Here is a 72089-nt window from a genome sequence, read left to right as displayed (position 1 = left end):
GAGACAATACATGTTGTACCATACGACTTGGTTAATCTCAAAGTTAGACCCTCTGAAATACATGATGGAGTCAACTGCTCTAAACGGAAGGATGGCCCGATGGCAATTCTACTATCTGATTCGACATAACCTATGTGAATCAAAAGGCTGTAAAAGGGAGCGCGATAGCAGATTTTTGAAGTAGGCCCTGGACGATTATGAGCTTTGACTTACTTCCAAATGGATCTGATGTATGTGGCAACTACTGAACGGGCACACAGAAGCATACTTGGAAATTAAATTTTGACGAGCCTCAAATGCCATGGGCAACGGATTGGGGCAGTCTTGGTATCTCCAAACGGTGATCATTATCCTTTCACCAGTAAACTAGATTTTGATTGCACAATAACATGGCGGAATATGAAGCATGTATCATGGGAATCCGCGCGCTATGGAACGCAAAATCAAGGTACTTGAGTATATGGGGATTCGGCATTGGTAATTTATCAGCTCAAAGGCGAATGGGAAACAAGAGACCTAAATTGATTAGTTACCGAAGGATAGTCCTAGAATTGATTGAGGAGTTTGACGACATCACTTTTTGTTATCTCCCACGAGACGAGAATCAATGGCCACGCTTTAGCTACATTGGCTTCCATGATCAAAGTAAATAGACCAGAGGATGTGAAGCTATCCAAATGAGCATTTATGATGCTCCAGCCCACTGTTGTAATATTGACGAGGAAGAAGAAAAGGACGACAACCCTTGGTATCAGGACATATTGCGATACGTGAAAATTGTGAATACCCGAACCAAGCAACTGAGAATGACAAGAGAATGTTGAGGAGGCTGGCCAGTGGTTACGTCTTAGATGGGGAAATCCTGTACAAAAGAGGAAAAGATCAGGTGCTGTTAAGATGTGTAGACGCTGTGGAGGCCAAGCAGATCTTGGAAGAAGTCCATGATGGTATTTGTGGAACACACGCTAACGGTTTCACAATGGCCAGACAGATCATGAGATTTGGATATTATTGGTCTACCATGGAAGGAGACTGCATCAAGTATGCTAAGAAGTGCCATAAATGCCAGATTTACGGAGACAAAATTCATGTGCCTCCATCACCTCTTCACGTCATGACTTCCCCATGGCCTTTCTCCATGTGGGGCATGGACGTCATTGGGCCGATATCGCCAAAGGCTTCAAACGGACATCGTTTCATTTTTGTAGTGATTGACTACTTTACTAAGTGGGTAGAGGCTACTTCTTACGCCAACGTCACAAAGACAGCTGTCAGCAAGTTTTTAAAGAAGGAAATCATATGTCGGTATGGAATGCCTGAAAGGATCATATCAGACAACGCATTAAATTTGAATAATAGCACGATAGCAGAGGTTTGTAATCAATTCAAGATCAAGCACCACAACTCATCGCCATATCGTCCGAAGATGAATGGTGCGGTGGAGGCAGCCAATAAAAATATCAAAAAGATTGTAGGGAAAATGACTGAGACCTATAGAGATTGGCACGAGAAGTTGCCATTCGCCCTCTATGCTTATCGAACATCCGTCAGGACTTCTACCGGGGCAACACCATTCTCTTTGGTTTATGGAATGGAGGCAGTGCTACCAATTGAGGTTGAAATTCCCTCTCTCCGAGTTTTTTCAGAACTAAAGTTAGACGAAGCAGAATGGGTCCAAGCCCGATATGATCAGCTGAACTTGATTGAAGAAAGGAGGTTAAGAGCTATCCGTCATGGTCAAATGTACCAGAAACGAATGATGCGAGCTTACAATAAGAAAGTTCGTCCTAGAAACTTCCATGAAGGGACTTGGTACTGAAGAAGATCCTTCCCATACAAAAGGACTTCAGAGGAAAGTGGATGCCAAACTGGGAGGGACCTTATGTAGTAAAAAGGCCTTTTCAGGAGGGGCATTAATTTTAACTGGGATGGATGGCAAAAGCTTGCCCAATCCTGTGAATTCGGATTCAGTGAAGAGGTACTTTGCCTAAAAAAAAAAAAAAAAAAGGGGAGAGGCCAAGGCGAAAACCCGCAAAGGGCACCTTGAGACCAAAGGGGCTTTGAATTGAAAACCCAGGAATGGGCAATTCGAATTTTCGATCAAAGTTGAGGCATAGAGTAGTTTTGTCTTCTCCGAATTAACAAGAAGGAGAGATGCTACATCTTGGGGCATCAACAAAGTCTTTTAGGATTTCTAAACACAGAGTTTGTGCGGAGAAGCTCACGCTGCGATATCTGGGGCACCTGTTTTTTTATCTTATTTACATCTTAGCAAAATTTGCTATTTGTTCATTTAGAGCTCTGCTCTCAATAAAATTCCATCTTATTCATTGTGATAATCTTTTTCATCATATCTCAGCAAAGTTTGCTATCTTGATTGATTTATTCATTTCGAGCTTTGCTCTCAGCAAATTTTATTTTGTCCATTTTGATAATCTTTCAAGCATTTTTCCTTGAAATAACGATTAATGGATTGACAATACACATGCAGAAGGAGTTCTGCATATTACTCTGAAAGTTTCTAAATAACACGAGGACCTGAAAAAGGACTGTTGTTTAGAGCTGACCAAACTTAAGGGTTAGAAGCATTGGAAGAAGAATAGTCCAAATTGCATCTATTTCTTTAGGTTTTCTGTCAAAGGTACTGGCTGAACAAGAAGACATCAGTGATAGAACCTTGATGAACAATGAGGAATGATAACCTGAGCATTAAAAATGGACCATTCTCATGACATTCTACAAATATAATACATACCCATCTAGTTAGGAGCATTTGATTCATTCTGATCATGTCATCCTAAACACTAGGCATAAATAGGTCCATGAAATGGATTTTGCAGGTCATGTTCCCCAGAGAACAGATCAAAGAGACAAATCCTATACCCCTGAAGTTACAGTGGGATAGATTGAAGTCATTAAAGTAGATCTTGTCTTCATGTATTGGCGTGAAGTAGATCGAAGATATCAGATCCTATCTTCCTATATTGGTAGGAAGTGGATCGAAGATGCAGATCTTGTCTTCCCATATTGGTGGCGAAGTAGATCGAAGAAAGCAGATCTTGTCTTCATGTATTGGCGTGAAGTAGATCGAAGATATCAGATCCTATCTTCCTATATTGGTAGGAAGTGGATCGAAGATGCAGATCTTGTCTTCCCATATTGGTGGCGAAGTAGATCGAAGAAAGCAGATCTTGTCTTCATGTATTGGCGTGAAGTAGATCGAAGATATCAGATCCTATCTTCCTATATTGGTAGGAAGTGGATCGAAGATGCAGATCTTGTCTTCCCATATTGGTGGCGAAGTAGATCGAAGAAAGCAGATCTTGTCTTCATGTATTGGCGTGAAGTAGATCGAAGATATCAGATCCTATCTTCCTATATTGGTAGGAAGTGGATCGAAGATGCAGATCTTGTCTTCCCATATTGGTGGCAAAGTAGATCGCAGAAAGCAGATCTTATCTTCATGTATTGGCGTGAAGTAGATCGAATGTAGCAGATCCTATCTTCCTATATCGGTAGGAAGTGGATCGAAGATGCAGATCTTGTCTTCCCATATTGGTGGCAAAGTAGATCGCAGAAAGCAGATCTTATCTTCATGTATTGGCGTGAAGTAGATCGAAGATAGCAGTCCTGTCTTCCTATATTGGTAGGAAGTGGATCGACGATGCAGATCTTGTCTTCCCATACTGGTGGTGAAGTAGATCGAAGAAAGCCGATCGACGATGGCAGATTTTACCTCCCTGACTACAGTAGAGTACATTGAAGCCAATAACTCTATCTCCCTACATTCAACAGTGGAATAGAGTGAAGAGCACAAATCTTGTCTCCCTAAGCAGTAGTTGAGCGGACGAAGAAAAACACAAATCTCATCCCCATGGAATTGTAGCAGAGTAGATTGAAGCTACAAGGCGTATCTAAAGTTGCAGTAGAGCAGATCGAAGAATCATAAGACGCAGTGGACTAGAATGAGGTTACTTGAAGAAAGGAAGCACCAAAAGAAGTCAAAATTCGACGAGCCCGGGCAAAATTGGCCTTTCTTAGTCTTTGCTCTGTTCTCGTTACACGATAACAAGCAAAGAGGGGCAGCTGTAAGGCCCAATTTTATGCCCAGGCCCGAATATTAAAACAATAAACAACAGTCCAATTACAAAATAACAAACCAACCCACTACCTAGCCCAATAGCAGAAACCCTAGCCCAAATAAAAAAACAAATGTTTGCAGCAGAAAACCCTAGGCGCAGCATGCCTAGGGCGCGCCGCTCAGCCTCGTCTGTCCCCCTCACGCTCGCACGCCTCAGCCTTGGCCACCACGACGCCCACGCGTCTGACACTCCCACCTGCTCCACCGTGCCCACCACCTGCAACAAGAACAAACACCACAGCAAGGAAAGCATGCAAATGATGGGGAAAACAATAAACAAAAGGAACAAAACAAATATATTGGCTTTAAAAGCCGAAATCGGTCATGGGAACAGGGGGATTTTTTCCTTTCATTTTTCAATTGTAGTACTACTTAAGAATACAAGAATAAAAGCAGATTCAAGCAAGAAAGACCAAAAATAGAAAAGGCAGAGATCTAAGGTCTTTTTTTATTCAAAAACTCATCTATTAGATATTTTTTACATAGCATAGGTTTATAAAAAGGAAATAGCAAAAAAATAAAAAATTTTACCACGCGGTGGCCGGCGCCGGCGCCGGCGAGCCTCCGGTGGCCGTCCGGTGACCCCCCCTTGGCCGGAAATCGCTCCGTGCCCTCCCTCTCCCTCTTTCTTTCTTTTTTTTTCCTCACCTGGTCTCAAATGAATTTTTCAAAAAAACTTAGCTTTTATAGGGGACCAAAACGCACCGTTTTGGTCCCCCCTGTTTAATGATAAAACGACGTCGTTTCGGACGTGGGGCGGGTCGACCCGACCCGCACCAGGGCAGGATCCGCGTGTTTTTGAGCGGAAGGGCTATTTGCGCAATTGGCCCTTCCGCATTTTTATATTTCGCAATTAAGTTATTCGTTGTTTATAAATTGACCCCGAAATCCATTACACTTTGCGATTTAGTCCCCTTTCTAACGGTGTCGTTTCAAGTGTTTGGATAAATTACTTATTTGATCCCCCATAGTTTAACGCGCGTTCTGATAAGTCCATTCTCCTTGAATTTCTTTCAAAATTCGCCCCAGAGATTTGGTTTTAATCCAATCTCATCCCTTTTTCATCTATTTTTTTTTACCTTAAATTTCATAATATTTTTGGCTGTTTAATTCAATTTTAAATATTAATCGTTATATATATAATATTATTATCATTGTTGTTTTATTATTATTGTATTATTTAACTATGTATGTATTTTGTTTCGTTTCTACTATTATATACATATATCATATATTCTTTAATATTAATATTTGTTCACATATTTCATTACATATATATATAGGTATTTTTGTGTATATGGTATTATTTTCATGTATTCATTTATTTATATCATTTTTTAAATAATTATATTAAGCATACACTTGTAAATATCGTGCTATTCGTATGTTTCCCATTATCTCATACAAATATCTTTGCATTATCCGTCATACATTTCTTTCATTTTTATGTATATGTTTTTAGATATCACAACATTTATATATTTTTGCATTATGTTACGTATACATTTTTTATCTTTACTATTGTGATTATTAGTATATGTTTTCGTATTTATGAATATATCTTTAATACACATAAGTATATATTTATTATTAATAGATGTTTTCAACATTATTATTATATATATTATGTGAACATTTTAACATTACATTATATATGTATTTATATATATTACGCATATATATATACCCCCTTTTTTAATATTATATTTTTTACACATATATATAGATATACGTACTTATACCTACTTAAATATATTTTTTCACATTTCATAATTCTTATATACTTACATATATTTATGCATATTTTACATCATATACATACTTATATATTTTATACTCTTAAAAATGTTTTTTGTATATTTCACATATTTTATAATTCACATACATATATTTTATATTATCACGATTTGTAAATATATAAATACACATTTACATTTTTTATAATATTTACCGATTTTATATATATGTACGTACTTATCCATGTTTTCATATTCTGTAATTTATATATATTTCTTATTTTATGGTTTTAAATTATACATGCACATATATATATTTTACATAATTGTATTCATTGTCATCATTGTTATTTGGTGTTTGTTTATTTATCCATGTACACTTGTGCTTTTTCTAAAACGTTAGTTCTATTTATTTGTATGCTTTGTTTATGTAATCGCCTCGCCATTTCATTTTGCCTATTGTATTGTTGTTACTCACTTTACTTTGCTTACCTTGTCGTATTCGTTATTGTTTCGTCAAGCATTAACACCAAACATCAAAAGGAAAATTTTTCTAAATAAGGCAATATTTCGCATTTGGAAAATCGAGAAAACGTGCCCTAACGTGCTGGGTTTCGATTTCTCGTTCGACCAAATAGCCAAATATCCTTTTTAAACTTTTAAATAAGGCAATATTTCGCGTTTGGAAAATCGAGGAAACGTGCCCTAACGTGCTGGGTTTCGATTTCTCGTTCGACTAAACAGCCAAATATCCTCTTGAAGCTTCAAAATATGGTTTCATTAAACTATAAGGTGATCTTGGTTTCGATGGTTTAGGGTATCGTGTCCTAATGTGTTGGATGTGATATTCCTTCGGAACAAGAGAATCTTATATTTCAATTCACGTTATCAGAGTTTTCTTTTAAGGATCGTATTTTTTAAAACCCTTCAAATTTTCAATTTTCGACACTAAGACACTAATTAATCAACTAGGTACCAATTTTGGGCGTATCGAGGGTGCTAATCCTTCCTCGTGCGTAACCGACTCCCGAACCCGTTTTTTAAATTTCATAGACCAAAATCTTTGTTTTAATAAAAATTAAATCGTTTATTAAAAACAACCACTTTTCAAGGTGACCCGATCACACCTCATCAAAAAGGATCGGTGGCGACTCCCGTTTTCATTCTTTTTTTAATCCAAGTCGACCCCGTTTTCATCCAAAAAATGGTGTCAACAAAGTCGAAATAGAAAGGGGTAGGAAAGATCCCGTGTACCTTATTCAAGTTGCGACTTTTGAAGATAGACTGGAAAGCAAACTCAGAGAATAGCTAAGTGAAAGTCAGAGACTCCCTTTTAAAAATATGTTTTTAATTTATTATACTTTATATTTAAATTTAAAAATTTTAAAAAAATTTATTTAAATTAAATTCGAGCTGGACCAAGCCAAGTCAAATATTTATTTAATTTTTTAATTGATAAGCTAAGTTATTATCTATATATCATAAAGAAAAAATAAAATTAATTTTAAAAAATAAAGTTTCACTCAATTTAGATAATTTTAAATTTTAAATATTTAAATAAGAACCATTTGAATTTAAACTTTTGGAAAGAAAAACTGAATGAAAATCCAATCAAATATTATTATTTGAATCGATTGTGGATTTCCTTTTTATTTCTTTAGTCAACCCTAATGTTAAGAAAAGAAGTTTCCAGGCATCATTAAGTTTTCACTCTAATTTTTTGGTTTTAAAAATTTTGTATATTGTCTATTGTCATTTCGGCTTTCATATTTCAACCACTAACCACCAAACATTAATATTTTTGCCCTCAAATTTTTTATTATTTTAGTCAAATCACTGCCGTGGGAAACAAAAGGAAAAGGGAAAATTAAATAAAATAAAGAGGTGTTTATTTTGTCAAATGCTGCTTCATTAATAATTGATACAATGTAATCATAATCATAAGTTTGTGTTCAATACATTGAACATGTCATCATCGTTCAGCTCCGCATTCCCATTTTGAACCCTAAAACATTGTTTAGAATTTCATATATAAATTTATATTTAATGCATTTAGAGTGTAGATCATAAAAAAAATTTTTAAATTGTTATTATCAATAAAAGTATTATAGAAGTTTTATATTATGAGTCAGATTGTATTTTATTTTCTTTACTAAAAAAATAAGTAAATTAATCCTTATACATTAGATAAAAGAGTAAATTTATCATTATGTTAAAATTTTATTCATTTTTACTGTTAAAAATTGGTCCTTATATATCAATATGAAGTACATGTGGCACATCATGTGTCACTGTTTGGTTATTCTGTTACTCACGCTCGTTTTTAATAGTATAAATGGATGAAATTTTTAATAAAAAAATAATTTACTTTTTAATCTAAGTACAATGATAATTTATCTATTTTTTTCAATAGATGAAATAAAATACAAACGGACTTTTAATATAAATGCCTCCATAGTACCTTTACCAATAGTATATACTTTTGGAGATAGTGATGTAATAAAAACAATGAAAAATGGAAAAAAAAAAACAACTCATCCAAGTTTCTAAAATGTTGCTGTCAAAAAAATTTAAAAAAACCCGAAAATGTTGAAACCCAAAAAAACAAGAAAAATGGGATGGGAGGTGAGAGTTGTTTCCAAGTTTAAAATCAAAGGTGGACAAATTAAATCACAGATACTGATTTTGCAAATGGGTCATAATAAGACATATGCAATACGTATAAGAAAAGGGTTTAGACAAATGCATGTGCAACATGCATATTTTGACAAAATGTGAAAATGGGGGTCTCCCACAATGCAAGTCACTATCACAATCGATGCATAGCCTATAGTTTTATTCACACATTTATATAGCTGCACTTGTCATTGATATAGCATTGGCAAAACTTAGTCCATTCATGTATTTATTAAACCCAAAATTATGTCCATATATTATATATTTCGAGTGCGACCACTACAAGATATTATGGGTTGCCCCCTATTATTGAGGGCGATTTTCCAACCATCAAGGACCGCCAATCATATTCCTATAGATTGTACAATAGAAATAAATAAAACAATAATTTATTTTTAATATTACCTTACTATAATATCAATACATCAAATAATAATAAATTACAAAATATTTTTAATGATATTTCGTTTTTCTAGATCTATCTCAAAGGGTGCTTGATTAGTTTAAAGGTTGGGTAGTCGATTCAATACGACAGGCTTGATTTGTGTCGAATTCGGATAAAATATTTTATTATTTTTTAAACAGTAAAATTAAGTTTTTTAGATGGATCGAATCAACTTAAAACGAATTTGATCTTGAAAAATTAATTCCTTTTGCAATGATTTCTAATGGTGTGATAGTTGTAAGAGCTAAGGTTGTGGTGTGAGTGATAGATCTACTATTGGGTGATGTCTCCATCTTCATATCGTGTTGAGGTTCATTGAAATGTGTCGAGGCTTTTCTTGCCTTCTCCTAGTTCTTATTTGTCCTTTTGCTTTTCTGGTATAATAAGCAATGTTGTTTATGGAGTTTGAAGACATGCATTTTTTTGCATGATGCGGTGAAATTCGCCTTTAATTCCAGATTCAAGGCTTTGGATATCTCTTTGTTGGGTTTAGGTCAAGTCATTACTTGCCATTTTAGTTAGATCATGCACGTTTTTTTTTTATTTTTATGATTATTTGATATGGTTGGGAGAACTTTGTATATTGTAAGTCAAAATGCAAATATTTAAACATCTTATAGACACCAATTTTTTAGTGTCAAATTTATATCTAATTTACAAAATCAAATTATTATATCTACAATTAATGATTATCAAATTTACGTATGTAGTAAAAATAACCCACTCATTTTTAACTCGTTTTGCTATATTAAGGTATGATTGTGTCTTTAAATGATGATAATAATCTCCTTATCATATTGATTTAATACAAATAATTTCTTTTATGAATGATGAACTAGATGTAAATATTTTTTTTCATCATTTCCTTTTTAAAATTAATAAATAATAATTGCTTCAAATATTACCCCATAAAATAATGTAAGGGTGTGGGGAAGGAAAGGGGTTGCGTAATTTACAATGCTATTCAAGTCAATAATTAAAAGGCTTCATAACTCTACTTCCACTTGCCTCATACCCTTTATCTTTCTTTTTCTTCCTTCTCTTTATATAAAATTTTCATTCAAACAAATCTTAATTTTTATATTATTATATTATTTTTAACAATTTCATTATAAATTCTGATTATTTTTGTTTTTTCACGTAATGTCTAAAATTACTTATAACCCTTTTTCAACCCATAAATAAGAGGATACTACGCTTCAGAACACTTGAACCCACATCCTCTTGTATTGACAATAACGCTCATACCAATCGAGTTAAGATTCAATCGACTTATGTTATTATATTTAAAAGTGTGGGTTTTGTTGGCAAAGGTGAAGGTCTTGATTTTGGATATTTAGGTTTGAAATCTATCATGCACAATTTTATATGTGGTTTCCAAGTTCCACCATGTGCGGTTGTCACGTGTGAATTTTAGTCCAGTTCAATTAATTAAATTTATTGACTTTAATCTGGATTGTAACACATTTAGGAAAAAAATGCATGGGTTTTGATTTCATTTTTATATAATTTAAACGGATATATTATGTATAATATTTGAAAGTTATAAAAACATAAATTTCGAAATCATAAGTATTTATCATTAAATAAATCATAATTTTGAAAAATAATTATATATATCATATTCACATGTGTTTTTTATTACACAAATTACATTGTTTTTGAAAATCAGAGTCTCCCAACTTATTTTAATGAATTTTGTTAATAACACCACTTTGATGTTTTCATTGACCAATTCAATAAATTCCAAGCTTAATTATTTGTTTTCTTGTTCAATGGGTTTAGATTTTAATTACAACTCTTTAAAGTAAAACTTTAAATATATTGCGGCAATGTGAATCATGTGCACTTGAAAAAAAAAATAAACTAAAACAAAATCCAATATTTCTGCTAACCTAATTATATAGATACATATAACAATTTTTTAGTTGATAGACTTTCAGTTTATTTTTAGATAAAAATATTTCTAAACAAGTTACTTTTTGAGAGAAAAAAATGTTTATTTTAAATAAAAAATTAACTCAAAAATATTTTTTCTCAGAACATGAAAATTTTAACTTCTCCTTAAAAGTGATTTTGAGAAACATTCCTAAACTAGGTAAGTTAGAGATTAATAATACTGTGAAAATTATTATTAAAAAAGCAGACATTTTTTAAAGTTAAAGATTCAATTAAATTGAATGTTTTGGTTTAATGTGATGATTTAAATAAACTCAAAATTTTTATTCTTTGAAATGAACTAAGAGAAAATTAAATAAAAGGAAAATCCCAATGTGCATGTGTTTTTAGATTGAAAGCAACCCTTGGGTTGGGACCTAACTACATTACAATCTACCAATGCCAATTAGCTACCTTTAATGACATAAACATTTGTACAACTCAACCAATTGATGAACAAAGTTTTTTCCTTTTAAACTAATTTCATATCTGTATTATTTTGAGAAATAATTAAGTTACTTTGGCACATTAATTAATTTTCATGGGTGGGCAACACTATAAAGGAAAGCAACTTTATAAGTTTAAATAAGGGAAGAAAAAGAAAAGAAAATTTTCTAAATTTATTCAAGAAAATTATTTTCTGAATGATGTTTTTAAAGTTAATAAAATAATATATATTCCCTTAAAAATATATTTAAAATATATATTTCAAATAATGTAATATATCAGAAATTGTATCACACATGTATGCATGTAGAAACTAAGTATTTTGAATACAAGTATTTTTTAAAAAATAGCATACAACAAATAATAAAACATACAAGTTGAAACTCATAATATAAACACAAATACAATATGTACGAAATTAAAAACAAAAAATTAATTTAAATTTAAGAATAATAAATCCAATCCAATTATTTATCATGATATTATCCTTTTTATAGTATGTTAAATAGTATTATATTGGTGAAAAGGAAATTTTAATATTAAAAATATAATTATAATAAATTAAATATCGAGTTGACTTGTTACATATTCAATTTAATTTTTTTTAAAACATACTTGTATAAAAATCAAAATCTTTCTACCAAAAATAAAAATAAAAATCTTCAATAAAACCATTTGTTATAAAATTATAATCATTTTAACGAGTACAGACAAATAAAAACCCTAAATTTTAACGAGTTTAGCATTAAAAAAATGAGATAAATCTTAAAATTATACACGAACTTTAATTTGATACAATTATACACATGAAACTCCAATTGTGGTTCAAATGTATACTTGAAACTTTAATTTTAATTTAGTTATGCACATTTAAAGAAATAAATACATCAATTTATTTTTATATTGGATAAATATGATTATTTATGAATGCAATATATAAACATAAAATGATATTATATCAATAACTGTGTTAATAATTTATAAGGATTTGATCAAATCAAAACTTCATGTATAAAATTACACAAAATCAAAATTCATGTATACAATTACACATTAAACTATAGTTCATATATAATTTTAAAATTTATCCCTAAAAAGATTATAATTATAATCAAAATGTATATAATGTTACTCAAAATAATTTCAACCTTTCCTTTTAAATTATAGATTTATAGATATCATTAAATAAAAATTCAACAATTTTATTTCCCTTTCAATTCTTGAAACAAAGTTGTAAGTTAATCTAGAAGTAAAAGCATTGTTTTTAAAATTAGATTACACCGACTGATTTAGCTGGTAGGACTAAGAATTTGTTAGGGTATTGATTTGAAATAAGGAGTTAGATCGATCAACTGATGAATATGTTGAACTGGTCGGTCAAATTAGTTGAATTGATTTTTTCTATTTTTTAATTTTTTTTAAAATTTAATAATTTATTCAGTCAAACTAATTAAATCGAGAATTAATAGTTTGATTGATTCGACTAATGATTCATTTCTAAAAATAACAATTTAATAAATAACAACACTTTCTAATAAAATTACTAGTAATGAACCAACCTACTAATAAAAAACGTTATAAAATACTTATTGTAAATTATTAATGCCATTATTATAATTTTAATTAAGTTTTTACAGAATGCCCAAAATATTTTACATGTACATATAATAAATTAGATTTGTATATTAACATTTTGTTCGTGTTAAATTTGTATATTAATATTGTATTTGTGTTATTTTATATCTATAGTTTTAAAAAAATCACTATCACTTTTCGAAATACAAATATATATTTATAAATTTAATTAATTAAATATATATTTGAATTCATTTTTTTATTTGGTTCGTTATTAATTAGAGTTTTTTTATTAGAAATTAAATTTATTTTTTATTTTTATGAAATTATTACTTTTAATAAAAATAAAATCTAGAAATTAAGATACATTCATTTCTGTTTATCATTTTCCAATATAAAAAGTGTTTTTTTTTCCAAAATAAAAATATTCTATTATATCACAATGCATTTTTAAAGGAAAAAGAGAGAGAATATATTGGCAGAAGATGAATGGTCCAATGTGGACATCCCCATTCCCCTTAATCAGCACTAATTTGAGAAAGAGTCTTCTTCCCATGTTGGATTGTGAATTTATTCCTCTCAATAAACAAGAGAATCATATTAAAAGTTTCTTTTCTATTTAATTAAATATTCTTTTTTAAAAAAATATAAAGATATTAATGGTTAAAAATTAATAAAGTCTAGAAATAAAAAAAATTAAATGAAAAAAGCTTGAATTTCAAATTTAATGGAGAATATGATATTAAAAAAAACCCAGTGCTATAATTAGTTAGGAGGCCAGCTAGATTCATAATCTTCCAAATTTGACAAAGCTTAGCTGACAAAGAAGAGATGAAGGGCCAGAGATTCACTTATATTTGCTGACGTGGAATTTAGTAGAGTCCACCCCCTTGATGTTTCAATCACTGCCTTCTCTCTCTCCCTCCACTATTTCTCTCATTTATAAGCGCCTGTGAGTGCAGAGAATTTTGAGGAAGACAAACATAAAAAGCAATCTCTTGGTTTTCTTGTTTGTATAAAGGGTTAGTAGATTTGGGTCTCTAGGTTTCTTTCAAAACAAGGTTTTTCTTTGACGTATTTCCTCGCTTTCTTTTAAAGAGAAACCACAAAGAAAAGGAAACGGGTTTTGAAGAAGGAGATGGTTTTCATGTGTGAGATTTTCTTCCCAGGAGGAAAATTGGAAGAAAGAGAGTGGGAAAAGGAGAGATAATAAAAAAAGAAGGAGAAAAAGATCAAATTTGCCTAAAAAGCCATAGCAGCAGAAGTGGAAAAAGGGGGTAATTCCTTTTTAAGCAAAGAACAAGAACCCTAAGTTTTTGTTTGTTTCATCTGCTTATCTGCTGGTAATTCCTTTTGGATTTTTTTTTAAAATTTTCTTTTTCTTATCTGTTGCTGGTTGGTTTCTTGTTATTTCTAGATTTTTGTAAAAACTTCTTGGGGGAAATTCAATAGGTTACTGAAAATTCATAACTAGCTGCATTCTGATCATGTTAAATGGCTTGTATGAACACAAGTTTGTTTTTAGTTGAGAAAAAAGAAAAAACAATGGGAATTCGTTGGTTTCATTGTTAATAATAATACAACTGCAGCTAAATATTAGGTAAGCTATAATATAACTCAAGTCAAACTTGTGTTCTTTTAAACAGGGCTAATTGGCAATGTCTGCTACGATAATGAGTGAACCAATGGTGGTATCAGCACCATCACCAGAAACTCAAGCAGCATCAGCAAAACTTGCTGCACAATCTGATGTCCAGTTCGCCAAATGCGATTGCTGTGGACTTACCGAAGAGTGTACCCCGGCTTATATCGAAACGGTACGCCAACGGTACCAAGGGAAATGGATATGTGGCCTTTGTGCTGAAGCAATCAAAGATGAGATCATAAGAACTGAAAGGCTTATTAGTACCGAGGAAGCAATGGCCAGGCACATGAACTTTTGCCAAAAATTCGTCTCCTCCGGACCGCCTCCTGATCCTACGGTTCATCTGATATCTGTTATGAGAAGTATTCTTAGAAAAAGTTTGGATTCCGCGAGAGGTTTAAGATCGACCCCTCCGATTAGTCCTACCGGAAAGGTCAGCAAAATTCGAGTCCAACTCGGTCTGAATGTTGTTTCCCTACCCTGTCTGGTTGATAGAGGTATAAGAGATGATGGGAAGGGAATCAAGAGCCTGGATTGAACAATAGGGGAACACAAAAAGAGCCAGTTGCACTGGTTTTTTTTTCTCATAGTTGTAAGACTTTGGGTTCAAGTTCCTCCTTCATAATTGTATCATTGTTTGAAACAGATAAAATAAATTAAAAAGGAAAATTGATGTTTTAAAGTTTAGACTTAGAAGTTTATGTAGATTTTAATGTTAAATATAAATAGAAGTTGTTCTGTTTTTGGAAATCTAATTCTTCTTTCAGAATAAAGTTGCAGTTCTCTTTGTTTGAAATCTTATTATAAGGACTTAAATGAAAAAGAAAAAAAAATAAATAAAAAAACACCCATTTAAGCAAATAATAAAAATATAATTGATAAAAAAAATTAATATTTGGTATGGGAATTGAATGATTGGATGAAAGAAAATAGTTCCAAAATTGAGGTGTAGAAAAATCCAAGAGTAACATGGAATTATTTTAATAATGGAATTCAACCTAACTTGATTCCCTATATTTGATTCCATTTTGTGCTGAGATGCCTTTAATGTCATTTTCTTATGAGATTACTCAAATTTCCCAAATCAAAGGTAGTGCAAACCAATTACCTCAAAATCATTCCTTTAATCCTTAGTAGTAAGGACTAAGAATTCGCGTCTGTTGTTTGGATTTTACCCTATTATTGTAATTTATAGAAAAATATAAATTTATATATTTGTGATGTTTTATTATTTTTCTAACAATGATATGATTTTTTAGGCCTAATGAAAATCAGGTTTCAGCTTCGTCTTGTACATGTCTCTGAACATGTATTTTGTTACTTGAGTTGTTATCTTTAAACTAACACATACATGGTATTAACAGCTAATCTAGTCGTGATGTGTGGTAAGTTCTCGATATGTCACGTTACGAATATATATTAAAAAATTAATAAAGAATAAAATTTTGTCCAAGTTAATTCTTGATGTGCAAAAATATTATATTTTTTATTAATTTAATTTTTAAAATATTTTTTGAATATCTAAAATTTATATTTGTTATATGGTATACTAAGAAATTGTCGCGCGTTACTAACGGATTGACTAATACTATCATGTCAATATAAATTAACGATGTTAGTGTAGAGATACTAACCTAAGTAACAAAAAAAAATCAAGTGTCAACTAAGTACATTTGAAAAAATTTAAAGAATAAACTACATATTAACTCAAAATTTAATTTAAAAAATCAATTTCACCCAACTCCTAATTTAATAAAAAAAAACTGAAAATTGTCGAAAAAATCGTTTGCATAAATCAAGCAAGAAAGAATAGAATGAATCACAATTGCTAAAGTTTTAGCATGAAAAACAAAAAATCAAAAAGAGGATTTTTTTTAATACAAAAGAGATCATTGAATGACTATATAAAGCAATTTAGTTAAAACCCTGAATGGAGCATAAATGGTTAAACATTTGCATCAGAACCTGACACTTTTAACAAAAAAACATTGGCAAGAAAGTGTTCTAACACAGTGGCAACAAAAAGAAAGAGGCTGCCCGATAAACATGACAAAGTTTTGTCTTGCTATGAAACCCCAAAAAAAGGGGGGGGATAAAATAAATGATTGGAATATCTTTCACCATTGTTGGAGCTCATTACATCAAGTGAGACAACTAAGATAGCAACAACATTAGAACCAGTTGTTGACAGCTCAGCTCTGCTGCTTACTCATATGTTTAAAATTGTTAAATCCTGACAGATAGAAGTTTCTGGAAAAATGGGAGATTTAAATGCATGGTTGATTGGTTTGGGGGTTAAGTGAAAATGATCGAAACTAATTGAAAAATAACAAGTGGGGTCTAGGTGTTGTGATTTGGCTCATCAAAGGACAGATCATCTGACTCAGCTATGGACCCCAAACCCACCAATCTTATTTTTATGGTAATTAAGGCCAATCAAACTTGTTTATTTTTTATCTGAAAATATTACTTCAAATTATCGATAAAAGTATCAAGCATAGTTAGCAGAATAATTAAATAATGATATACAATATGTCATATATATTTCATACAGATATATAAAGATTAATTTTTAATAATAAAAGTTGAAGAAATTTTTAACAAAAAAATCGAACAACTCTTTGATTTAATATACACAGATTAGTTTACTTATTTTTTTAATAAATAGATAAAATACAATCTAATTTTTTATATAAAAACCTTCATGGTAATTTTATCCAAACTATCTTACTTTGTTTTGTTGATAATATATATATATGTGGTAGCAAAGCAGAGATTTGGCAGAAATTATGTTGTACATTTTGTTTTTTTGTGTTTATACTTTTCACTCTCCTAAAGTACAAAATATGGTGTTTGATAGGATCTGATATGGATTTTGTAAAAGTTGGAATGGAATATCAATGAACATGTATGTATACATCCAGATATTCTTATTGTCTTTTGTTAGTTTTTGCTTTCAATTAACCTAAGTTTTTGTTGCTCCTGATTTAATGAACTATTCCCCAATTTATTAGAAATTTCCTTTCAATTAAAGAAAATGTTGGCAACCAATCTTCTTCTTTTTTTTTTTAATTTTAAAAAAAGACACTTTATGCATATGTTTTGTTAGGGCTAGATTTCATTATTCATACAATAATTTATCAAAAATTGTGATAATTGGACAGATTTTATGAGATGAACAGCTTAAAGTTATAACCAATTAATGAAGTTAACATTCCTCTTGCTTTATCTTTTAACTAGATGAATAACATTTAGGGTAAATCACAATCAAAGTGATTAAACCATTAGTAAATTTATGTTTTGATCACTCCAAAAGTTACAAAATGATTATTAAACTATTGAAAATTTTTCATTTAAGTCATTTAGCTATTCAAAAGTTTTTATTTAAGTCATTGGGTTGTTAACTTTTTATTTTTATTTTAAAGTTTTGTTAGCTAGTTCCAAATGACAATTCAATTATCTGTATGGTAGTACTTATCGGCGAGTAGAAGAATATACTTTAGATCCAAGTCGATCTAACAATCAGTATCGAAGATTGAAGAAGAAAGCTATTTAAATTTTAGTTCATATATTCATAATGTTCAATCATGGTGCAAGCAACGCAAACAGAAAAGACCATACAATAACGCTTTTAACAGCCCAATGACTTAAATGAAAACTTTCAAATATTTCAATAATCATTTTGTAATTTTTTAAAATTTAGTGAACAAAACATAAATTTACTTCTAATTTAATGACATTAAATGTAATTTACCCTAAAAATTAATTAGATTTTAATTAAAAATAAAATTTTTGGATGAAAACACCATTTAAAAAGTTAAGCTCTCTTTCAAATATCATCAATAACTTTTGTAAAACAGATGCTTTAAAATTATTAAATATATAAATTAAAATTAACTATTATAAATATTTAATTGAATAACTGAATTAATTAATCCAACATAATTTTTACATGATATAATTCAAACTAAAATATTTAAAAGTCTCAACTTTGTTAAATGCATTAATATATTAAAAATGAAGGAAATGGATTAATAACCTCCAATAATGAGGATCTAAATTATTTCAATAATTGAAAAAGTTCTTCTTGTTCAACTAAATCATTAGTTTATATCATTAAAAATAATCTTTAGTTTATATCATGCTATTGTTTTTAATTTCCCCTAATCATTACATGGATAAGAAGGAAACATGAATCTGTTTTTTTTTTTTTAACAACAGAGACGAAGGTAGAAAATTTTTTGGAGTTCAGAATTAAATTGTATATTTTTATAATAGTAAAAATATAATTTTATTATTTTAATAGTTTATATTTTTATAATTTTTAAAGGATTAAATCAAATTTTTATCATTTTAGAGAGTAAAGTATAATTTTATTATTATTAATTTAAAATTTTTAAGTTATAAATGGTTTAAATGAAAAAAAAAATTTAAGGGAGAGCGGGGCCTGCCAGCTCCCTTGGCCCTGCCAATGATTTTGTATTTCAATTACTAGTATCCAAAGTATGATTTTTACTCTAAATAGAAAAAAAAATAATAGGGGTAAATCCTAGGTAAAAATATGCAGTTAATTTCTGTATTTTGAACTTTTACTTCAAAAAGTTAAGATGAACTTAAACACTATAGTAATGTTCAGTAATTTCTATAAAAAATGATAATTTAGTATGCTTATTTTACATTAATTATAAGTCACGCTATATGAAGATAGTTTGATTAACATGTTATGTTGGAAAATTTTAATAGAAAATAGTAATGATATTAATAGTTCAGCTGAAAATTTTAAATTTAAAATGTAAGAGGATTTAGTTGTTAACCTTTTAAATATAAAATTAAATTTAAAATTTTGTCAAAGTAGAGGAACAACCAAAGTAAATGTAATGAAAGCTTTTATTTTAGGAGTTATATTGCATTTTACCCCTTCTACTAAAAAATAGTAACTTAGTCCTTATATGTTAGATTAAAGAGTAAATTTGTCATTTTGTTAAAAGTTTTATCTGTTTTATCTATTTTTTCTGTTAAAATCTGATCCTTGTACATCAACATGAGATATACATGGCACATCAAGTGTAACTGTCTGGTTATTTCGTCAGCCATACTAATTTTTAACAATAGAAATAAAAAAAAACTTTAACTAAAAAGACTAATTTATTTTTTAATTTAAGACATTAATTTACTCGTTTTTTTGAGCAAAATAAACCTTCATGATAAAAATCTTTATGATAATTTTACCAACCAATACCATATTTTAACCTAACTTACGTGGGTCAATATTTCCCATTATATATCATTGCATTCATTTTCAGATCTCACAAAATCTATTCTAACCACCCATTATTAATTATGTTTGGTAAGTCAAAATCAAATAACCAAAAACAATTAAAAAAAAAACCCTCAATAATCCAGCGACGAAACCTAAGTACATGCATTTTTCACAATAAAGAAAATGGTTTATTTTACTGTGAACAATTACCCGACAAGCAACTAGTGATTGACTAATCAAAGTAACGTTTATTGCACCATGATTTGTCTCTTACTGCACAAAAAGGGAACTTTTGATTTCCGTTGTTAATAATTAATTTACTTTCTTTGTCTGTTAACAACATCATTTATGTCTGTCCACATTGGTTGTTAAGACCTTAATCATATGAGATAGAAAATTGCTTCTTCTTTTTTTTTTTCCTTTTTTTTTTCTATGTTTCTCTCTTTACCTTTGGACTGGGTAAAGAGAAAAAAAGAAAGAAGAGGAAAGAAGTCTACCATCCACTTCATTATTAGTAAACCCCTGTTTGTGTAGTTACTAAACAATAATAAGCAAGATTTTGTATTTTTTACAGTTCTATGTAATGATGTGATCGGCGAAAAGTATTAGATTGAGGTATCATGAAGACCAAGGAAAAAAAAATAGATTAGCATGGAATGATATGCTATATGGTAGGGAAGTGCAAACCACATGACAATTCTAGAAGGTATGCGATTGGATTATTGGAATAGTTTGGGGATAAACTTCCAAGGATTTCTCTTCCCATTTTCAATTAAATAAACTTTTTGATATGTATAAATTGGGGTCTTAGGAGTAAGCATATAGAGGCACGATTAGAAAATCTACATCCATGGGATGTGAATGGTGTATTAAAAACAATTCATTATTTGAATCTAAGAAATTGGTTGGTAGTTTTGTTGATGAAATTATTCATAGATGGTACAAAAATAATAGTTTGTCAACAGGGGCGAAGCCAGAAAATTTTTTTAGGGGGCCGGATGAAATTTTAATTTTTTATAGTTTATATTTTTATAATTTGTAAATGATTAAATTGAATTTTTATAATTTTAGGGGAGGGCAAAGTGCAATTTTACCTTTATTAATTTAAAATTTTTAAAAAATTTTAAGGGCCTAAAATGAAAATTTTCATTTTAGGGGGGCCGGGGCCCATGCCAGCCCCCTTGGTTACGCCCCTGTTTGCCACTATAAGAAATTTTTTTCTGAAATTTAGTTGCTTGAGAGATAATTTAAAGAGGAGAAATTGGAAGGCATAAATACAAGAAAAATCTTGGGCAATAAATTTTTTTTTGAATTTAAAGTGGATCTGTTGAAAAAAATGTTTGTTAAGTGAGAATGAGATTAGATATCGAGCTAGTTTAGAAAGATAAAATCATAATCGCATTTGGATTATATGAAATTCATATTTATTGAAGTAACAATATTAAGAGTCTCTTTTTACATCCAAAATATGATAACATTTCAAAACATTGTAGATCTATAGGTAAAGGTAGTATTTGTGAAAGAATTATTCATAGAAGGTTAGGATGCGTTTGGTTCGCTGTATTGGATTAGAGGTGTATTGGGATTAGAGGTGTATTGGATTAGAGGTGTAATAGCTAATCCACTGTTTGGTTGAATGTAATGGAATAGAGGCGTAATAGTAATCTTGTGTTTGGTTGAATGGAATAGAGGTGTAATAGCATAATGGAAAAAACTAAAATGACTAGAATACCCTTAGCATAAAATTGTTTTGGTAAATGATTATTGTTATTGTTATTTAAATTTTAATAAGATTATTATTATCAGTAATAAATAATTTAATCATATTTTAACATAATTATTATTAAATATATTTTAATTAAAATATATAATTTATAATAAAATTCTTAATAATCAATATTCAATTTACTCAAATCATAATATATGATACTATAAAATATAATTTGAAATAATTAATATTAAATATATTTTAATTAAAATATATGATTTAATAAAATTCTTAATATTAAATATTCTTATATGAATTTTCTAAAATCATAATATATAATACTATAAAATATAATTTAACATAATTATTATTAAATATAAGTTAATAAAAATATATAATTTATCATCATACTATAGATAAATATTGAAATTTGTCACTGTACTTTATTTTATTTATATTTGCCGTTATTTTTTTAAAAAATGAGTAAATTTGTAACTTAATTTTTATGTTATTGAATTTTACCACTAAAATTTAAATTTTATTAATTTTTGCCACTAACTCTTATTTTTTAGTTAAACTCTTATTTTAAATTTATATTGAATTTTTATTTTTTTAAATTACAAATATCTTCATTTAACTTAACGAGTAAATATAATTCTTGACTTTCCTTTCTCATCATCTAAACAAAAGCACAATAAACAAATTGTCAAAAAGAAACCCAAATCCAATAGTTGGGAGATTCAAAAGCTTTCTCCAATAATGTGTTTCTTCTATAAGAAACAATGCTTATAAGCAGCTTGTCAAAGCTCAAAATCTATTTAGTCCTATGTCATACATCCAATGTCATTTGTATATATGCTCCCTCACATCAGCACAAAACACAAGACTCAATATGAAGCATACATGAGAAGAAAACAGTTGGATTGAGTTAATGAAGTACATGCATCTTATGTGTTTTTCTTTCTCAGGGAAAACCTTTCGAGAAAAAAGAAAGTAGAAAAGGAATTAAAAAAATGTTGGTGAAACATTTGAGGAACATGCAAACAAGGTATCCTACAGCTAGTAGTGGTGATGAAATACTCTGCAACAAAATCAGCGCATCTTATAGAATTGAACTCTCGAAACCACACAACGTCGTCCGCTCAATGAATATTTAACCATTATATCAACGTCTCGGGGATTCTTCTTGTTTGGTGCAACAGTCATGCTCCCAATTATTGTCTCCCCTTCACAGATGGTTAACACATCCTCTAGATATAGGACTGTTTGCTTCCAATGGGTAGCTCGCGATCTTGGTCCTGCATTTTGTATTTGCCATTAGCCAAGGCAAAGTTCTTCTAGGCTGGCTTGCTGATTTCTATTCGTAGATAAAATGGAAAGGACAAAGGATGGAGAATTTTGATGTAGATACAAACCTGTAGAGAAACCCATCAATTTGTGGCATTTGGTAAACGAAACATCAAAATATGCAACGAAAGCATGGATGTAATCATCACGCTCTGCAATAAGCTTGAAAGGTGCAGTGAAAGAAGCATCCCCAAGAACCATCTTAGAAATATCCATTGTCTGAAACCAGAAAACCAAAATAAATAATTCAGTTGTACTCCAAACACATTATTTTGTAAAATAATTTCCAATAAGTGTTCATATATATAGATACCCAATGATATATACATACATACAGGAATATGCTTGTGTATTTTCTCACCTTGAGAAGGTGGCAATTTGTTACAATTTGTTTCTGGTCAACCGTGTCAACAAGAGGTTCCATCATAGCTTGCTTTTTTATACAACTCATGCCAAAGCCATAAACATTATTCCAAACTGTAGCAAGATGATGCCATGTAGAAAAGATGGGGTATATATAAGAATACAAAAAGTTGAATTGCAATGAAACACAATAGAAAAACTCGTTGAAAGTTATACAAATACATATGAACATGAATACCTAGATTTATATCAATTTAGCAGTCTGTTATACTCACATTCGATCTTGTCGTCTTTGTACTCGGCATCCTCAATTGCTGTCAAGTAAAGAGAAGCTTCATCTGGTAGCACAACTCCATCATCAACCTGACACGGGTGAAGGAATAAGAACTTTGATTGTAAAGAATGTAGCTTATAAGAACCCAACAAAAGTTTTGCTTTGATGAGCAAGAGTAAAAATAAATTTAAAAGGCCCAGCCCGTTCACCACACGAAATAATAAGGAAGTAAACTGCTCAAGAGAGCTTGACATGATGATGGAGTTAAAATCTCAATCAATTAACAGTTATAGCAGGAATCTAAGCTACTTTCTGCAAATCATAGCATGCAACAGAGAATTTAACTAACAAAGTAGCTAGCTGCCCCCAACCACACGAAGCAATACAAGAAGACACAACAATTTTAAAAACTTCACCATCAGGCAAGCCATTTGTTTCAACAATTTGTTTAGCCATGTCAGCCATATGGGAGCATTCAACCTAGGAAAGGGAAAAATATGAACAACATTTGACAAATAAGAGATAGACGGCAGGAGTGTAAGAATTTAGAACAAACAGAATCCGGCAAACATTTCACTCGGAACTGATTGATGATATAATTGAATTATTGAATCCAATCACAGAGAACTATTTACCTAATGAACTAATCCTACTACAGCTGCTAGCTTAACTACTCTTGAACAATAAACACCAAACAGGTCCAAACCCCAGCATTAACAAGCACAAAAAAATATTATAGAGGGAACAAATGCCCATGGAAAGGGTAAAGAAACCTCATAAAGCCATCAAGCAAACAACTCGCAACAAGAACCATTAATAAATGGTACAAATTAACTACCAAAATTGAACAACATTTTCCCAGATATTTACTCAAGCCCACATTTATTTAGACCAAACAATATAACTTTATATAGGACGCAATAGAGATGGAGAGAACCTGAAGGTTATGGGATTTGATATAGCTCCAGATATGCTTAACAGCATCGGAACGGGAAGCCTCTGGGGCTCCAAGGAATCGAGCCAAAGTAGGAGAAACAGGGGTAAGTTTAAAAATCCCAGAGGGTCGAGTGGTAGTTCGAGGAGTAGCTGGTTTTTCAGTCTTGGGTTTTGAAGCAATTTACATTGCTAATTAAAACAGAGAAAACGAGACAATTTACATTGCAATCGAGTTCCAATTTCCACCAGCAACAAAAACCTTTAAGAAATAGAAATCTACTCGGAACTTAAGCTAATTAAAATACAGGAATTCATATAAATTTGAGAGCAAAAGAGAGTTAGAAATATGAATTTACCTTTCCAGTTGCAATAAACTCCGAAAATAAAAGGTTGAAAAGGCCAAGCGTCGATTCTATTGTAATCTTCAGCAAAAGAAAGACAGAAGGAAGAAACAGAAGACGGAAAGGGGAAGCAGGAGGGTAAAACAGGGTCTAAAACTCAAGCAGCACCTAATCTGAGAAAGAGGAACGTAATAGAAATCGGTGGATTTTAGGGATTAGGGGTGTAATGTAATAGACGGGTATTAGCCAATACCTTGAACCAAACAGAGGATTGAAGTGGGATTAAATGGGGCCCACCGATTAGGGGTGTATTGGCATAGCCAATACACCCAACCAAACATGGTGTTAGGGTTACAGTAAAATGACTATCAGGATTTTAACTAATTAATGAATTCAATTACCAAATTCAATGATCAAAATGGACCAAAAAATCTCGATTAATAATCCAGTTCAACTTCAACTTAGATTCAAAATTGATATGTCTAAGTTAGTACAAATATCATGTTAATAGGAGCTATTATGGTTTAAATTTAGTTATTAATATTTTTCATATATTATTACTTGTTTTCTATTTTCATGTGTTCTCCAAAAGCATGGTGTCAATGTGGGCTAACTTTTCTAAATCCATTTAGTCCTTTGTCCCATTTATATTGTATTTATATTAGAAGATAAGAGTACAAGTTTCTTTTGAGTCAAACTGTAGTTGGAAAAGTGGATTGGGGATTGGACTTTGTTTCAGGATTGGGTTTCACTGTTTCAAGGAGTCTTAAACGTATTGGCTCTCATAACTCTAATGTTTTCCCTTTATATCTATTATTATCAGCTAAACAACATTAATAGTTATTTAATTATAGCCACTTAATTATAATTATAAAAATTATAAAATGGTGATTCAATTATATATAATTTTATCACGTGTCAATTAACATAAAAATACAAACACTGAAAAATTCGGGATAATCGAGTGATAAATAAAATAAAGTTAAATAATTAAATTATTATTTTATAAATTTTTATAATTGAGTGATTATTAATATAATAAAAAAAATTTATTTTTAAACCACTAATTTTAAATAATTTTAAAAATATGGTTTATTTTATTGTGAACATTACTCGACAAGTAAGCAACTATTGATTGATTAATCAAAGTACTGTTCATTACGCCATGATTTGTCTTTTATTACCAAATAAAAAAATATGGAAGAGTGGGCTGAGATAAAACTATACATTATCCTGTATTAATAATCTACCTGCTTTCCCATCATTTACGTCCCTCCGCATTGGTTGTTAGGACCATAATCATATATGGTAGGAAATTGCATTTTTTTTATATGTTTCAATCCATCAACTTGATAAATATATTTAATTTGAGTTAGAGATATATTTATTTTATGGTTTATAAAAATTAATTTTTTAGGGTTTGTAATTATTTCTTTTAATATTATTGTCTCGAAGATTTTAATATGAATTTTCATATAACGTTTCTTACTATTACATCTAACATTTGTTGATAATTTGAGTTGAATTTTATAGTTCAATTTTACTCATATATATTACTTGATGTTTTTGTTAAAATTACCATTGAAAATTTCAAGCTCTTAATTAGTTATAATAAAAAAAAATATTGTGTCTTGATTTAATGGAGTAGTGATTAGAGTTTTTGTCTTTGGCACAAATTCAAACTGTGTTACACCTACTCTTAATATTGTATGAAAAATATATTATAGGTCAAAGTTCATTCAAACCTTCAACATTTTTATTTTATATCACTAAGTACAACTTACATACTCACACACGCACGCTACTAAACTACCATACAGATGAAACTTGTGAATTAAATTTTATATCTTTAAGGTAAAGGGAACATTTAAGATAAATTGAACACCCTTAACCAATTAATTGAATGAGTTTCAAATTTTAAAAATGTACCGTAACATCAATAATAACTAAATTAGCACTTGTCTCTCCAACAAATAGTCAGTCGTGGAAACATGCATTGATACTTGGGAGGATGTCTTCTTTTCGCTGTAGTCCAACAAAGAAAATAGTTTATTTTACTGTAACCCGACGAGCAGCTACTGACTGATTAGTCCCAGTAATAATTCATCACACCATGATATGTCCCTTGTTACAAAAAGAAAAAAGGAAAAAGTAGGCTGAGATACAACTTTAGATTTTCCTGTCTTAATAATTTACTTGCTTTTGTATCACTTATGTCTGGCGGTTGTTAGGATCCTAAGCGTATAAGTAAGAAATTGCTATTTTCTTTTTTTTATATTATGCATGTTTGTTTTATGATTTATATTCGAGATTTATAGTTGTCCTCTTAATAATATTATTTTTAAAATTTGAACTTATTTTCTCCCTTAAAAGTACAATATCCCTTATTATTGTATCAAATCATTTATTAGTAAATTGCATTTTTATTTTTATTTCTATGTTTCTACTCTTGTGTGAAAATTAATAAATACACTTAACAACCTTATAACATGAAATGTATGTTCAAAAGACTCCATTATCTATCCAACATGATAAATCAATTTTATTCAAGTTGAACTTTGAATAAGTTTTTTGAACTTTAACTTGATTTAATTTTTTTTTTATAAATTAATCTTAATTTTTTCAAATTCTTCATTAATTGTATACTCTTAAAGAAAATATTATATAATTAAATTTATTTGAATATCTAGCTTAAGAGTCTACAATAACATCAATACTAATCAAATTAATACGGTCAGCAACATATTTGGAGAATGTCTCTTTCTTTTTGGGGGGTTGAAGTCAGGTCCATCTTGTTGTGTAGGAATAAGATTATCTTGAATGGTAAGTATGTTGATGTGTTACAATTAGGTAAAAATACAATGAAAGCCATTATATTAAAAGTCAAATTGCATCTTGTCTCTATTTAAAAAATGAATAAATTAGTCTTTTTTTTGTTTTAAATTGAATAGTAAATTGATCCTTTTGTTAAAAATTCTTTTCATTTTTATTGTTAAAAGTTGATCATTATATATTAGCAGAAAGTATACAATAGCACATCACATGTAATTGTCTGGTTATATCATCAATTATGCTAATTTTTAAATGTAAAAATAGATTAATTTTTAGCATAAAAAACTAATTTACTATTTAATTTACCATAAAAAGGTTAACTTGTCTTTTTTTTTAGTAAAAGAAATAAAATACAACCTAATTTCTAATAAAAGACTTCTACAATACTTTTACTGTTATAATTGGCGAAGAATGTGAGGGAAGGTTAGAATGGTGGATACGAAGGAAATTGGCAGCTACGTTGAGTCGTGTTTTCGCATCTCCCTAGTCTTTTTGCCCAACCAACCTCTAATGACATGCATCATGTTGGGGGTACAAATGTGGACTGCTCCTGATTGGAATTGGCTTGAATTTAACGTCGATGGTTCATCTTTAGGGCCGCAGTGGGTGGAATTTTAGGCAACAACGAGGTCAGGACAGTAGCAAATTTAGTGGTGGAATATTTTTGTTACCTACAACTAATCCAACCATAAACAGCAGGTTGGGCATGATTTCAGTCCAGCCACGTTCTTTGTCATGTTCTCGTATCATTAAATTATAAAACATCAATTCAGTAGTAGCTATCCATCCATCCATCATTAATATATCTTAAAGAAATGAAGAATTTGCCTTTTGGGCATTCATTAAAGGCTTTAATTTCCTCAAACGTGGATTCAGCGTTTGATATTTCTTCCATTGATCTGATTATGATTTGGTGACGAGGGTGTTGTGTCCCCAATTTCCCTGAAACACAAAAACAGAGAAATTTCCTGATGGCCATGGCCATTTCCTTTCTCTTCCTCCTCTCTCTCCTTCTCATCCCTTTCTCCTCCTCTTCATCATCAGACCATCCACAAAACTTCATCATCCACGTCTCCAAATCTCACAAGCCGTCACTTTTCTCATCTCACCATCACTGGTATTCCTCCATCCTCCATTCTCTCCCTCCTTCCCCTCACCCCACCAAGCTCCTCTACACTTATCAACTTTCCATCAATGGCTTCTCCGCTCGCCTCACTTCTTCTCAGGCTAACAAGCTCAAACATTTCCCTGGGATCCTTTCCGTCATTCCCGATCAGGCTCGTCAGATCCACACTACTCGGACACCTCATTTTTTAGGCCTTTCCGATAGTGTAGGCCTTTGGCAAAACTCCCATTACGGTGATGGTATTATAATCGGTGTTTTGGATACCGGAATATGGTCGGAACGACCCAGTTTTCTGGACTCCGGGCTGCCCCCTGTTCCCAATACCTGGAAGGGTACCTGTGAGACCGGTCCTGACTTCCCTGCTTCAGCTTGTAACCGGAAAATAATCGGTGCTAGAGCCTTTTATAAAGGCTACGAATCTTACCTTGAAGACCCCATTGATGAAACGAAGGAATCTAAGTCTCCCCGAGATACTGAAGGTCATGGCACGCATACTGCTTCCACTGCTGCTGGATCTATGGTTTCTAATGCCAGCCTTTTCGAATTTGCATATGGGGAGGCTCGTGGTATGGCTACAAACGCCAGGATTGCTGCTTACAAGATTTGTTGGAAAATGGGTTGTTTTGATTCTGATATCCTCGCAGCTATGGATCAAGCTATTGCAGATGGAGTTGATGTGATCTCTTTATCTGTGGGAGCCACTGGATATGCTCCACAATACGATCATGATTCCATAGCCATTGGGGCATTTGGTGCAGCTAATAATGGTATCGTTGTCTCATGTTCTGCTGGGAATTCTGGTCCTGGTCCATCCACTGCTGTTAACATTGCGCCTTGGATTTTAACAGTTGGTGCTTCCACTATTGATAGGGAGTTCCCAGCTGATGTGGTTCTTGGTGATGACAGGATTTTTGGTGGTGTTTCGTTGTACTCTGGTGAACCTTTGGGTGATACCAAGCTTCCTCTGGTTTATGGTGGTGATTGTGGTGACAGGTATTGCCATATGGGAAGCCTAAATTCATCAAAAGTTGAAGGCAAAATCGTTGTTTGTGATAGGGGAGGGAATGCTAGAGTTGAAAAAGGAGGTGCAGTGAAGCTTGCCGGTGGGTTAGGAATGATACTAGAAAACACTGCCGACAATGGTGAAGAACTCATTTCCGATGCTCATCTTATCCCAGCTACAATGGTGGGTGAGGCAGCTGGTAATAAGATCCTGGAATACATTAAAACAACTCAGTTTCCTACAGCTACAATTTCGTTCCGAGGAACCGTGATTGGCCCTTCACCACCAGCTCCGAAGGTTGCAGCCTTTTCGAGCCGTGGTCCGAACCATTTGACCCCGGAGATTCTCAAACCCGATGTCATTGCTCCTGGTGTTAATATCTTGGCAGGATGGACTGGTGCCGCTGCACCAACTGATTTGGACATTGATCCAAGAAGAGTTGATTTCAACATAATTTCAGGCACTTCAATGTCCTGTCCTCATGTTAGTGGATTGGCAGCTCTGCTTAAGAAAGCATACCCCAATTGGTCACCTGCTGCCATAAAATCTGCTTTGATGACAACAGCTTACAATTTAGATAACTCGGGACACACCATTAATGATCTTGCTACTGGGGAAGAAGCATCACCATGTATTTATGGAGCTGGTCATGTGGATCCCAACAGAGCTCTAAATCCGGGATTGGTATATGATATCGATAATAGCGACTACATCGCGTTCCTTTGCTCAATCGGCTATGATTCAAAGAAGATTGCAGTATTTGTGAGGGAACCTATTAGTTCAGATGTATGTGCTACAAAATTGGCCACACCAGGGGATCTTAATTATCCATCATTTTCAGTAGTTTTTAATTCTAATGATCATGTAGTTAAGTACAGGAGGAAGGTAAAGAATGTTGGGACTTCAGCTGGTGCAGTTTATGAAGCTAAAGTGAATGCTCCACCTGGTGTCAAAATCAGTGTTTCGCCGAGTAAGCTCGAATTCAGTGCCGTAAACAAAACGTTGAGCTACACGGTTTCATTCGCAAGTGACGGTTTGGGGTTGTCTTCTGTTGAGTCACAAGGGTTCGGGTCGATCGAGTGGAGCGATGGAGTCCATCTTGTGAGGAGTCCCATTGCTGTTAGGTGGATTCAGGGAGTGCAGGAGGAGTCCTTTTGATTTTCACATTCAAGTGAAGCAAACAAATTGTTGCAAAGCGTTTCTCAATCAACAGATTAATCATCTGATTGCTTGAACAAAAGCATCTTTGTCATAACATTTCATTGTACTTGATTTTCATATGTCATCATCAATGAAGAAGGTTCCTGCTGCTATTATGCTGGAAAATGGCTTTTTTTCCCCCCTCTTATTATCATATCCAACGATTGATATGAAATGAAAGTGAAACCAAGCACTGAAAAAAGCCAAGGAAGGGTCACCTTTTCTTTTCCTTTTCAGTTTACATGTGAGAGTGGAGAGAAGGATGGGTTAACTTTATGAGGATAAAAAATGTCACAATTTAAAATATGATCCACCCAAAACTTTCTTCGTTTTTCCTGAAAATTCTAATAAAGTAACCAGTTTGAACAATTAATTATTTCTATGACATAAATGATATACAAATTTGTCAAGCAACGACGCTTTGGCCGAGTGGTTAAGGCGTGTGCCTGCTAAGTACATGGGGTTTCCCCGCGAGAGTTCGAATCTCTCAGGCGTCGTTTGTTTTCCTTTTTCCCCACTGATTTTGATAATGCCATCTGCTTATTTTTTCATTTACTCACATATATTTTAGAACTTGTATTGATTTAAATTTGTACTAATTAAGTTATATTTTTGTATTAATACCATTAGTTTATATTAATGTAAAACTGTTAATCAATCTAAAGGTATTATATAACTTCTCAATATATTGCACAGAAAATATAAATTAAAAATTTTAAAATATTACTTGAATTTGATGGTGATAATGATGTGTCTTACTCATATGTCACAAAATTAAAATTATAATATTTTTCAATATCTTTAAAAGTATTCAAAATAGCTCTCTTGGAATAATTTTAAATAATTATACATGCAATATTTTTATCACAGCATATCCATTCAATATTACATTTTAACTATTGTTTAGTAAATTGAACACATTTTCATTTCGTTTAAGTAATAGAGTATGCTATGCTGAGTTCAAGAAAAAATCATAAACGATAGATGATTTCGTTTAATTTTAAAAGTTGATGAAAAGTTGTGTTAGTTTATTAATTGGGTGAAAAATTACTAATCCATCGATATATAATTACATATCTGTCCATAAAGATGTTATATACTTATATTTTATAAAGATATCTCTCTTCAACACATATATAAAGGATTTTTGGAACAGAATTATAATCGCTGTCTTTAAAGTTTAATTTGAAATTTTTACTACTTTTGATATATTTCAATATTTATTGCAGTTCGTAACTATGGAAAATCAAGAACAAGGCATGCAGACATTTTCCAAACATTTTACACCAATTGAAGTGGAGAAACGCATAATATTGTTCTTTTATACCGTGGTTGCGGAGTTCTTTGAGTTTGAAGAAGGTCGTCATTTTTTATGGATGTGACGGAGTTTGAGGAAGGAATGGACATTTGTTGGCACATTTCATGCCAACAATATTGTCGAAAACCATGTTTCTATAAGTTGGGCGCAATTTTTACTTGATGAAGTTACTTTCACCGAAAAACCCCAAGATAATGGACCTTGGAAAAAATTCAAAGTTATAATCAAGCGAAAAATTAGATTGTTCGGACAAGATATTTGAGGAGAACTCATGGTGTAAATTGTAAAAAAAAAAAAAACTTTTATACCATTGTTCTTCACTGGGGGGAGCCACCAAAAAAAATAGGTACTAATGATATGTGTTTAATGTACCAAATATTTCATAATATATAATAAAAGCTGTAGTTCTAAATATATATTTTTCTTTTTTATTTTATTAATCTCTTTTTTTTACACAATGTTTTATAAAAAAAAGGAAATTCATCCATAGAAGCACATGTAAAATATAACCAAATTGATTGTTGCGCATGGATGCAGGGAGGCATATATCATTCATTCCAATGAAGAAATTGAATATGTTTTGCCGGTTCAAGAAAAAAAATTATATATAGAAAGTAAATTCATCTATCACTATGTGAAAAGTAGTGTTTATTCACCAATTCAATGAATAGTCAAGTTAATTCGTTTACGTATCTATTCTTTTTTAAAAAGATCTCTTTTCAACAAATATATAAAGGACTTCTGTATTAAGGTTATGATCACGATTTTTAAAAAATCAACTAGAAGTCTTATCACTTCTTTATTATATTTCAGTATTTACTACCGTTTGTAAACATGAAAAATCAAGAGCAAGGCAGACAAAGCGCTTTTCAAAGCACTTGACTCAAAATGAAGTGAAAGATCGCATCATATTCTTCTCTTACACTGATGTTGCACCGTTCTTTGAGTTTCAAGAAGGTCGTCTATTTTTCATGGATGTTACGGATAGTTTGGGAAAAGCATGGACATTTATAGGTACATTTTATGCAAACCCAGATGTTGGTAAGTATGTATCAATAAAATGGCCACAATTTTTAAGTGAGAAAGGATTGAAAGCTAACGACGAAGTTATATTTATAGAAAGGTCCCGACGTGAAGGTGAAACACCTTGGAAGAAATTCAATGTTGTAATCAAGAGAAAAATCAGATTATTTGGACAAGACATTTGGGGAGAACTTAAGGTGTAAAATTTAAAATAAAAATTTATGCGTTTAATGCACCAAATATTTCATAATATTTAATAAAACTCATGGTTGTTGATTTTAATTATTCACTATCAATTTTTTGATTCTATATTTTCATGGGTGAGTAATATTGAAATAAATTCGTAGTCATTAGCATTTGTAATATATTCGGTGAAAAGTGTTCCTCTCCTCATTTAAAGAAAAACAATTTTTTTATTAAAAATGTATTAATAAATTTTTATTAATGTTTTAATTAATTTTTTAATTATTTTTAATACTCTTTCTCAATCTTAAAACAAAACCAAACTAGTTTGGATGGATTTTGAAAAGAAAAGAAAAAATTACATTTATTATGCTGTATATTGAGTTTTTAAAATTCAAATTGGAACAAAGATACAATAAGAATGCAATCAACTGGTGAATGTATGTGATCTCCTGGCTTCCACTATATTACACACTACAATCCCTTTCTCCCGTGCTTCTTCAACCTACTATTAATAACGCTTGTATATCAATAATAGCCAGAAACTAGCATTTCCTTAACATATAAGAATTAATAGCATGCCTTCTTGTCATCATAGAGCCGTCAAGCATGAAGAACACCAAGCATGACTAAAGTACCTATTGTGGCACTCGACACCAGAAAAGCGTTACCTATAGAAACCGAAGCAAGTAAAACAAAAATAATTTATACCCATGATATTGATTATTAGTGTTCAAACTAGAAATTGTAAAAATTAATATATACTGGTTTACCATGCATAATATTATTCAATCACATGATAATGATCATTAGTGTTTAAAATAGTCATCACCATACATATTGTTATTCAATCATAATAAACTTAAAAAATAATAAGTATTTGCTTCCAAAATAACAATAAGTCCTCAAAATATGATAAAGATATCGAATATTAATAATAAAGTTCTTAGCCAATGTTTGCCAATTTTATTGTGATCTTATTCTTCTATGATCCAACTATGGTGATCCAACTATGCTAGGCAAGCGAAGTGTTGGTTCTTCATATTCACCCCATCCAGTGGCTTGAATTTCCTCCAACGGAATTGAAAACCAATCCATTTCCCTAACATTGTCTTTCTCTCCATCCTCATCATCAGTAAGTGACTTTATTTCCGAGAAAAGTTTTGGATCAATTCCGAATTCCAGTCAACATTGTCAATATACAAATCTACTGCATTATTTGACAACTTATTCTCTCAAGGAAAACCATGATAAATTTCCTAGAATCTTTGTTTCGCTTCCTGGAAAGCTGTTAAACCAACAGAATCATCCCACTCGAACACTTTGTCATGTTCATACAAATTCTTTTTTGCTTCAACAAATCTTTCCCATGGCATTGCACCCATTTCGATGTAGAATGTTTTCTCCCATGCAGGCAATGGTTCAGGTTTGGGATGAGTAGTCCTTTCTCTGGAGTAACTTAGTTGACGATATGACCTTCCTCCTTGACGATATGACATTTTTCTGTTTGAAAAAAAAAAGAAAATTAAAATAAGAAAGATGAATATAATGTTAGTAAAATATGATTGATTTTGAAACGTGTAGAATACTTTCCTTAAAGCTTCAAATTCAAAGTAGAATTGTGAAAATGACTAATAGAAAAATCCTTTATATAAATACCAAATAGATGTATCTTTCTGTAAAATATAATGTATCTTTTAACAAGATACCCTTTCCTAGGGTTGTATCTTTTTATCATATTTACATTTTCAGATGTCGTATTATATAATCAATTTGGTCGCCGCATAGGTAAATAAATAAATCAATTTTCAATCAAATTTTTGTTTTAGTCATTATATTCAAATTTTATGTTAAATCTTTTAATTCAACATAGTTAAATATTCTTGTGTTGATGTGAAAACACCTTAAACTAGTATTTCCGATTCATTATGGTGGTATAGTTTTGTTTTTATTTTAAATGAGAAATTGGTATAAAATCCCATTAAACCTTAAAATTTAAACACATTTTCATTTCGTTTAAGTAATAGGGTATGCTTTGCGGAGTTCAAGAAAAAATCATATATGATGAATTTTGTTTAATTTTAAAAGTTGATGAAAAGTTGTGTTTGTTTATCAATTGGGTGAAAAATTGCTAATCCATCGATATATAATTACATATCTGTTCACAAAGGTGTTATGTACTTATCTATTATAAAGACATCTCTCTTCAACACATATATAAAGATTTTTTGTAACAGAGTTATAATCATTGTCTTTAAAGTTCAATTTGGAATTTTTACTACTCTAGATATATTTCACTATTTACTGTCGTTCGTAGCTATGGAAAATCAACAAGAACGCAGGCAAAGTTTTTCAAAACGTTTTACCCAAATCGAATTGGAGAATCGTATGATATTATTCTCTTACACTGTGGTTGCGAATTTCTTCGAGTTCCAAGCAGATCATCTGTTATTTATGAATGCTACGGATAGTGTAGGGAAAGAATGGATATTTGTTGGCAAATTCCATGCCAGTGATAATGTTGGAAACTATGTTTCCATAAGTTTGCCATGGTTGCAGTATAGAAGGGATTGAAAGTGAACAATGAAATTATTTTCATTGAAATACCCCAAGGTAATAGACCTTGGAAGAATTTCAAATTTGTGATCAAGAGAAAAATCAGATTATTTGGACAAAATATTTGGGGAGAACTCATGGTGTAAACTATGTCATTGTTCTTCAACGAGGGGGAGCCACCAAAAAATAAAAATAGATACTGTACAAGCTCAATTTAGCCTGGGGCCCAATAAGACCCCAAACATTAACAATCAAACCTCTCACAACATAAACCCAAACCTAAATCAACTACTTACCCAAAACCTAAGCGCAATTTCAAACCCTAGCCCAATATCTAAAACAAAAAACAAAACAAAACAAAAAAAGAAACCCTAGCCTAACCTAGCTGCCTCTGCCCTCTGTCCCATCGCCCCATGCCAGTCGGCCACCTACTCCACCGCCCACTTGCACTTGCAAAACTAGAGAGGAAATGAAAACAAGAATAATGGCAACGAATTAAGGCTATAAAAACCCTAAAAAAATGTAAGCTTTGGGATATTTTTTTTCCTATTAAAATAAGAACAGACTTTCAAACACGAAAAAAAGCAGAAATACAATCAAGAAACTTAAATAGCAGCAAGAAACACAAAAAAACAGAGGAGTAGATTCGACTGAAGGTTTCTTTTTTTTTTTTTGGTATTTATTTTCGCTTTTTTATTTTTATTTTTTTTCTTTTCGAACCTATCTATTCTTTTTTTGCCAATCACATACATACACATATTAAGAAACTCATCAAAAAGTATAAAAAATACAAAAAAAAAAACAAAAAATGGGTACCTTTTGGGATTCCGGCCACTGCGCACGGGGCCGGTGACGGCGGGGATGGCGGCGACCACGGTGGCGTCTGGTCGGGGACCTCGTCGGATTCTGGGTTAACCTAGAGAGAAGAGAGAAGCCTCTGTTTTTTTTAAACTATGATGAGAATGAAAATTTTAAAAAAAATTAGGCTTTTATAAAGGACCAAAACGGCGCCATTTTGGTTGGTCTCCTCAGGCGCCAAAACGACGTCGTTTTGGGGAGACCGACCCGATCCGACCCACCCTAATGACAGGATTGGCGTGATTTTTACGGAAGGGCTATTTGAGCGTTTAGCCCTTCCGCTTTTTTATAACTATGCAATTAAGTTTTGATTCTTTTTAATTTTGACCCCGAAATTTGTTTGAAATTCAATTTGGGCCTTATTTGAACGACGTCGTTTAAGGGGGCTGGGATATTTTCTCCTTTGATCCCTCCTCATCATTCGCGTCTTTAAACCAGTCCTCTTTTCTTTTATTTATTGCGAATTTACCCCAAAACTTTGTATATAGATTCAATTTCGTCCTTTTCATTACTTTTGTTGTTTTATTATATTATTATTATTATTATACTTGTACTTATATTTATTTTATTCTAATGCCATTTTTATTACTATTTCTATTATTATTATTATATATATACAATGTCTATTTTTTGATATTATTATTATAATCTCGTTTCATTATTATCATTCTTATTAATACATTATTACTATTCTTACTATACTATTATTATTCCCTTTTTTTTTTACATATTACTATTATTGTTATTAACAAATTTTATTATTATTAATGTATAGTGTTATTCTCTATTACTATCATTTATATTTCATTATTATTATTAGTGTTACTATTTCTATTATTTATTATTATTATTATTATTGCTATTAGTACTACTTTTATTACTATTATTTTTATTACGGTTACCATTACTATATTATATTATTACTAACATATTATCATTATTATATTGTTATCTACTATTTTTTAGACACTCTCGTTCATTTTTATATATACACATACATATATACATTTTCACATATCATTCCAAACTTTAAAATACTTATTACTTGTATTATTACTATTAATATTATTATTATCATTACTATACCATCATTTTTTAGTTTTACATAATGTTTATTTATTTGCTACTAGTTCCTTTTAATTTCAAACATTTCTTAGCTTATTCATTTATTTTTTTTGATCGTTTATTTTATTTTATTTTAGCTCTTATCATCATTATCGTTCATATTCGTGCTTATGTTTATTATGTTATGCCTGTCAATACAGAAATTTTTATTTGTTATGCATTCTTTATTATCTCGTTTCATTACGAATTTATGTTTTATCCAACCCAATATTAATTACGAATTTATGTTTTATCCAACCCAATATTAATTCTTTCATAAAGGCAATATTTTGTATTTGGGAATTCGAGAAAATTGTGCCCTAACTTACTGGGTTTCGATTTTTCTCATTTAACCTAAATAATGGAATATCCTTTAAACCGTAATATGGGTTTTTAAATAAAAATGCTTACCCTCGGAGATACGAAGTGTTGTGCTCCAACTTACTAGGTATGACATCTTATTACCTCGAGATAAGATTTTGGTAAATAAAGGCAATGTTCGGTATTTGGAAGTTTGAGAGATCGTGCCCTAACTTACTGGGTTTCGATTTTCCTCGTTTACCCTAAATAATCGAATGCCCTTTTAAAAAAGGTTAAAATACACGAATTTTAAGTAAAAGGCAAGCTCATTCTCAAAAGTTCGAGATGTCTTGTTCTAACTTACTGGATGTGACATTTTATCACTTTGAGACGAGAAGGTCTTTAACATTTGAGTGTTTTTTTACAAAAGAGGGATTGTATTTCAAAGTCTTTCAAGTTTTTAATTTTCAACACTAAGACACTAATTAATCAACTAGGTACCAATTTTTAGGAGTGACGAGGGTGCTAATCCTTTCTTGTGCGTAACCGACTCCCGAACCCATTTTTTTGAATTTCACGGGCCAAAATCGTTGTTTAAATAAATCAAAACATTTATTAAAAACAACCACTTTTACGAGGTGACCCGATCACACCTCATAAAAAAAGGATTGGTGGTGACTCCCGTTTTTTCGTTTTCATTTCCAAAATCAAAGTCGACCCCCTTATTCAAAAAAGATGGTTTCGATAGATGCTAATACTATGTATTCAATGTACCAAATATTTCATAATATATAATAAAACCTGTGGTTCTAAATATATATTTTTCTTCTTCGTATATCTTTTTCTATTTTTCAGTGAAAAAAACAAATGAAAGCAATGGGTTTGGTCATCTCTAAAAATTGAAAATAATCCATCTAATTTTCATTCCATTTTTCTTTTACCTTTTGACGTAGTTTCACTAATTCAATAAAAACTATTTATTTTATATTATAATCTCTTAATTTAATTAGAAACCTAATAACGTAAAAAATAATTTTAAATCATTACATCTATTCTTTTTAATTATTATCAGTATGAGTTATCATCACTAAAATCATTTAAATTTATCTTTTCCGTAGAAGCAATAATTTTAAAAATAAAGGCCATTTCTCATATTTTTAATAAAAGTCCTTTTTTTTTCCTTTTACATTTGGGTTGCATGTAAATCATTTTTATAAGCAAATTTCATTTTATTTGAATTTGGATTTCTCTCTAAAAAGTAGAGTTGTCTTTTTAATGGAATTTGATTCTCTCCTATATGTTTTTAGAGTTATATAGTTCATTCTTTATTTTTAAGTTTTTATTATGTAACACTTCAAAAATTATTGTGTTATAAAAGTGACAGTAAATTTGATCGTGCATAATGAATTTTTTGGTAAAGTAAAATTAGGAATATAATTGATAAAAGAGAAGATTGATGGATGTGAAAGGCAGTTGACCTAAAAAGTATGTTGTGGCATATTAATTTAAGATATGGACTAAATTGTAAAGATGTAAAATATATTGAGGCCTAAGTATAATTATTCAAAAAATGAGGGGTTAAAATGTAAAAGCAAAAAAGTTGAAGGATTGAAATTTGAAATAACCCAAAAGTGAAATAACCCAAAAGCCCTTGTGACACAAAATTGGTAAATATGGACAAATTGAATATGTGGAGAAATGTAAGGGACTAAATTGTAATTTTATAAAAAAATATTGGTGATTCAAGTAAAGAATTATAGAGTATTGTGAAGGGCAAAACGATCATTTCTCAAATAAGATAATTATCATGTTAATAATTAAGGATAAATGGTGTTGAAAAATGATTGGTTGGATTTAATATTAAACTATTTTAGATTAATTTAATTAATAAAATAGAGATTTCTTTTTATCCATCACCATCTTCGCGCCACCAATGTTCATGAAAGGAGAAAGTTTTTATTCCCTTTCAATTTGGTACTTTTCCACCATCAACATAATTATACTTTTCCAGTAAGATGAGAAATCTTGGAACTCACTTGGGAACTCTATGGAAACTTGGTGATAGAATTTTTTTTTTATATTTTTTTACATGTTATTAAATATAAAGAAATTGAGAAAGTGGAAAAATAAGTGATTTGAGGTTGGTGATAGGTAAGTACCCTTGAATTCCCTTATTATCTAATGACTAAAATATAAATTATATGAAATTTGTGGTAAACTAATAAAATAAAGTAGAAAATTTGATATGAAATTTGTGGTAAACTAATAAAATAAAGTGTAAAATAATTTGATATGTGAAATAATATATATTATGTTAGAAGACTTAATTGAAGTGTAATATGGTGATGAATTAAACATAAAATGATATTAAAGTGAAACAATAGTAAATGGACTATTGTACAGGCCCAATTATGCCCGGCCTAAATTAAAAGACCAAACCTAATTAAATACAAACCCTAAAGTTCAAATCCTAGCCCCCTGCTGAGAAGAGAAACCAGCAGCAGCCCTCGCCCCAAGCCTCAGCCGCACACTCGGCCAACCAGTGGCCACCTCGGGCACCACCACCGGCACATGCTCCCTCCACGCGTCTGACACACTCATACCCTGCAAACACAAACAACAAAAACAGCAGCAACAACAGAGGAATGGGAGTTTTTATGGTGATTGTAATCGGTTATAAAAACCGAAAAGAGAAAAATTTTGAAAGGGGGGATTTTAGAGAGGAATCGATTGTATTTCGGAGAGAAGAGATTGTACTAAAGGGGGGTTTTTCACTTTCTTTTCAAGAAAAACGAGTTACGTTTTTTAGTACCACAAGCAAACTAAAATCAATAAAGATCAGCCAAGAATACTCCAAAGGTGATTTTTTTTGTTTTTTATTCTGTTATTCTGTTTCTATTTCGACAGAAATACGAGGTATAGAGAGAACGAGAGACTTACCGGAGTTATATCACGTTCACACTGTCGAAGGGTCTTGCCCCATTCGTCGCAGTCAGATCTTGGGGGGCGGTTGTAGGCCAGAATAATAGCCTTTCGGTTGAGAAGGGAAGTGGAGAAGCTGAGAAAGTTTTAAGCTTTAAAAGTTTTCTTTCAAAAAAAAGACAAAAGGTTAAAGTGTATTTTAAAACAAAAATGGTTTAAATAATAAAAAAGGGTTGAAACAGCATGGGAAAGGGGAAAGGGATAGCGTGTTTTGACCTAGTCCACGCGCACTTTCCCCTTAAATGGTTAATTTGCGTAGCCAGTCCTCCCTTGTTATCCGTGCACTCAAATTGGTCCTATTCTCTTTATTTTTTATTCTGAATTGGCCCCGAACTTTTACTTTAAGTTCAATTTAGTCTTTTTAATTTCCAATATTGTAATTAAATTAATTAATTTAATATGTCATTATTATTATTTTGTTAATATTAATATTATAATTATACTTTATTTTTATTTATTTATGGTTTTATTATTAATTCATTAATTTACTATTATTAACATATTATTATTATTAAGGTATTAATACTACTATTTATTATTATTACCATTTTCATTACTATTATTTTTATTTTTATTACTATTATCTTTTTTATTATTATTACCTTTTTGCTATTTAATGTATTATTATTATTCTTTTATTATTACTACTACAGTATTATTACCATTATTACATTTTCATCTCTATTTATCCTCTTATTATTATTTATCTTTTTTATTTATCTATTTATATATATATATATATTCATATAATTATATTTATATTTCAGGTATTATACCTCTATTTACATTTATGTATTAATATCGTCATTTTATTATTGCTATATTTTATATTATAGTTATCATTACTTTATTATTGTAATTTAATGTATTATTTTCTATTATTATTATTAATATCACTATTATCATCATTATTATATTATAATACCTCTTTATTATTATTACTATTGTATTATTACTATTATTATTATTATATTTTCCCTTTTTATTTACTATATGTTATTATTTTTTACATTAACTAATTTAATATATATGTATTAGCACATTTATTCTATTTATATATACTCTGATTATTATTATTTCATCATCTATTTTATTTATAGCTTTTTTTTAAAAATAATTTCAAACATTTAGCTTATTTATTATTTCCCTTTCTTATCATTCGTTTGACGCATTTATTTTATCTTCGTTTTTATCTTTATCATTCCCATTTGTGTTTATGTTTATCCTGTTATGGTTATCAATTTTTATTTGTTATGCATTCTTTATTATCTCGTTTCATTACGAATTTAGGTTTTATCCAACCCGATAGTAATTCTTTCACAAAAGTAAATATTCCGTATTTGGTGATTCGAGACAATCATGCCCTAACTTACTGGGTTTTGATTTTTTTCGCGTTTAACCTAAATAACGGCATATTCTTTTAAATCATAATACAAGTGTTAAATAAAATACCTACTCTCTGATATTTGAGGTGTTGTGTCCTAACTCACTGGATATGACATCTTATTACCTCGAGATAAGATTTTTTTTGCAAATAAGGCAATGCTTGGTGTTTGGAAATTTCGAGAAAGTAGTGCCCTAACTTATTGGGTTGCCACTTTCTCGTTGAATTCGAATAATTAAGTACCCTTCTAAGTATTTTTAGGTTTTCTAAATGCAAGCCACTATCTTGGAATTTCAAAGCAATATGTCCTAACTTATTGATTATAGCGTTTTGCTGTTTCGAGATAGGAATTTCAAAAAAGGTTAACTTAATGTCAATACTTTGACACGAGTGAATCCCAATTTTCAAAGTTCAAATATTTTAAAGAGGACTACATCTTAAAATTTTTTCCGACATTAAAGACATTTGATAATCAATTAGGTACCCATTTTTGGGCGTTACAAGGGTGCTAATCCTTCCTCGTACGTAACCGACTCCCGAACCCGTTCTTTTACTTCGTGGACCAAAACTAATTATTTTAAAACAAAATGTTTTAAAGGTGATCCAATCACACCTAAAAAGATTGGTGGCGACTCCCGTTTTTATTTTTCTCCAAGTCGATACTCGTTTTTTCGCCAAAAAAATGGTTTCGACAACTATATTATAAACTTTGTGAAATTTCTAATTGAAATAAGAGAAGTGAAATGCATTAAAATTTTATATGTGAAATAAGACACCATGATGAATTATTTTATTAAAATGTTATGTGATAGTGAATTTGAATGAAAGATGAAATGAGAAGAATATTATAGTAATTATTGCATTATAAAATGACTATAAGTATTAAAAATGTTGAAATAAATTATTTAAGTGAAGTGTTACATGGAACAAAAATTGATTTAAAGTGACTAAGTAGTGAATATTGAATTTCATGGTAAAACAGACTAAATTAAAAAGTATGTGAAAGTTTTATGTATTGTTATTTGCTCAGTGAAAATGGTGTAGAGAGCATGAAATATATGATGTATTGTGGACCAATAATTTAGTGAATAAAATCTCATGATTATTGTAATTGAAACTTACAATTAATTTTGAATTCATAAAAATGAAGACTAAATTGAAGAGGTGTAACAGTGTAATGAAATTATGAAATCGTGAAATATTAAATTCGTGAATAAATAATGTAATTCAATGATACTCGAGTGCCTATGTAAGCTAGTGTTGAACTTCGTGGATATAATTGGCATGTCATTGGAACTCGAGTGCTCCCGTGTTAATTATAATATTTGTGATATTGCACTTCATTGCCTCCTATTCTATTATGCACTTTGGTGTATGTGTTTCTTGTACTTTTGTGCTTCGCATATCATGATATGTTCCATGTATGAATTTAGTTCAAATATGTCTAGCGTGGACTAAAAGTCATTATAACACCTAAAATTTGGGTTGGAAGTTTTAAGTTTGTTTTAATTTAATGTTACTTGATTTTATTTCATTTGTTTTAATTTTATTTTTTTGAAATAGGGAAAAGATTCCCCAAAAAGTTCCTCATGTCTCCCACTTCTCACGTCTCCCTAATTCAAATTTTGTTTTTCTTTCTCAAAGATTTAGAAATTGATTTTTTTTGCTGTGTCTTTGGTCATCATTTTCATTCTTCAGTTCATTATTGTTCCTTAATTTCTTTCTTTGTTCATCGTTAAAATTTTAGAAATATTATGTTGTTTCAATTGTACCAACGTTATTGTCTCTAATTGTTGGTTCTTTAAAGTTCATCTGTTCTTTTACATTTTAGTCGTCAAAGCTTTAACAGGTAAGCAAGGTTTTTGAGTTTTAGATCAGTTTTATTTTTGTTTTCTTTTTATACTGTAAACTTTAAATTATTATAGGCTTTGATGTGCATGTTATATTAAGTTTTAGATTGGTTTGGGAATGTGTCTCGATCGTTCGTTGGTGCTAGGAATCGTGTAGTCAGGTGTTTTCCTAGTCACATGTAATTTAGGGGTCAGTTTGGAGTCAAATTTCGTAGTTCAAAGCATATTTGGGGTTGATTTTTGAACCACTTAGGCAGTCACATAAGCGGTTCACATGGTTGTGTGCCGTTTTAAATGTTAGGGTAATTCGATTGTCACATGGTCTAGGTGTGTCACACGGGCTGGTCACACGGCCGTATGACCTCTGTGCTAGGATTTTTATCAAACACACATAGGCGTGTCATTAAAACACATGGCTGTGTCTCCCCTGCTCCTTTAAGTGTGTAATTTAGTCACACGGTTTAGAGAGTTACACGATCTACTCACACGGTCGTGTACCACAGTTAGACGGGCGTGTCTCTCAGCCACACAGCTGTGTCCCTGCATCACACGAGCATGTGCTTCACTCACACGACCATGTATCCCTGTCACATGGTCTGGATCCTCCCAGATGGTCGTCTGGTCCTGTTTTTGTAAATTTTTATTTTTTTTGCTAAATGATTTGTTTTAGTCCCTCTTAGAATAGTTTTTTTTAACTAATGTTTGTAAGTTTTATACTATTATTCGTATTAGTTGTAAGTATGATAATGTTATGGGGACTTTGGTATCTGTAAATGTGTTAGTCATGACAATTAGGAAACTATGCATACTGACTCTGTTATTTTCTAAATTATTATATGAATGTCTAATACTATTTTTGCATGTCTGAACTGTTTGACCATGTGTAATAGATTATGGAAATTGAGAATGGAAATATTTGTATCTGTAATTTTGTATATTCGAATTGCTAGAATTTGTATGTATTTGCATCCTGGGTTGGGATTTGATTTTGGAGATGAAGGAAGTTTGATTTGGTAGTTTAACTGCATTATTTTATCTAGCGGTAAAACCCCAACATTTGTTAGCAGCTTGACTGCATAACAATAATGAGGCATACGACCTCTTTGTGGTGTGTATTGGTTGGACAGGTCCACTAAAACCCGATAGTGGCGTGTAGAGGATAGAAGTGTAACAACCTATTTTCAGTGGTGTCGGAAAGAGTGATTCAATATCACTAAATCCGACGAGTGAGTTTAAAAATTTTATTATTATTTAATAATTATGAGTCAGGTGTGATTTTAGAAATATTACTGAATTAGTGAAATTGTGATTTAAAAGAATGATTAGGTTAATTAGTCTAAAAAACGAGGTATGACCTCGATTTCATAAACTGAGCCGTAAATATTTTTAGAAATATTTATGGAGTGTCATTGAGTTAGTATTAAAGTTTCGTTAGAAAATTTTAATGTTTTGATAGTTATTTAAATAAAAAAGACTAAATTGAAAAAGGTGCAAAACTTGCTAAAATGATTAAATTACTCAAGTAATAAATACGAGACGACTTAAAGGACAATTGAGCCTAAATTCTATAGCCTGAAATAGCATAAGAAAAAAAAAGAAATTAGATGATTAAGGCGCAAAATGGGAAATAAATAAAATTAAAGTAGATAAAAATGAAGTTTAAAAGAAATCTAGACATTTCTTCATAATTCTTCAGCCAAAAACACCATAGGAGGTCTCCAAGAACCTATTTTTTCATAGTTTTTTTCCATATCAAGAACCTGAAGATAAACGTGGAAAAGAAAAATTAGCAGATTAGTCCTTAAATTTCTACAACTTTTACAAATTACCCCAGGTAAGTTCATATGGTTAAACTTTCATGATTAATTGTAATTTAAGAACGATATAATGTTTCATTTCATATCTTTGTTATTGAAATATGATTATTGTAATAATATGAAAATAGAATTGAAAGTTCAAATTTAGTGGAACGCAAGATTAGGTACAATCGTTCCGTGACAAAATATGAATTGATAGATAAGACAATGGTTGGACTATGGCAAAGTGTTAAATGTAAGACCATAGCTGGGCTATGACATTTTAGTGAAAAGTCCATAACTAGGTTATGGCACTGTGAACGTAAGACCATGGTTGAACCATGGCAGTATAAGTATAAGTGTAATACCATAGCTAGGCTATGACATCCTGATGATAAGACCATAACTAGGTTATGGCACTATGAGTGTAAGACCATGGCAGGGCCATGAAAATATACGTGTAAGACTATAGTTGGACTATGGCATCAAGAAAACGATGTACTCAAATCCGTAAGACGTTCCCTAATTTGACAAAGACTGGTAAGTGTAAAGTGGAATTAATGTGATAGAATTTAAGTAGTTATTAATATTGAGCTCAATCAAGTGAATTCATCATTTAAAGTTGTGAATGATAGGAAATGTTAGTGAAATGCTTGTTTAATGATGTATATTATAGTATGTTCGGTAAGAATTATTTTTTTAAAGCCAATGAACTTATTAAGCTTCATTAAGCTTACTTGAGTCATTGAATGTTCTTTGTAGATTTTCAAAAAGTTCGAAGGATTGGATCAACACATCGAGCCACACTATCCAGATTGTTCCGGTAGACATTGTTATTAATCTTATGGTTTATATGGCATGTATAGGATTGAAATAGAAAAGAATTAATCTTGACTTATGGATGTGAATGATACATATATATATGTTTGCATGTATGTAGTTGTAGTAGATTTTAGTAAATCAATGAATGAAATTATTTTGGTAAGTTTATGAAAATGAGTTTTGCGATGATATATTATGTTTAATACATGCTTTTTGCTTGAATTGGTTGCTTGGTTAGGATATTTTAGTGTATTTCTATGTTGTGTGCAGATTGATATTAAAAAAGGTGAGAAAAGTGACCTTAAAATTGCCTAGTTTCATCCACACGGGTAGAGACACGGGCCTGTGTCTCAACTGTGTGTGACACACGGTGTAACACCCTTAACCCGTATCCATCGCCGGAATAGGGTTTCAGAGCATTACCAAAATTTACAGATCATTTAACAGAAATTTCGCTTCACATAACATTCATACCTGTAATTAATCAAATTTAATCATAGTGTCCCTTATGTGAGCCATCGAGGCTCAAAATATATATCGGGACTTAACCGAAAACTCGAAAGTTTTTTTGAAAATATTTAAAATTTTTCAACACTGTAGGGATCACACGGCTGTGTGGCTAAGCCGTGTGTTTCAGACAATACTCATGAAGCTATATTCATCAATTTACAAGGTGAATAAATCCACAGCATCACTTATACATATGATCTCTAGCTTAGTAAGATTTTACATAATTTTAACTCTTCCTAGTTTCTTTATTTTCATATGTATCTCTTTAATTTCCACACTCATTCCTTATGTATAACACATCGGTCATAAGCATACTATACCATTATAACCATAAGCTAGTGCAGTTGTACATAACTCTTTTCAATTAATCATATGATAAGCCATTTCATAAAATATTGTGTAACTTAAAACTTGCCACTCTCTCACGATCACAAGTATATTTTCATTTGAGCACTAGCCCTTTCAACACATCATGTAAATAAACATATTACCATTTAACCAATAGCTTGGCACTTGTCTAAGCATCAACAGTAACACTTGTTAGTATGCTTAAACATATTCAAATAAATTCAACATAGATAAACTTATTTTCTCATCATATTACACTTAAGTTTATTGCTCATCTCAACATACATAATTTCCTTGTAGCAACATATCAAAGATAATCACATTTTTACATGTCATGATACCTATCATTCTTTTGCTGCTTTTTTATAAACATATATCATTCATTTCATTATATCAATATTTCACGCACCATCATTTCCATATATTTCAGGTATATACCTGTGATAATTCATTTCAAACTCATGTTATCTCATATCAGAACTTTACCCATTGAATCATTTAAATATCAATGGTACACTTATTTTAGATAAATATCAATAATAACCATAAGTTTTCCAATACTACTTTCATATGTCACTTACCAATCTTTGTCAAATTAGAGAACGTCTTGCGAATTTGAGTCCGTCGTTTGCTCAGTGCCACGATTCACAACTCAGTATGGAAACACCATACCTACGTTTCACAGCTCGGTATAGAAATACCATACCTACGTTTCACACTTTGCCATGGATCAACCATGGTCTTATTCGTCAATTCATCATTGATCACTGAACACTTTGCTATGTTTGGCACACTATATCACTTTGCCATGATTGGCACACTTTATCACTTTGCCATAGTTCAACTATGGACTTGCACTTCCATGCTTTTCACTTGTCACTGGTCAGATAAGTGTAGCTAAAGCTACCACTTATCACTTGTCACTTGTAGCCGAAGCTACCTGGAGCTACCACTTTTCACTAATCAGGTAGCCGAAGCTACTATTTTTCACTCATCAAGTAGCCGAAGCTATCATTTTTCACTAATCAGGTAGCTGAAGCTACCACTTTTCACTGATCAGGTAGCCGAAGCTATCACTTTTCACATTGTACACACAAGGCATACATTTCCTTTTCAAGTGTACATACAAAGTGTACTTTTCCTTTTTAAGTTGTACACACACAGTGTACATTTCCTTTTCTAGTTGTACCTTTTAGGTACATGTATCCTTTTCAAGTGTCACCCTTTCAGGTGAAATTCCTTTTCATAATGAGATCATAAGATTACTCCTTTCGGAATAACCTTTACTGCAACACATGCAAGACCTCATTTATAAGGCTAATCACCTATCCAATCGGAATTCAATATTCGAACAGATTCTTGTACCATTTTTATCAATCACATATATCATATGTTAACATTTTCATGCTACATATTCATGTCATTTACATATCATAATTCTCACAATTCAATAATCAAATCAATACATTTTCATATTTAATTAAGTTATATGAGCTTACCTGGCTAAATTACAGAAATATCAAGATTCAGGGGCATTTTGGTAATTTTTTATTTTTCCTGATTTTTCACCCGATCTTGATCTAAATTAATAATTTCATTCAATTTATTAATCTAAACGCTAAAACAATTCATTTTCTTCAATTTGGTCCTTTTTTGACATTTTTACAAAATTTCCCCTAAAGTTTTACTCTTATTCAATTTAGTCCATGAACTTAAAACATGCAAATTAGCCATTTTTAAAGTAAACCCATACTAACTGAATATTCATATATTTTCCTCCTCCTCCTCTTCATTCCACATCCTTAATTTATACATAATTCCACTATTTACTTATATGTTCACATCAAGCTGTCTACTTGAGTCATAGTCACTAAATTATTTATATCTTGAGCTAAAGAACTCGAAATTAAGATCCACTAATCTTTACTGAAACTAGACTTACATATATTATTACCATAAAATTTTTAGAATTTTTGGTTTAGCCAATAAGTATATTTTATTCTTTAAAGTCACCTCTGTTCTGTTGTCTAACAGTTCTGACCCTTCTTCACTAAAAATTAATTATCTCCTCGTACAGGATTTGAATGATGTTACCGTTTGTTTATATTGAAAGTAAACTCATTTAGGATTCTAAAAATATCAATTTAAGCCCCTAATTATTTTTCTCCAATTTTTTTTATGATTTTACAAAGCCAGAACAGGAGAACCCGAAATCAATCTGACCTTGTCTAACTAAATTTGTTATATCTCACAATTTACTATTTCATTGCTTACACCATTTCTTCTATGAAAAACTAGACTTAGTAAAATTTAATTTCATATTTTATGCAACTTCTAATTCAATTTCCACAATTTTTGGTGATTTTTCAAAGTTAGACCATTGCTACTGTCTAAAACTGTTTTAGTGCAAGATATTAATTACCATGTTTATAACACCCTTATTTTCTTTCTCTACACTATTTCTCATCACTTTCTCTTGTTTTCTCTTCACTAACATATCAAGAACATAGGACCATATGTAAGGAAACTCTACATTAACATCAATCCCATGCTTTTTCAATAATATCAAACTTAAAAATATATTGATATCATGATGTTCTTACATTGTTCTAATCTTCATCTTCATTTTCTCTCTCCTCCAGCTTCTATTCCTTGAGTCCAATTTGATATTCTAACTCCCCATAGTCTCCTTAATATTTTTCTCTCTTGGTAGCTATGAAAATTCTTTTCATTTCTAGGTGAAAATAGTAAATTTTTTGTGGAAGGACTAAATTGTAAAGAAAAGGAAACTTTCTTTCTTTTCTTCTCTTCTAACATTTGCATGCATGGAAAGATGATGAGAATTCTTCATCTTTCCTTCCTTATATACTAAATAAATAATATTAAAATAATAATAAATATCTCATTAAAATATTAATAAAATAATATTTATCTAATTAATTAATTTAAAATATCATCAACATAATCATTACATTCTAGAATTCTCTCTCTTACTAATTGACCATTTTGCCCTTCATGATTTTTTAGAATTCCATCCTTGAGTCATCACTTAATTTGGTAAAATTGCCATTTAGTCCCTCATAATTTTTCACCTATTCAATTTGGTCCTAATTCATCCATTTTTCTTAGTTTCTAGATCATTCCACCCTTAAAATATTTTCACTATTGGTCCTTCAAAATTTTCATATTTACACTTTAACCCCTCAAATTTTGAGTATTTACTCTTGTGCAGCAAGCCTTTTCTCATCTTTACAATTTAGTCCTTTCTTGAATTAATATATCATAATATACTTCCCAAGGTTGACACAACTCCAAATTTTCCTTTTTGTCACTTTATTTTCTTATTTTACTATATCAAGGATAATATCTTACTGTAAAAATTTTTGGGGTATTACATTTCTCTCCCCCTTAAAATAAATTTCGTCCTCGAAATTTCCTTGTTTTCTTTTTGATCATGAACTTCATTGTTTCTTTGATCCCTTAGTTTCTTTCTGCACATATTTATCCAACCTTTCCATTTAATGATTATAACATCTAAACATGAACAGTTGCATATGCCTCTGAAAATATCAATACATAAAAGATACCCCTATAAAATCCCAAAAATTTACTATAATATACTTAATTATAATGACTATATTCAAATATTTTTGCAATTTATTCACCAATTTATTGACTAGTATAATCACCAATAATTTCACATCATTCACTTCACTCAAAAAAACTAATTCGGAAGAAATTTTCAGTTAACTATTCTGTAAATACCATATTTGAATAAATCGATTTTCCCATAAATAACTTCTTTCTTTAACAGTAGTACTGTATATCTCAACTAATTTAAGAAAAATCTGATATCTCTATTCAGAACCCATCTTTACTTATTAACTCATTCTCAGTTTCGACTGCATTATCAGTTGTTCAACCATTGAACTTTTTCACTTTCACACTTCTGAACTTAATTAATACAAATATCATGAATTTCATTCTATATAACTGTATGGGCAATGGGTAAATATCGTAAAGCCTCATAATTTAATTTTCATGTATTTACTTATATAACATAACATTTATCATTCTCAAGTATTATAAAACATTTATCCGTACCTTTACAGGTTCTGTTTCATCATAATCAAATTTCTACTCACATAGTTGAGTATCGCTTTTAGTATTATCAAAATTAGCTCGGTTGGAAAATATTTCTTTCTTTAAGTAAAACAAATCTCATCAGAGTCAGAAGATATCACACAAACACAGTTTATATAATGGCATGTATTTCTAGACTTCACATATTCTATGTTCGGTCCGAGAACCGACTAAACTGTAGCTCTGATACCACTAAATGTAACACCCTTAACCCTCGAGTTGAGACTTTGATAAAACGACAATAATATGGTAAGGTGATGAATGGAGATGTGATATATGTCTTGGTGATAGTATGCAAATGTTGATTTTGTATGATTACATGATTATGTTGCTTGCTATTTGCATGTGAACTTACTAAGCAATTATGCTTACTCCCTCCTTGCTATTCTTTATAATTTTTTCAAGCCGGCTAGGAGATCGGGAACGGTCGGAGGCGCGCTCACACTATCAAAAAACTATTTCAGTATAATGACTTGTATATTTTGAGAATATGGCATGTATAGCATTATAATCATTTTGTGTATATAATCTTATGATATGGCTCATGGATGACATGGAAATGTTTGAGAATAATTAGCTATTGGAGTGGCTAATCAAGATTATATTTGATAACATGTATACTTTATGTGCTAACTAATCTACGGAAATCCATAAAATGGTGAAATTGGCTATAAAACATAATCACACAGCAGTAGTGACGTGAGTTTGAAAAATCACTAAAAATAGTAGAGATAGAATTAGATGATGAATAAAATATGGAATTGAAGATTAATGAATCTATTTTCATGTGGAAAAACAAAATAGGTAAAGGAGTTGTATTTTATGAGATATTTACGTTTTGGTGAAATAGGGTCAGAGTAATTTCTGGATTCCCATGTTTTGACTTTATAAATTCACCATAAATTGTGTAAAAATAATTAGAACTCACACTTTATATGTATAGATTCCTTATTGAGTCTATTTTTAAGAGAAACAAACGGCCTAGTCATTGGATTCTGTACAGGAAGAAATTTGATTCGTAGTGCACAGGGGTTAGAGTAGCGGAACCCTGAAACAGGGGAGACTTTAACTAATAAACTGTACTAATTGGCCCAACCAAAAATTCTAGAAAAATATTAGTATCTATATATATGAGTCTATTTTCAGGAAAAATTTATAGAATTAGATTTTGAGTTTCGTAACTCGAGATATGATTTTTTTTACGACTGTGACGCAGATGGACAGTTTACTATGAGAATTGTTTGAACTTGTTTAAATGTTAAAATAAGTTTAGTAATGTCTCATGCTCGACTCCGGTGACGGTCTGGCACATGGGCGTGCAGTCTAGCCGTGTGTCCTCTGCACTTTGAAATTTCAAAAACAGAATGCCTAGGTTTTTGCACACAACCTAGCACACAGGTGTGTGGTTGGCTGTGTGACACAAGTCAGTAGCTACCCTAATTTGAATATGGGTTGGGACATGGCCGTATGCCTCACATCGAATGCCCAAACGGCCTAAGACACGGGTGTGTCTTTTGGCCATGTGAGCCACACAGGTGTGTGTCCCCTGCTCTTAAGAAAAATTTTGAAATTTTGAGAAAAATTTTGAAATTTTGAGAAAAATTTCTTGAGTGTTTAGTTTAGTCCCAATTCACTTCTAATATGTATTTTGGGCCTCGAGGGCCCATTTAAGGGGCAGTATTAATGATTTATGAATGAGTCTTAATTTTTATAATAAAGGTAATGAAATGTTTGAAATTAGTCTACAATGTTCAGTAATGCTCCATAACCTTGTTCCGGCGACAAATAAGGGTTAATGGTGTTATAGGAAGGGTTTAGAAAAACCCTATATTTGGTTTGTAAGGTTGGTAGGAGATGGTATGTAGGGCTGGATAGATAGGATTAGGACTGGTGCATTTGATTATGAATCGCACTTGTGTTTTGTTTTGTTGTTGAGTAAATACTCCACATATGACTGTTTGGTTCAAATTGATACGGTTGTTGTGTGTTTGAGAAATTTCGTGTACATATGTTCTACTTAACTGTAAACATTAATAAATATGTGATATGCCAATTTGATATGATTCTGTTAAGGTTTTGATTTAGTTATTTTGTAATCATTTAGTTAACTCATTAACTCTGTTTAATTACGAAAATGACCTAACTTAAAAGTAATGTATATAAATGACCTAATTATTATTGTATTTCATAGGGGTGTTTGGATCACGAATTTTGCTTACAGTAGGTGTGTTACTGTTAGAATAGTTTTTTTTACTAATGTTTGTAAGTTTTATACTATTATTCGTATTGGTTGTAAGTATGATAATGTTATGGGGACTTTGGTATCTGTAAATCTGTTAGTCATGACAATCAGAAAACTATGCGTACTGACTCTGTTATTTTATAACTCATTATATGAATGTCTAATACTATTTCTGCATGTCTGAACTGTTTGACCATGTGTAATAGACAATGGAAATTGAGAATGGAAATATTTGCATTTGTAATTTTGTATATTAGAATTGCTGGAATTTGTATGTATTTACATTTTGGGCTGGGATTTGATTTTGGAGATGAAGAAAGTTTGATTTGGTAGTTTCACTGCATTATTTTATCTAGTGGTAAAACCCCAACATTTGTTAGCAGCTTGGCTGCATAACAATAACGAGGCATACGACCTCTTCGTGGTGTGTATTGGTTGGATGGGTCTACCAAAACCCAATACTGGTGTGTAGAGGATGAAAGGGTTTAGAAAAACCCTATATTTGGTATGTAATGGTTGGTTGGAGATGGTGTGTAGGGCTGGATAGATGGGTTTGGGATTGGTGCATTTGATTATGAATTGCACTTGTGTTTTGTTTTTGTTGTTGAGTAAATACTCCACATATGACTTTTTGGTTTAAATTGATACAGTTGTGTGTTTGAGAAATTTCGTGTGCATATGTTCTACTTAACTGTTATCAGTTATAAATATGTGATATGCCAATCTGATATGATTCTGTTAAGGTTTTGATTTAGTTATTTTGTAATTATTTAGTTCACTCATTGACTCTGTTTAATTACGAAAATGACCCAACTTAAAAATAATATATATAAATGGCCTAATTTTGTAGTGCTTTACAATGCTCTCAGACACGCTGATGTCTTCAACCCCCAACATCGACCAATAATTGTATTTTCTTAAAAAAATATAAATTTTTAATGGTGCCACAGGATAAATTGGCAGCACTAAACTGAAGTGTGATTATATAAACATTCAGGGACTTGATGAAGCAATTACCTTTTTTAGATTGGCGGAAAAAGTGGTGCACTCATGTTGAAATGTTTTTCAACTTTTGGTTTATTTGCATGTTAGGTCTGTCCCTTTTTAAAATTAAATTTAAATAGCCCTTAAAAATTATAAGAATAAGAAAAATTAACCATTATAAATTTTTTTATTTTTTTAAAACAATAAACTTAAAAAATTATATAAAATTCTTATTTAAATTATCCAAATATACCCCTCAAGAATTTTTCTCAAGTTTATCTAAATTCAAACATTTCCAATTCATTCCCTAACATATTTAAATTAATCAATTTAAATTCATTTACGTTCCGTTAGGGATATAGGTTATGTTTTTGCCAGTTTAGGAAAAAAACTCATATATAGAAAGTAAATTCATCTAACGCTTCATAAAAGGTAATGTTTGTTCACAAATTCAATGAATAATTAAGTCAATTCCTTCTTATACAATTATATGAAAGTGTTATGTATCTATTTTTTAAAAAGAAATCTCTTTTAAACAAATATACAAGGGACTTTCGTATTAAGGTTATGATCACAGTTCATAAAAAATCAATTAGAAGTTCTTATTACTTTTTATTATATTTTAGTATTTACTACCGTTTGCAAACATGAAAAACCAAGAGCAGGGAAGACAAAGCTTTGCAAAGCACTTGACTCAAAGCGAAGTGAAAGATCACATCATTTTCTTCTCTTACACTGATGTTGCACCGTTCTTTGAGTTTCAAGAAGGCTATCTATTTTTCGTGGATGTTACGGATAGTTTGGGAAAAGCATGGACATTTATAGGTACTTTTTATACGAACCCAGAAATTGGTAAGTATGTATCAATAAAATGGCCACAATTTTCAAGTGAGAAAAGATTGAAAGCTAACGACGAAGTTATATTTACGGAAAGACCCCTCCGTAAAGGTGAAGCACCTTTGAAGAAATTCAAACTTGTAATCAAGAGAAAAATTAGATTGTTTGGACAAGACATTTGGGGAGAGCTTAAGGTATAAATTTATACTAATGCTATGCGTTTAATGTACCAAATATTTCATAATATTTAATAAAACTCATATCTTCTTCATTTTAATTATTCATTATCAATTTTTTTTATTTTATTTTTTCATGGATGAGTAGTATATATCGGAATAAACTTTGGTGTATGTGTTTTCTTTTGCGTTTAGGATGCAACGATGAGCCTAGTGGTTCAGTAGTTAAGCTCATGCATATCCTTAGGTCTCGAGTTTGAATCCTTATGTTCAAAAAATGAGAATTACTTTTTACTTCTGGGTTAATTAAGAAATTTTTGATAGGTTAAAGTTTGTGTTAAATTAATGTTGTTTGGTTTTATTTCATTTGTTTTAGTTTTATTTTTTTGAAATAGGGAAAAAAATTCCCCAAAAGTTTCCACACGTCTCCCTAATTCACATTTTGTTTCTTTCTCAAAGATTAAGACTCGATTTTTTTTATTGTACCTTTGGTCATCATTTTCTTTCTTTAGTTCATTATTGTTTCGTAATTTCTTTCTTTGTTCATCATTAAAATTTTAGAAATATTATGTTGCTTCAATTGTACCAATGTTATTGTTTCTAATTGTTGGTTCTTTAGAGTTCATCTATTCTTTTACATTTTAGTCGTAAAAGTTTTAAAGGGTAAGCAAGGTTTTTGAGTTTTAGATCGGTTTTATTTTCTTTTTCTTTTTATACTGTAAACTTTAATTTCTTTTAGGCTTTGTGTGCATGTTATATTAAGTTTCAGATTGGTTTGGGAAGGTGTCTCGATCATTCGTTGATGCTAGGAATCGCGTAATCGGGTGTGTTTCCTAGCCATATGTAATTTAGGGGTTAGTTTTGAGTCAAATTTTGCAGTTTGTAGTAGATTTGAGGTTGGTTTTTAAACCACGTGGGCAATCACACGGGTGTGTGCCGCACAGGAGCAATTCACACAGTCGTGTTTCATTTTAAATGTTAGGGTAACTTGTTTGTCATAAGGTTTGAGTGTATCACACGGGCTAGTCACTCAGCCATGTGACCTCTAGGCTGAGGATTTTTGTCGAGCACACACAGCGTGTCATTCAGACACACGGTCGTGTCTCCCCTGCTCCTTTAAGTGTGTAATTTAGTCACATGGTTTAGAGAGTTACACGATTTGCCAACATGGCCGTGTACTTCAGTCACACGGGCATTTCTCTCTGCCATACGACTGTGTATCCCTGTCACATTGTCTGGATCCTCCCACATAGCCGTGTGGTCCTGTTTTTGCTAAATGATTCATTTTTGTCATCGGTTGATTTCTGGCATGTTTAAGCTTCTGTTTATTAATAATAAGGCGTTGCCATTATTATTTCAGTTTCTTTTCTGTGTGCATAAATAAACTGTTTTATAATAATGTCCTGAGAATAATATGATTATTCTTAAAAGATCCTTAGTCAAGTATTATTGTTGGCTAGGACAATAATAATGCATTAAGACTAACATGTAGTTGATTGATGATAAAGAGTTGTCATTGATATAGAGTGTTAGAATCAATGCATGAATATGTGTGTTAGAGAAAAACATATTGGATTGACCCGCTATGAGTATGTTTCTTGGATTATTATGTAATTGTCACAACATTACTCATAGTGATTAATATGTATATGATCCTCATACTTGAGATCATCTTTATCCCAACATCGTGAGATGTATATTTTGATACAGTCAAATAAACATCGTAACTAGTTGTTCTATAAAGACTGATGTTGGATATACCACAATCTATGTTGAGGGATATAGTTGATCAATATAGGATAAGTCCCTCCTACATAATGGGAGTAATATCTCAGGCCACTTGATTGAGTGAAGCTAGAAATGCATGGCCATGCTCAAATAAGTTGATATGAGATGTCATACTTATTTGTGTATCATAGTCTACTCAAGGTATCAAGAAACATGGGATGGACTATGCAAGTGTGACTATTCCATGACTTGTGTCCATTCCCAAGATATAGGACTTAAGGATTAATGCATGAAAGGTTAATCACAAAAGGTTATGTCGAATCATGACTTCTTGTAACTTAGGTAGCATTGATGCATTGCTAGATGCCACTCATTGTTTGTAACATTAGATTCATTCTAATATTACTGCTAACGTTATAAGAACCTATAGGGTCACACCCTATGGTTGAAATGAACGAGGTAAAACATAGTTGGTATATTGCTTGGTTGTCACATGAATTAAATTAATTATAGAATTAATTTAATTGGGCAATCAAATTGTTGAACATACTATATGTACAAGGATGTTGTACACATTATCAGAACATAATTTTATTGATATATGAATTTTGTTCGTATATAAGTTTAAATAAATAAAGTTTACCGAAATCTTTATTATAATTAATGTAATTATAATTTTTCGGTTAAACATTATTATATTTATTTGAATGATAATTATTATGTTCGGATTAATTTTAATGAATTAAAATTCGTTATAAATATACACCAATTAAGAGGGAGTTATATATAGAAAGGGTAAAACCCCTAAAAAGTATATATAAAAACTAGCCCGAAAATATGCAAGGTGGTCTAGCAGCCGTTTAGCAAAATACTCTCTAAAAATAGTTTTCTGGGATTTCTACCGTTCATTGTCAATCGGGTGGACTACATAGAGGCCGACATCGGAAAAGGTTGCGGCTTGGTTCGATAGTGGTTCAACATTCCTGTTGCATAGGCGTCGCTGTCTACTCAGATTGAAGTTTTGGTAATTTCGAAACCCTTTTTATCACCCTGATTTGTTCCTTACACATGGATCCTTGGTTTGGATCGCCGGAATGTTTTAATTATTTTATTTTTCCGCTGCGCCTTGGAGGCACCGGCGTTCCAACATGTTTCTCTCTGCCACACGACTGTGTATCCCTGTCACATGGTCTGGATCCTCCTACATGGCCGTGTGGTCCTGTTTTTTCTAAATGATTCATTTTTGTCCTTGGTTGATTTCTGGCATGTTTAAGCTTTTGTAGGGGTGTTTGGATCATAAATTTTGCTTATAGTAGGTGTTGTACTGTTAGAATAGTTTATTTACTAATGTTTGTAAGTTTTATACTATTATTCAAATTGGTTGTAAGTATGATAATGTTATGGGGACTTTGATATCTATAAATGCGTTAGTCATGACGATTAAGAAACTATGCTTACTGACTTTGTTATTTTATAATTGATTATATGAGTGTTTAATATTGTCTCTGCATGTCTAAACTGTTTGACCATATGTAATAGATTATGGAAATTGAGACTAAGAATATTTGTATTTGTAATTTTGTATATTCGAATTGCTGGAATTTGTATGTATTTGCATTTTGGGTTGGCATTTGATTTTGGAGAAAAAGGAAATTTGATTTCATAGTTTAACTGCGTTATTTTATTTAGCGGTAAAATTGCACCATTTGTTAGCCAGCTTGATAGCATAACAATAACGAGGCAAATGACCTCTTCATGGTGTGTATTGGTTGGACGGGTCACCAATAACCCGATAGTGGTGTGTAAAGGATGGAAGGGTTTAGAAAAACCCTTTATTTGGTGTGTACGGTTGGTTGGAGATAGTGTGTAGAGGTTGGATAAATAGGGTTTGAGACTGGTGCATTTGATTATGAATCACACCTATGTTTTGTTTTGTTGTTGAGTAAATATTCCTCATATGACTATTTGGTTCGAATTGATATAGTTGTTGTGTGTTTGAAAATTTTTGTGTGTATATATTCTGCTTAACTGTTAATATAACACCCATAATCGTTTCCGTCTCTAGATTAAGGTGACTGATTATCACTGTACATTTCAGAACATTCAATAATAATAGCACCCAGTTCACTAGAATAATTAACAATATTTATTTTTTTAAATAATTCAGATCGAAGTAAACATACACTTATAGAGCCTAAATCAGGCTTACGAGACCTTAAAATTAGTTTAGGGACAATATGGGACCAATTTGAAACAAATCAGAATATTCATGGAAATTTGTAAATTTTCAAAACATAGGTCACACGCTATGTGACATGATCCAGACCGTGTGGTGCCGGGTAAGCCGTGTTGCTACCATTGCGCCAGATCATGTACTTTTCGAAATGATGCCATACGGTCGTGTCGTTGACTGTGTGCTAGCCCATACAATCGAGTTACAACCCGTGTCCCAGACCGTGTGTACCCAAAATTTACCTAAATCATGTTCCTTTCTTCACCCATATGCCTAAGTACTTAAACATATTCAAACATACAATCCAATAGGTCATTAAACACCTTCAAATATATTCAAATCCTGTAAACACAATCAATCTAAGTGTCTAACTAATGTGCCATCATTAACACCACAATATTTCATAACAATTCACTTCCATAGTTGTATATACAAGTCACAACTTACATATCAAAATCTTACCTCCATTTTATTTTGTACCATAACTCAACATAGTATCATTGTATTTCATGCTAGACCAACAATCAACTTAGGTGAAATATGCATTTTTCATAGTTATTCAAATACAACATCACAAGCTCAAGTGTAAACTTGCACAAAATCAAGAACTAATACCATATCTCAAAAAGGGGTCCTATTACATGTCATATTAGCCATACAAAATTAAAATCTACCAAGGATTCCTGGATAGTATGATTTGTCGTGTTGATCCGATCTTTCGAGTCCACAAAAAATGCAATCTACAAAAATAAACCAAGTATAGGTAAGCTTACGTAAAGTTTAGTAAGTTCGTCGATTGAATGTTAACGTTTATCAAATCAAACGTAAATAATAATTCTAATAAAGATTAATGATTAGAGCTCCTACCAATCACAACTTCCATCAAATGAATAATATTCGGAGCATTATTTCAGTGTTTGTGTCCAATCATCAGTACAGAAAATCTTATTGAGTATAATCAGTGGATAATGCTCGTTTGAGCACGTATTCAGTGTAATCAGTGGATATTACTTGTTTGAGCAACTATTCAGTAGAATCAGTAGACATTGCTTGTTTGAGCACATTCAGTAGGACGAGTAGATATTGCTTGTTGAGCACTTCTAGTAGAATTAGTAGATATTACTCTTTTGTACACTTCAGTAGGATCAGTAGACATTGCTCGTTTGAGCACATTTAGTAGGATCAGTAGATATTGCTCGTTGAGCACTTTCAGTAGGACCAGTAGATATTGTTCGTTGAGCACTTTCAATAGAATCAGTAGATATTGTTCTTTTGAGCACATTCAGTAGAATAAGTAGACATTGCTCGTTTGAGCATATTCAATAGGATCAGTAGATATTGCTCGTTGAGCACTTTCAGTAGTATCAGTAGATATTGCTCGTTTGAGCACTTTCAGTAGAATCAATAGGCATTGCTCGTTTGAGCTCGTTCAGTAGGATCAATAGATATTGCTTATTGAGCTTTTTCAATAGTATCAGTAGATATTACTTGTTGAGCACTTCAGTAGAATCAGTATTCCATTTTTTTTTCTTTTTCAAGATCATACCATTATACGATATAACATTTAAGAAAATTATACTAACAAAGAATATAAAAATCATTGGAAGTATAAATAAACGTGCAAACTTACAGGATTGATTTGCAATAATGGCTTAAAGTATCTTAGTTAGAGATTGACGTTATTCAAATAGTTATTTCCATTTCAATTACACATCAATATAATTCAATATTATGCAATTAGGTTTAAGTAATACATTTATAAATGTATAAAATTAAACCGAACGGACTTACCTAACTAAGTTGCAGCAATGACAAAGGTACAGGGGCTATTCGGTAATTTTATCTTTTCCTTGATTTTCCACTCGTTCTTGATCAAATTAAAGAACCCTAACTTGGCCGATGCTTGTTCTTCTCTTCCATGGTGTATTTAATTCTGCACCAAGAAAAAGAAAGGAAATTCATGATATTATTCTTTATTTCTTTAATTTTTTGACTTACTTTTTAACTTTTTACAAAATTAACCTTTTAATAAAACTTATAAAATTACTAAATCATGTCCATAAATGTCCATAATATATAAACATGGTATAATTACCATCTAAGGAAGGTCTAATTGCACAATTGGTCATTCAATTCTTTTTAAATTCTAACTAAACAAACTTAATTTCAATTTAGCCCTAAACTAATTAGGACTAAAAGAGCAAATAGCCCAAAATTTAGTGGATTAATCATATCCACCACCGCTTGGACTTTTTTACCACGGTTTAATTCCATTTTGGTCCCTTTACTATTTTAAATTTATAGCAATTAACTCTTACCTCTTTTACAAATTAATCCTTTTACTGTAATTAAGCAATAAATAATAAAAATTATCAGACCAACCTTCAATTCACATATAATACGACTCTGTAAATATTTAGGGCTTTAAATTACGGAAACAAGGTCTTAATACCTTGTTTTCAATAATCATTTGCCTTTTAAACCGAACCACTTATATTAACTTTTAATTCAATTAATTCAAATCCTCAAATCAAAATTTATTATAAAAATTATTATTGGCTCGTATAATTTAAATACGAATTATACGAACTTACTTGTCGACTTATGGTCCCGAAACCATTATTTCTGACACTACTGGAAAATGAGCTGTTACAGTTAAAGATTATAAATATGCAATATGTCAATCTAATATGATTCTATTAACGTTTCGATTTAGTTATTTTATAATTATTTAGTTAATTGATTGAATCTATTTAATTACGCTTGGTTAGACTCATATTGAGTTTTTGTAGCTCATGCCCATAGTTTCCTCCTTTTCAAGTAACCCTTGGGAGTAGGAGTTGGACTCGACAAACTGGAGGTCTCAGAGTGTCTCGTACGTTTTGGTTTGTTTAAATTATGTTTTCATAAGTTATAATAAAATGTTTTATTTCGGACTGTAAATAAATTTTAGGAACTGTGGTGTGGATTTGTGGACTTTCGTAAAACTTTGGCATTTTAGTCGACTTATTTTGTGAATTACTCGGATGGTCATAAGTTTTCGAAATATAAACTCTTCCTTTGAAATTGGTCAGATTCTGACTTTAAATTTATTATTTACGATCAAAGAAAAAGAATGTTTTGTATGTTATAAATTTTGAACTAAAGTTTCAGTGCAAACATATTCATTCATTAAATGCGGAATTGGTTTCGAGTAGATTTTAAGCCAAAATCTTTTTCTAACATTTACAAACCATTTTAGTAAAGTTTGTTTTTTTAGTAGGTTGCAAGAGAAAGTGACTCTCAAAATGAACTTTATTATTTAAGTTAGTGTTTTGTTGTGAACCATTTCGATGATCAATGTAACCTCCAAAATTCGGTCAAAACGTCTGGGCCTAGTTTTGGAGTGTTACAGTCATGGTAAGTAAGTTCTGATAAAAAGCACATGTTATATAGTGAAATGACAAAGTATTAATCAAAGTATTAGTGAATTTTATAAATATTGAATAACTATTATTATTATGATAAATTCATGAAATATAACAGTTGTATTATTATTGTGGTATAAACCAAGCAATGGTAGTGTTTGAATTAATGGGTATTTAATAAACTTCTACAAGCTTAACATGTTATTTTTCAATGCATATGGGAAAGATTGGATTGAAGCACTCGTTCGAAGTAGCGACTTCGACACATCTAATCACATCATCAAGGCTTGGGAGAAAACGGGTATAAAATAAATTTCATGGTATAGAGTATGACATGTGTTTCTAATATTTGAGTTTAATGTGTTTTGAACGGTAAACATGAGGTATTACATAATTTATGAGCTTTGATTATTGGTTGGAATGATTATGGACAATTTTGATATGGTTTGAAGGTGTTTCAAAACAAATTTTTTGGGTCCCCTATCCCAAGTTTCGAGACATAGAAATGTGTCTAGGGACTCAAAAACTTCAAAAGTAAAAAGCTACAACATCAAGGTCTATGTTTTAAGACATAAACCCCTCTGTTGAGACATATAGACTTAGAATGAGTTTGATATGGAATTAAACTTTATTTTTAATCTAACTAAGTTCTACAAAGAGTAATGTAACATTGATAAATGTCCGAATTATAAGCATTTGATATAGAAAGGAATGTTTAGTGCTAAATGTAACATTCATTACTAAAGTTTCTCATGTGAGAGGTATTATATATTATTATCTTTTTCTTAGTTTATTGACTTGTATCAAATAGTTTTATATTAACTCATTCATTACTTTATTTTTTATTTTATTTTTTTTTGAATTTTATTCTTCCAAAACATTGTATAACTTCAATTTTATTGATTAATTCATTTTATTTTAAAGGTTGTTTGTTGCAAGTGCAAAGTATCGAAGAGTTGTTTCCAAGTGAAGTTCTAATCATGCCTCTATTATTGATAGGTTTTTTTTCCGTACAAATATAAAAAAGAAGAAATAAATCATAACTAAATTATGCAATATGAAGACATTCTAGAATAATCAAAGTTGATTTTAAATGGAATTGTCCTATCTTAATTTTTTTTTGTATTTATTTACACATTTAAATAAAAATTTAATCTTGATAGAGACTGTTGGATTTTATCTACCATTTTTCTTTTTCATTTTTCTGTTGGATAGATTATTTTTTATTTTCGTAATGCCATTCAAATTACCAACTTTTGTAATTATATGATCAGTAGTAGGTACATTAATGTTATTAAATTTAATGGACAGACCTAGGGTAGGTGCCCGACCTTCAAAATTGAATTTTTTTTATTTAGATATTTTAAAATTTTAAATTAGTAAAAATAAAATTACACTCTAATCTTTTAAAATGATAAAAAATTGATTTTATATCTTAAAAATTATAAAGATATAGACTATTAAAATAGTGAAATTGTATTTTTATTATTGTAAAAATTACAATTTAATTTCGCCCCCTAAAAAAATTTTCTTGCTTCACCTCTTTAAAAGGATAACCCTAAGGTGTGTTCGGATGAGAGATTTGTTGGAGGTATTTCATTTGTATCAAGCTTTTCAAAATTCAAAAACTAAATTTACTTTTTAGGATAAATATAAAAAAAATTAAAATTTTTTTGAGTAATTTTAAGAGAGGATTTTATTATCTCAATTTCCTTTTTGCAAATTTGACCTAAAATGGTGGGGTTTTTTTTTTTAATTCCTCATATTTTTATATGATTTAATACACATGGTCTTGCTATAATATAAGAATTTAATTATTTAATTCTAATATATATTTTAAAATTTATTCTATTGAAATTATTTACAAAATTGTACAAATATAATGATATTGTAACGCCCCAATTTTCGGGAATCCTGTGAATGTTGGCATAGGTTTAATTATGTTAGTGGGCCTCTAGAAGGCCCAAGCTTAAGATAGAACCTGGTAATTTTAGTTAATTTTTGTTCCATAAGAAAAAGGGAGTGAAATTATGAAATAGGACCTATGTGAAAATGTTTGAAAATGCTATAAGCTAAATTGAAGTGGCCAAATAAATAGGAGTGCAAAATAGGAGGATTTGCATGACAAACCTCCCATTTTACATGAAGTGGCCAGCCATCATGTTGTTGTAGACAAAATGTGCACTTGATATCCATAATTTATGGTACAAATTGATACAAATTGATAATAGGTTAGGTAAATGTTCCGTGATAATAGGTTAGGTAAATGTTTCATGATAATGGGTTAGGTAAATGTTTCATGATAACGGGTTAGGTAAATGTTTCATGATAAGAATTTCATGTCTTTTGTATTAAAGAATTAAATGGATGAAATATGAAGTTTTATTAAAAGAAAAAGGGGTGAAAGGAACAAAGTTTTGTCCATCTTTGTTCATCATAGCTGAAAGTTAGAGAATAGAAAGGAGAGGAGAAAACTCTTGAGTATTCGGTCATTAGGAGGAGGAAAATTGAAGGTAAGTTCTTGGTACCTTGTTTCTATTTTGAGGTTCATGAGTTCTTCTTGATTCTACCTTAACTCTTGAAGCATATTTTGGTTTTTGGTTGTGTTGTGAGCATTTGGTTATGAATTAAAATGAAGGGAATGGTTGTTGTTTCATGTTCTTTTGATGAAAAATGGAAGATAGGTGAAGTTAAGCCAAACAAATGAGCATGCATGTGCCTTAGATGCTAAGGGGAAAAATCGGCTAACATGTTGTGCTTTAAAATGATGAAATGGAGACTATACTTAAGTAAACTCGTAGATATGTGATGATTGATTGGTGATATACATGTTTAAATAACATGCATGCAAGTTATGTGTGAAAGAGTGATTTGGTAATAAATCTGCTTGAGACAGCAGCAGTAACGTGACTTTGGTAAATCACCATAAATTGTGGGAGATGAGTTAGAAGCTGCATAAATTATTTAATTAAAGCTTAATGAGTCTAGTTCCAAATGGAATAAACGAGAACATATTTTGAATTCTGTACAATGAGAAATTTGATTCGTAATGAAGAGTGGTCAGATTAGTCAAACAGTGAAACATGGGAAAGTTTGAGAAAAATCTGGTATTGATTGGCTAAACCAAAAATTTTGAAAATTTTATGGATAGAAGATATATGAGTCTATTTTCAGGGAAAATTAATGGAACTTGATTTGGAGTTTCGTAGCTCCAGTTATAAATAATTTAGTGACTGTTGCTCAGGAAGACAGCTTGCAGTGAAATTATGGTTATGTGGTAAACATTGACAAAAATTTGTTAATGAGTTGCTTATTGATTTCTTATAAGCTTACTATGATCTGTAGGTGTGGTTGGCCGAATATTGTAAGGGGTTAATGCGTAGTTCGTATTTGAATAGTTAGATTAACGTGTTAGTAATCCAATTGTAGGCGGTTCGTGTGTGGATCTCGTCAGCATATCGTCGCAAACAGGTGTGTAACTAACACCCTCTTTCTTAGTCTAGATCGGCAAAAGCCGAAAAGCCGAAATGCTGAAAATCGGTATTTTGTAGATTTGCGAGTTTGCGAATGCTCGTGAGGTAAATTGATTAATGTTTTTGGTAAGCTGCAATGTTTGGACTGCAAAGTGCATGATTTTTGTGCCCTCGATATTTTTGGGCTTAATGGGCCAAAATTGGAATGATGGGCCAACGGGCTCAATTCGGTAAGAACCCTCGGTATGTGATTCTGTAGTACGTGAAAGGTAGGAATATGCATGAAAAACCCTAAAATAGATAAATTACTGAAATACCTTTAAAAGTTGAAAATTTACAGTTTTACCCTTAGTAGATAAATTACCGAAATACCCCTAGGGTTAAATTGACCTAAATACATGTTTGACTGTTGTTATTTACTGCATGCCATGTTGTTATTATCTGATGCATGGGATTGGGATATTGACGGAGGAAGTACTGAAAGTGGCTTGTCCACGTACTGGAGGCTTTGCCTCAATTTACTGTTAACTGAGCAGCAAGGCTGCAACTGTGGAGTGTTGGGCTGGGTGGGTTGAGCTATTCCCCACATGGAGTGAATGGCTGGTACGGGTGGAGTGTAGTGGTTGGTGGGTTGAGTAGTCTCCCCAAATGGGCTTGCATATGTTTGCTGATGTTGCATGTATTTTGAAATGGGCCTATGGGCTATACTGTTATCTGAATAAGGGGCTAAGGCCCAGTTTATTGTAATCTGAAAAGGGCTCTGGTCCAGTACCACTGTTACCTGAATGGGCTTAGGCCTAATAGGCTTGAGCTGACTTGGGCTTTGAATGGGTTTTCCTTACACACTGAGTTTCCCCAAACTCACCCCTTTTATTTTCATCCACGCAGGAAATCCCTAACCATAGTGGGCTTGGAGCTGTGAGGGAATTCGGAGTGGTCACCCGTTCTGAAAGTTTGATTTTCTTCTGGTGAGCTGGACATCCTTTTAATTACGTTTGAGGTTTTGGGCTTTTAAATGTAATAAGGCCGCTTATTTATTTTTTATGGTTTTAATATGTATTACTAAGATAGGTATTACTTATTTTAACTGTTGAAATTGGATAGCTTTAGGGCGCGTTTTTAAAAACAACAGTTGATTTCAAAATAACATGACAACAAGCAAAGCTCCGCAATGAAAGTATTTTTCCAAAATTAATCACTTTTCCTAAAAATGACTTAATTAAATCGGTTTCCTAGAAATATCCATGACGTTAAGGTGTGGCAATGGCGGTATGCATGTCTAGGATTGGATCAGAAGGGAGCTTGGTACTTAAGCAGTCCGATGGACTCACCACCTCTTTTCCGGTTTCCTACCTGGTGCACAGCTTCCATTCACTTTAATCCTTAATGAATTAATCTTTTGAACATCAAGTACGATTTTCTGGGCTTAGAATGGAAATTTTTTTTAACGTTTTTAATGTGGCATGCCGGATCCGGCCATAACTTCTGGGCCGGGTTTGGGGTGCTACAGATATTCATATTGAATTTTTTTATATTATTTATTTTAATATAATTATTCTTCTTTTCTAATTAATTTTTAATTTTTAAAATTTCAATAACCTAATTTTTCCTAAATTTCAATTACAAATGCATTTTGAATTGACGGATTCTAAAATACTAAAATTAAATTTTAAATTTCTTCATCCAAATATACTCTATGTATATAATATGGCTAATCTTGGTAATATTATTATTTTTTAGGGATTTGGTATTATTACTCTTACCTTAATTATATATATTTATAGATAATTTTTTAGAAAAAACGAATTTTATAGATAAATTAAATCATTTACAAAAACCTAATATATTGTTTACAATGAGTATTTGAAGATTTTTTAATTTATATATACTTTTGGAATCCTCTGTAACTATTTTACAGCCCATGTTTAAGGTCCGAAGCTACTCTTCCTAACAATATCTCTTCAAAATCTAAACCTCCATCTCTCATTACAAGTGTAATTCATTTACCATTATACCTAACACTTAATAATTAATAAAAGACTTACCATAAATGAAAATAAGCAAACTTCCCACCTAAAATTTAATTTATCTTTATATTTCATGGAATAATAATATTCTTTTAATTATGACATAATTTATAGTATTTGAAATTTTTAATCCAAAAAGAAATTATATTATGAAAATATAAGATGAATAAAAGTAATTTTATTTTTAAATATTAAAAGTAATTCTATTTTCATATTCCTAACAATTATATATTTTCAAACTTATAAATTAAAAAATAACTAAATTAAATACATTGAAAATCAAAAAATATATAAATAATTCCAGGTGAAAGGAAGCAACCATTTAGAATCATTAACTTTTGGGTTTTTTTTTAATAAAAATAACTCAAATTCTATGATTAATTATGAAAATGACCCAACTTAAAAGTGATGTATATAAATGACCTAATTTTTACAGTGTTTTACAATGCTCTCAGACACACCAGCGACATCAACCCCCAACATCAACCAATGATTGTATTTTTTAAAAATATATAAATTTTTAGTGGTGTCGCGGGATAAATTGGTAGCACCAAACTGAAGTGTGATTATATAAAACATTCAGGGACTTTATGAAGTAATTACCCATTTTAGATTGGCGGAAAAAGTGGTGCCCCGTGCTGAAACGTTTTTCAACTTTTGGTTTATTTGCATGTTAGGTCTGTCCTCTTTTAAAATTAAATTTAAATTGCCCTTAAAAATTATAAGAATAACAAAAATAAACCATTATCAATTTTTTTTATCTTTTTAAAAACAATAAACTTAAAAAATTATATAAAATTCTTATTTAAATTACCCAAATATATCCCTCAAGAAATTTCCTCAAGTTTATCTAAATTCAAACATTTCCAATTCATTCCCTAACATATTTAAATTAATCAATTTAAATTCATTTACCTTCCGTTAAGGATGTAAGGTATGTTTTGCCAGTTTAGGGGAAAAAATCATATATAGAAAGTAAATTCATTTAACACTTCGTAAAATGTAATGTTTGTTCAAAAATTCAATGAATAGTTAAGTCAATTCGTTCATATACAATTATATGAAAGTTTTATGTTTCTGTTTTTTAAAAAGACATCTCTTTTCAACAAATATATAAAGGACTTTCATATTAAGGTTATGACCACGGTTCTTAAAAAATCCACTAGAAATTCTTATTACTTTTTATTATATTTTAGTACTTACTAACGTTTGCAAACATGAAAAACCAAGAGCAAGCCAGACAAAGCTTTTCAAAGCACTTGACTTTAAGTGAAGTGAAAGATCGCATCATATTCTTCTCTTACACTGATGTTGTCCCGTTCTTTGAGTTTCAAGAAGGCTATTTGTTTTTCGTTAATGTTACGGATAGTTTGAGAAAACCATGGACATTTATAGGTACATTTTATGCAAACCCAGAAATTGGTAAGTATGTATCAATAAAATGGACAAAATTTTCAAGTGAGAAAAGATTGAAAGCAAACAACGAAGTTATATTTACGGAAAGACCCCGCCATGAAGGTGAAGCACCTTGGAAGAAATTCAAACTTGTAATCAAGAGAAAAATCAAATTGTTTGGACAAGTCATTTGGGGAGAGCTTAAGGTATAAATTTTTCAAATAATAATGTATACTGATGCTATGCATTTAATGTACCAAATATTCACTATCAATTTTTTTATTCTGTTTTTTCATGAATGAGTAATATATATTGTAATAAACTTTGGTATATGTGTTTCCTGCACTTTTGTGCTTCTCTTATCATGATATGTTCTATGTATCCATTTGGTTCAAATGTGTCTAGCATGGACTAAAAGTTATGGTAACACCCTGAAATTGGGGTTGGAAGTTTTAAGTTTGTTGGTTGTTAAGCAGATTCAGTTTGACATTTATGTTTTCTTTTGCGTTTGGGATTTAACGATAAGCCTAGTGGTTCAATGGTTAAGCTCATGCATATCCTTAGTCTTGAGTTTGAATCCTTATGTACAAAAAATGAGAATTATTTTTTACTTCTGGGTTAATTCAGATGTTTTTGATAGGTTAAAGTTTATTTTAATTTAAAGTTATTTGGTTTTATTTCATTTGTTTTAGTTTTATTTTTTTTGAAATAGGGAAAAAATATTCCCCAAAAAAGTTCCTCGCGTCTCCCTAATTCACATTTTGTTTTTCTTTCTCTAAGATTCAGACTTTGTTTTTTTTTGTTGTATCTTTGGTCATCATTTTCTTTTTTCAATTCATTATTGTTTCATAATTTCTTTCTTTGTTCATCGTTAAAATTTTAGAAATATTATGTTGCTTCAATTGTACCAACATTATCGTCTCTAATTGTTGGTTCTTTAGAGTTCATCCGTTCTTTTACATTTTAGTCGTCAAAGCATTAACGGGTAAGCAAGGTTTTTGAGTTTTAGATCGATTTTATTTTTGTTTTCTTTTTATACTGTAAACTTTAAATTCTTATAGGCTTTGTGTGCATATTAAATTATGTTTCAGGTTTGGGAAGGTGTCTCTATCATTCATTGGTGCTAGGAATCGTGTAATCGAGTGTGTTTCCTAGCAATATGTAATTTAGGGGTCATTTTGGAGTCTAATTTTGTAATTTGCAGCACATTTAGGGATGGTTTTTAAACCACACGGGTATGTGCTGCACAGGGGTGATTCGCACGGCCATGTGTCATTTTAAATGTTAGGGTAATTCATTTTCCATACAGTTTGGATGTGTAGCACGAGCTAGTCACACGACCGTGTGACCTCTGTGCTGGGGATTTTTGGCGAACACACACGAGCGTGTCATTCGGACACACAGTCATGTCTCCCTT

At 30.9% G+C, this 72089-nt stretch overlaps 3 protein-coding genes and 1 non-coding gene across 4 annotated transcripts; 3 read left to right on the top strand and 1 right to left on the bottom strand.

Annotated features, from left to right (window-relative positions):
- Positions 1–13880: 13880 nt before the first annotated feature.
- Positions 13881–15376, top strand: LOC121208591 (uncharacterized). The gene is made up of 2 exons (XM_041079688.1): positions 13881–14301; positions 14605–15376. Exon 2 carries the CDS (start codon positions 14617–14619, stop codon positions 15139–15141), a length of 525 nt encoding a protein of 174 aa, XP_040935622.1. The 5' UTR covers positions 13881–14301; positions 14605–14616; the 3' UTR covers positions 15142–15376.
- Positions 15377–22475: 7099 nt separating this feature from the next.
- On the bottom strand, positions 22476–23824 carry LOC107895734 (probable protein arginine N-methyltransferase 1). The gene is made up of 4 exons (XM_016820966.2): positions 23557–23824; positions 23280–23395; positions 22987–23137; positions 22476–22869 (listed from the first exon to the last, which is right to left on the bottom strand). The coding sequence occupies exons 1-4, from the start codon at positions 23807–23809 to the stop codon at positions 22664–22666; spliced, it is 726 nt and encodes a 241-aa protein (XP_016676455.2). The 5' UTR covers positions 23810–23824; the 3' UTR covers positions 22476–22663.
- Positions 23825–28155: 4331 nt separating this feature from the next.
- Positions 28156–31119, top strand: LOC107897413 (subtilisin-like protease SBT1.4). Its single transcript, XM_041079687.1, has one exon. It carries the CDS (start codon positions 28636–28638, stop codon positions 30949–30951), a length of 2316 nt encoding a protein of 771 aa, XP_040935621.1. The 5' UTR covers positions 28156–28635; the 3' UTR covers positions 30952–31119.
- Positions 31120–31408: 289 nt separating this feature from the next.
- Positions 31409–31490, top strand: TRNAS-GCU (transfer RNA serine (anticodon GCU)). Its single transcript has one exon. It is a non-coding gene; the product is annotated as a tRNA-Ser (tRNA).
- Positions 31491–72089: the final 40599 nt, after the last annotated feature.

The sequence above is a fragment of the Gossypium hirsutum genome, chromosome A10, assembly GCF_007990345.1.
Source record: "Gossypium hirsutum isolate 1008001.06 chromosome A10, Gossypium_hirsutum_v2.1, whole genome shotgun sequence".
Taxonomy (NCBI): Eukaryota; Viridiplantae; Streptophyta; class Magnoliopsida; order Malvales; family Malvaceae; genus Gossypium; species Gossypium hirsutum.
Note: the sequence above shows the minus strand (reverse complement) of the source record. Positions and strands in the feature narration are given on the sequence as shown.

Bases quoted from the DNA above. Each gene is read 5' to 3' on its own strand.
- LOC121208591 (XM_041079688.1), top strand. From the start codon at position 14,617: ATGTCTGCTACGATAATGAGTGAACCAATGGTGGTATCAGCACCATCA.
- LOC107895734 (XM_016820966.2), bottom strand. From the start codon at position 23,809: ATGTCAAGCTCTCTTGAGCAGTTTACTTCCTTATTATTTCGTGTGGTG. The intron at 23,396-23,556 runs GTGAGTATAACA...ATCTTGCTACAG, and splicing joins CAAAGACGACAAGATCGAAT to TTTGGAATAATGTTTATGGC. The intron at 23,138-23,279 runs GTGAGAAAATAC...TTCTGGTTTCAG, and splicing joins CAAATTGCCACCTTCTCAAG to ACAATGGATATTTCTAAGAT.
- LOC107897413 (XM_041079687.1), top strand. From the start codon at position 28,636: ATGGCCATGGCCATTTCCTTTCTCTTCCTCCTCTCTCTCCTTCTCATC.